Here is a 72,089-nt window from a genome sequence, read left to right on the forward strand (position 1 = left end):
ACAAAAAGACCGTTTTCTTGTTAAGAAATATGAGATAGATAAATTGTAGTTACATCAATAACATAAGTATAATTTTGGAGAAAAATCTATTAAGTTGTAATAAATGAATTGCAAACATTTTAGACTAAACTGTATCAAAAAATGATATTAGTCAAAGGAACTACTGGTTTTCCCATTGACATGTAAAATGCTTGAAAGTTATTAATATCTTCCTCAAAACAAGAAAAAGCTGAACAAACTGAAAATTAACTTTTCTTAGATCTCAGAGAATTGAGATCATAAGACATGTTTAAGGAAATGGCCCTCCATTTCCTTAATGACCCTTCCACCACCTGGAATACTAGAGACAGGCAAATACAGACAATACTGATCAGCTCACTTGTGGCAGAAGCTGTGGGGGCCAGTAACTGGTAGAAACACTTAAATGGTAACTTCAGTTCACTGCTGGGGGTTAATGGTGTGGACTAGCTTAATAGTTAAAAACTCCTGATGCCCCAATTTATGATGGAATCTCACACCTTTGTGGATTTTCCCTTCAGGAACTGCATCAAGTTTCTATGGTAAAGATCAGAGGTAAGAAGAATAAGAAACCTTGTGTTTGGCCAGAAGGAGGGGGAAAGAAGCATTTTGAAAGAAGGAAGGAAGGCCTTCACAAGAAAGGCCTTCCAAAGGAATAAACCAGCAAAGGGAAAAAAATGAAAGGAAAGGGAAAAAAAAAAAACTTTCCAGCAGAGGAAAAAAAGCTTCACTAGAGCCTTATTGGACTTGGGGGCAAGGTAAATTACCCACCTCCAGCTCCCTATAGCCTTTCTGTCTCACTTACAGGGAGGAATAAAAGGCTGAGAGTCAGGAGGATTGCTGGAGCCCAGGAAATGGAAACAATAGTGAGCCAAGGTTATGCTACTGTGCTCCACCCTAGCTCCACCCTAGAATAAGGGCTATCACTTACAGGGAGGAATAAAAGGCTGAGAGTCAGGAGGATTGCTGGAGCCCAGGAAATGGAAACAATAGTGAGCCAAGGTTATGCTACTGTGCTCCACCCTAGCTCCACCCTAGAATAAGGGCTATCACTTACAGGGAGGAATAAAAGGCTGAGAGTCAGGAGGATTGCTGGAGCCCAGGAAATGGAAACAATAGTGAGCCAAGGTTATGCTACTGTGCTCCACCCTAGCTCCACCCTAGAATAAGGGCTATCTTGCCCATGGGACTTGACCAGTCTGATCTGAGTGCCTTATCCAGGGTCCCTGCTTAGCTGAACTCTCTTACAGCATAGCCTCAGATGCCCAACCAGGGCACTTCCCAGAGGCCATGGGCCATGAGCTGTGGCTCTTTTATGGGCAGATCCTGCCTAACCATCAGAGACCTTCTGCATACAGGCCCCCAACAGTGTGCACACACTTGTGGCCTCCCCACACTGCTTTGCCAGTTCACACTCTCCCACAACCTCCACCCACTGCTTTGCAAGCACACATGTGGACCCTGCCACTATGGCCCCGATTAAGCACTTTTGCTAGCATTCCTCACTGAAGTATTGTTGCCAACAGCCTTGGAACAGCATGGTCCCTCCAGTGCAGCAGGTGTTTAACCTTGAGGGGCCAGAGAACAAACCCATGGGCCTCGTCCCAGCCCCCCAGTGTTAGAGAACACATGCCAGGAGTGCTGAGCTAAGCCTTGGCCCCTGAAATCATCCAGAAACAAAGCCAGTAAACTAAAACAAACTTATACCACAGTGAAACCCTGAAGGACATCAAAGAATATAAAAGCAAAAAGCCCCATCAGTAGGAGAGCAACTTCAAAGATTACAGGAACATCAGCCTACACAGATGAGAAAGAAACAGTGCAAGGATTTTGGCTACTCTAAAAGTTAGGATGTCTTCTTACCTCCAAATGACAGCTCTAGCTCCCCAGCAATGGTTCTTAACCAGACTGAAATGACAGACATAGAATTAAGAAGCTAGATGAGAAGGAAGATCATCAAGATTCAGGAGACAATTGAAACTCAATCTAAGAAATCCAGTAAAATAATTCAAAAGCTGAAAGACAAATAGCCATTTTAAGATAGAACCAAATGGATTGGGTAAAGCTGAAAAATGCACTACAATAAGTTCATAATACAATTAAAAGTATTAAGAGCAGAATATACCAAGCTGAGGAAAGAATCTGAGAGCCAAAAGATTGGTTCTTTGAATCACCTAAGTCAGACAAAAACTAAAGAAAAAAAAATTGTTTAAATGAACAAAATCTCCAAGAAATATGGGATTATGTAAAGAGACCAAACATACAGCTACTTGGCATCCCTAAAAGAGAGGGAGAAAGAGCAAGCAATTTGGAAAATATATTTCAAGATATGCTTTTGTCTACGAAAATGTCCCCAACTTTGCTAGATGGGTCAACATTAAAATTCAGGAAATTCAGAGAACTGTGATGAGATATTATACAAGATGACCATCTCCAAGATACACAGTCATCATATTCTCCAAGGTCAATGCAGTAGAAAAAAAAATTAAAGGCAACTAGAGAGAAGGGGTAGGTCACCTACAAGGGAAACCTGTCAAATAAACAGCAGATCTTTCAGCAGAAACTTGACATGCCAGAAGAGATTGGGGCCCTATGTTCAGCATCTTTAAAGAATCTCCAACCAAGAATTTCATATCCAGCCAAATGAAGCTTCAAAAGCAAAGGGAAAATAAAATCCTTTTCAGACAAGCAGATGCTAAGGCAATCTGTTATCAACAGACTTGCCTTACAAGAAGTCCTTATGGGAGTGCTAAACATGGAAACTAAAGACCATTACTGGTCACTAGAAAAACACACTTATGTACATAAACCACTGATACTATAAAGCAACTACACAATCAAGTATATGTAACAATCAGCTAACGTGATGACAGGACCAAATCCACACATATCAATATTAATCTTGAGCATTAATGGTCTAAACACCCACTTAAAAGGCAAAGAGTGTAAAGTTGGATAAAGAGGCAAGACACATCTATTTGCTGTCTTCAAGAGACCCATCTCACATGCAATGACATCCATAGGTTCAAAGTAAAGGGATGGAGAAAGATCTATCAATCAAATGGAAAGCAAAAAAAAAAAAAAAAAAAAAAAAAAAAAAAAAAATTCAAAAGTTGCTCTGTTCTTTTATTTCAGACAAATTAGACTTTTTAAATTTTTTATGTCAGACAAAATAGACTTTTTAAACCAACAATGTCCAAAAATAACAAAGAGAGAAATTACATAATGATGAAGGGTTCAATTCAACAAGAAGACTTAATTATCCTAAATATATATGCACCCAATACTGGAGCACTCACATTCATAACACAAGTTCTTAGAGACCTAGGAAGAGACCTAGATAACCACACGATAATAGTGGGAGGCTTCAAACCCCACTGACAGCATTAGACAGATCATTGAGGAAGAAAACTAACAAAGATATTAACAACCTAAACTTGACAATGGAACAAATGGACCTAACAGACATCTATAGAACACTCCACCCAACAAAACAGAATACACATTTTCTCATCTGCACATGGCACATACTCTAAAATTGAGAAGACACTCTACCCTAAAGCATTTTTTCAAAAAATTCATAACAAAACAAAATCTAACCAACCACACTATCAGGCCAGAGTGCAATACAAATAGAAATCAATACCAAGATTTCTCAAAACCATACAATTACATGGAAATTAAACAACTGAAACCTGAGTGACTTTTGGGTAAGCAATAAAATGAAGGGAGAAATCAAAACAAAATCTTTGAAACTAATGAAAATGAAGATACACTATACCAGAATCTCTGGGACAAAACTCAGGCAGTCTTAAGGGGAAAGTTCATAGCATTACATGCCCAAATCAGAAAGTTAGAAAGATCTGAAATTAACAAACTACCATTACAATTACAGAAACTAGAAAAACAAGAGCAAACCAAAACCAAAGCTAGCAGAAGAAAATAAACAACCCAAATCAGTCAAACTGAACTAAATGGAGACACAAAAAATTACACAAATGATTAATGAAATCAAAAGCTAATTATTTGAAAGAATAAATAAGATTGCTAGATCACTAGCTAGACTAACAAAAAAAACAGAAGATCCAAATAAACACAATCAGAAATGACAAAGGTGTGTTACCACCAACCACACAGAAATACAAAAAGCCCTCAGAGACTATTATGAACACATCTTTGCAAACACGCTAGAAAACCTGGAAGAAATGGATAAATTTCAGGAAACATACAACCTTCCAAGACTGAACCAGAAAGAAATTGAAATTCTGAACAGACCAATATGAGATCCAAAATTGAATTCATAATGAAAAAACTCCACCAAACAAGAAATGCCCTATCCAGACAGCTTCATAGCTGAATTCTACCACAAACAAAAGAAAACCTGGTATCAATCCTTTAAAATTATTTTAAAACATTGAGGAGAAGGAACTATTCTCTAACTCATTCTATGAGGCCTGCGTTGTTCTGATACTAAAACCTGGAAATAGGAAATAATGGAAAAAGAAAAATCCAGGCCAATATCCTTGATGAACATAGATGCAAAATTCCTCAACGAAATATTGAAAACCAAAACCAGAAGCACATCCAAATAATTCACCATGATCAAGGAAGCTTTGTCCCTTGGATGCAAGATTGATTCAACATATGCAAATCAATAAATGTAATTCATCACGTAAATGAAACTAATATCAGAACAACATGATGATCTCAATAGACGCAGATAAAGCTTTTGATAAAATTCAACATCCCTTCATATTGAAAACCCTCAACAAACTAGGCATTAAAGGAACATCAAAATAATAGGAGCCATCAATAAAAATAAAACAAAACAACCACAGCCAATATCAGAGTGAATGGGCAAAAGTTGGAAGCAATCCCCTTGAAAACTAGAACAAGACGAGGATGCCCACTCACCACTCCTATTCAATATATTACTGGAAATCCTAGCCAGAGCAATCAGGTAAGAAGAGAAAGAAATAAAAGGCATCCAAATAGAAAGAGAGAAAGTCAAACTAGCCTTGTTTGCAGAGGATATAATTCTATACCTAGATAACCCCATAGTCTCTGCCCGAAGGCCCATACCTCTGATAAACAGTTTCAGCAAAGTTTCAGGATACAAAGTCAATGTACAAAAAGTCAGTAGCACTTCTGTATACCAATATGTCCAAGTTGAAAGCCAAATCAAGAATGCAATCCCAGTTATGATAGTCACAAAAAGGATAAAATACCTATGAATACACGTAACCAGAGAGGTAAAAGATCACTACAATGAGAATTTCAAAACACTGCTCAAAGAAATCAGGGATGACACATATAGAAAAACATTCCATGCTCACGAATAGGAAGAATCAATATTCTTAAAATGTTCATACTGATCAAGGCAATTTACAGATTGAATGGTATTCTTATCAAACAGCCAATGACATTTTTCATAGAATTAGAAAAAATTTATTCTAAAATTTCATATGGAACCAAGGAAAGAGCCCAGATAGCCAAAGCATCCTAAGCAAAAAGAATAAAGACAGAGGCATCACACTACCCTACTTCAAACTATATTAGAATGCTACAGTAACCAAAACAGCATGGCACTGGTACAAAAACAGGCACACAGAGAATTAAGAATGCAGAAATAAAGCCACCCACCTACAGCCATCTGATCTTTGACAAATTCAACAATGAAAAACAATGAAGAAAAGACTCCATATTCAACAAAGGGTGCTGTGATAACTGGCTAGCCATATGCAGAAGATTGAAACTGGAGTCCTTCCTTATACCATGTTTAAAAAGTCAAGATGGATTAAAGATTTAAATGTAAAACCTAAAACTATAAATCCCTGAAAAAAACTAGGAAATACCATCCTTGACTTTGGCCCTGGCAAAGATTTCATGACAAAGACTCCAAAAGCAATTGCAACAAAAACAAAATTGACAAGTGAAACCTAATTAAAGAGCTTCTGAACACTGAAAGAAGCAATTGGCTAGTAAATGGAAAGCCTATATTATGGGAGAAAATATGTGCAAAGTACACATTCCACAAAGGTGTAATATCCAGAATCTGTAAGGAACTTAAATCAACAAGCAAAACACAACCCTATTAAAAAATGAGCAAGGAACACGAACAGACATTCATGCAGCCAATAAGCATACAAAAAAATGCACAACATCTCTAACCATTAGAAAATGCAAATCAAAACCATAATTAGATGCCATTTCACATCAGTTAGAACGGCTATTATTAAAAAGTAAAAAAATAACAGGCTGGCAAGGTTGCAGAGAAAAGGGACCACTTATAGACTGCTGATGGGAATGTAAATTAGTTTAGCCACTGTAGAAACCAGTTTGGAGATTTCTCAAAGAACTCAAAACACAACTACCATTTGACACAGCAATCCCATTACTGAATGTATACCCAAAGGGATACAAATTGTTCAACCATAAAGACACATGCACTTGCATGTTCATTGCAGCATTATTTACAACAACAAATACATGAAATCAACATAAATCCCCATCAATAGTGGACTGGGTAAAGAAAATGTGATATATATATATCTCACATTTATTCATATATAATGGAATACTAGGCAGCAATAAATAAGAAAGAAATTGTATTCTTTGAAGCACTATGGATGCCACTGGAGGCCATTTTCCTAAGCAAATTAATGCAGGAAAAGAAAACCAAATACCCCATGTTCTATAATCAGTGGGAGCTAAACACTGAGTACATGTGGACACAAAGGAAGAAACAATAGTACCATATGTATAATCTTCATTGTTAACTATGTAAAAGTGTTACAGGAAAGAAGCCCCAATCCAGACCCCAAGAGAGGGTTCTTGGATCTCGCACAAAAAAGAATTCAGGGTGAGTCCACAGAGTAAAGTGAAAGCAAGTTTATTAAGAAAGTAAAGGAAAAAAAGAGAAAGGAATAAAAGAATGGCTACTCCATAGACAGAGCAGCCCCAAGGGCTGCTGGTTGCCCATTTTTATGGTTATTTCTTGATGATATGCTAAACAAGGGGTGGATTATTCATACCTCCCATTTTTAGACCGTATAGGGTAACTTCCTAACATTGCCATGGCATTTATACACTGTTGTGGTCCTGGTGGGAGTGTAGCAGTGAGGATGACCAGAGGTCACTCCCATGGCCATCTTGGTTTTGGTGGGTTTTGGCCAGCTTCTTTATTGCAATCTATTTTATCAGCAAGGTCTTTATGACCTGTATCTTGTGCTGACCTCCTATTTCATCCTGTGACTTAGAATGCTTTAACCATCTGGGAATGCAGCAATACATCTCAGCCTCATTTTACCCAGCTCCTATTTAAGATGAAGTTGCTCTGGTTCACACTCCTCTGACAAAACTGCCAGAAAATGAAATTTTTTAGGGGTTTACTTAGTATCTTGAATGATAAAACACACCAAAATGAATTTAGACCTCATTCTCCTTTCTTATTCTAATATTCTAAAGCGTCTTCCTTGTGATTCAACTGATAAATGTTTTGAACTTCAAAAATCAAAAGATGAGTTCTTTGGCAATAAAGCGGAACTTGCTAATTTATAGCTGATATGTCTTAATGAATAAAACTCTGATTTATGAAATTTGAAAATATGTTTAAAGATAATTATTGTAATTTTTATAGTTTTTTATTAAATTAGTATATTATGTTATACTGTAAAATAGAATATATAAAAGTCTACTCTTATTATTTGTGATACTAATGTTCTATAAAAATACTACGAACACTGGATTAACAAACACTGAGCCTCTACTCCTAAGGGAAATACAGGGTTAAGTTCCTATGAACCTATGGTCACATTTTTATCACTTAGTCAGTACGTAACTCTATTTTATGTATTCTTCTGTTTAAAGACACATTTTAAAATATATATATTATTAATTTATTAACATTGAACTCATGGCCAACAGCATTTCAACTCATGCCTGAATGAACTTTATCTAACATGCATTTTTTTCCTAAATTATGTCACAGCCTCCTTGCACCTAGGAAACACTAGACAGCACTTCAACACTACAACTGAGGGCCATTAAAGAAGCGAAATCATCAACAACCAAAGCACAGAAATAAGAAAAAGAGGGCATTAGTTTATACTGATGAGAGCTAAAACAAAAAGGCAGAGCATCACCTTGTTCAATTTCAGCCGCACATCGGGCAACTCAAAATTTTCTTTGCTCTGTGCATGTCCACAAATGTTAAAAAAATGTTTATACTGATGAGAGCTAAAACAAAAAGGCAGAGCATCACCTTGTTCAATTTCAGCCGCACATCGGGCAACTCAAAATTTTCTTTGCTCTGTGCATGTCCACAAATGTTTAAAAAAGAGTCACAAGTATTGATTTTGGTGTTACAAGTAAATTTTATGAGTAGGCAAAATTGCAGATATGGAATCTATGAATAATGAAAATTGAAGATTGTGTGTATACGTATATGTATATGTGTGTATATACGTGTGTGTAAATAAACATATGTGTTGAATAAATATTCTGCAGGAGATGTTTATAAGATTCTTTGGCTTTATGAATTCTTTTATCTTTTTTTTTTTTAACGAAATATCTTAGTGAATGGCCTTTCCATTTATCCAATGACCCACATTGGTAACCAGGAGTGATCTTTGAGTTTATCCATATTATTGGATGCAATTAATCATGATGTGTTTGTTAAAAAATTTTTTGATTGTGTGTCACAAAATATCAGCAAAAAGTAGTTTGAGTATGGAGTGTAATTTATAATAAAGACTCAAGCATCACTCATGGAAATCAAAGTAAAAATCAAGTGGGCGTCTATATTGAACTGAAACCAAGTATTTCAGTATTTTCAGGTTCTTTTTCTACTTTTCTTGCTTCTATTTGTCTGCAATTCTTATCATTCATGCCTCTCATTAGATTACTTTTCTCCATAGTGAGCATAACAGACTATAGCCACCCACGTTTGGTAAATGAACAATATTTGTAAGAGAATAGAGATAACATTGTTCCCACCCCACCCCCCAATAGGTCAGCTTCGCAAATTCATGGAGTATACCTTTTATTGGTTATAGGAAAGTGTTGAACAACTGTTGAGTCAATTTTCTGGAACTGAGTATTCTTAAACAGGATAAATTTTTATTCTACTAATATTAAATGAATAAGTTTTTGTTGCTAACCATATTAATGTCCCAGCTATTACCCTGAAATAATTTATGAAGCAGTCACAAAGGCAGTGTTTAAATATGCTGTAAGATATAAGGATAATTCTGCTATTAAACATTGATCAATCACATCTGTTATATATATACCCATCACATCTTAAATTTTTGAATTATGAGAGGTTGTACTATAAATCTGAAATTAAAACAACACAACTTTATTAGCTCAGATGCATTTTCATTACAAAAATGTAACTCATTGAGAATAATGCTTTTTTCTTCCTACTTAAACTGGAAAAGTTAGAAAGTATAATTATCCAAGCCCTTTATTTCAAGAAGTATCATTATTATTATTGTTATTATTATTATTATTTTTTTTGAGACGGAGTCTCGCTCTGTCACCCAGGCTGGAGTGCAGTGGCGTGATTTCGGCTCACTGCAAGCTCTGCCTCCCAGGTTCACGCCATTCTCCTGCCTCAGCCTTCCAAGTAGCTGGGACTACAGGCGCCTGCCACCACGCCCAGCTATTTTTTTGTATTTTTAGTGGAGACAGGGTTTCACCGTGTTAGCAGGATGGTCTCCATCTCCTGACCTCGTGATCCGCCCGCCTCGGCTTCCCAAAGTGCTGGGATTACAGGCATAAGCCACCATGCCCAGCCAAGAATTATCATTATTTTTATAATCACCTTTGATTAGAATATACTTTCATTTGGGCACACAAACCTAAAATTATATATGGTAAAGTTCTAAACTGAAAAAGAGTAAAGCTGTTTGTATAATCTTAATAGTAGCATTATCATCTATTAAAATTATATCAAGATTTAGAATTTGTTAGACAATTAATTATAGAAAACTTTGCATATGAGTAGATGAATGTATGTACTTTTCTCAAATTTTTTACCTTTTGGTAAACCATGTGTATAATTCAGTTTGTGCATTACATGTGTTCCATTACATATATACCAGGCTGGCTTCTATTATCATAGGGCCTCCTCTTATGAATTATGCTCCCAAACCATAGTAGCTATACTGACAAAAAAAAAAAAAAAAAAAAAAAAAAAACCCTCAACCCTGTAAAATATTTTTAAAAGTTTATTCTGAGCCAGATATGAGTAACAACAGCCCACGGCACAGTGTCAAGAAGTTCTGAGAAGCTGTGCTCAAGGTGATTGGGTTACAGCTTGATTTCACACATTTTAGGGAGACATAAGACATCAACTAATACATTTGAGGTAAACATTGGTTTGGCCTGGAAAGATGGGACAACTCAAAACAGGGGCACGGAGAGGGTTATAGCTCATAGATGGATTTAAAGATTTTCTGATTGGCAGTTGGTTGAAAGAGCTAACTTATTATCTAAAAACCTGGAATCAACAGAAAGGAGTGTCTTGGTTAAGACAAGGGATTGTGGAGACCAAGGTTCTTATTACGTAGATGAGTCTCATAGGTGGCCTACCCTTAGAGACAAGAGATGGCAAATATTTCCTATTCAGGCTTTTAAAAGTTGCTAGACTTTTAGTTAATGTCTTCAGCGTTGGGAGGGACTGAAAGGGGGAAAGATCTAGTTATGTTAATAAAGATTCTTTACAGATACAAATTTTCCCCCATGAAAGACTGCTTTGCAGGGCCATTTTAAAATATGAAAAACTGACATAATTGGGGGTAAAATATTTTGATTTCTTTATTTATCTGTCATGTGATACTATCTAGTATATCACATATGTAGTATGTGATATACTAGAGTCTGGCTGGAATTTGGTATCTTATGGTTACAAAGAGTCTGTTTTGTCACTCTTATTATGATCTCTGTTTTAATGTTAATGCTGGTCAATTGTGCCTCAACTCCAAAGGGAGGAAAGTATAATGAAGCATGGCCTATCTCTTCCTTTCTGTCATAGCCTGATGTAGTTTTTCAGGTTCCTTTGGGTCCCCTTGGCTGAGAGCGGAGTCCATTCGGTCAGCTGGGGGAATTTAGACTTTTACTTTTGGTTTACAGGTATGTGTTAAGGGAAAAAAAGTAAGATTTAATGTTAACATAATTAAAATGTGAGTATATTTCTTTGTATACATATAAACAAAAGGTACCAAATAGTAAACTAGTTAATTAACATCCATACAACTGGCCACTTATTTTATTTACATACATAAAAAATTGGTTAGAAAAAGAAATTCAAATCAATAGTCATCCATATGTATAATTTATTATACTACACTTCCCCCCACTAGCTACTCACCTCAATTCTTAAAATTTAGTACTAATGTTTATGATGGAGGTTTACAGGTCATAACAACTAGCCTTTTGCTACCGCTCATAAAAATAAACCCGTCAGAATCTATGCATTGTCTTTTGTTACAGTGGTGTATAATGTGGTTGGGGTCTTCATAACATTTATGCCATAGGGCCATATGTTGTTTTGAAATTAATCTTCCTTGGGGTGATTCATGTAAGTCATTTTAAGTACAAGCATCAAGTTTTGATGGTACTCAGGAAAGATTTCTACCAAATGTCAACTTAAGCACTATCTGCAAGTGCCAGAAATTTTCCCAAGAATATTGTTGTTGTGAATTGAAATTCTGAACCCAGAGACTAGATTTTAAATGCAGGGAAAAACAGGTAAGAGAGAGGAAGAGCAAATAATTCTCCCTGACAAGCACTTAATTAGCATCTTAATAGGGTATCTACACTCCTGAGAAGTTGTGCTGATGCATGCCCTATCTTAAAAGGGCACCATGCTAGAGTTTCTTTTCTCTTTTGTAAGAGGCTCTTGGTTGTTTTTCTGCAATAGCAACTGAATGCTGAAGTAATATTTAGGTAATATCCTGAGAGGTAAATCTCCTTTGCTGCTCAAAAGGCACTGGAATCATTAGAATAACTGTCAGGATAAGTGGCGAATTAAGTGAAGTAAACCTATTGGGAAGGGTTTATTATCACTCTGTTTTAGATCTATATTTTCCTTGTCTTGGTATTTGTGTCTTATTCTAGGTGAATAACAACATCAAGAAGAAAATGGAAGCTATCAGAAAAGCCTCTACCATCCCCACCACATCTACCTGTCTGCCTGTGTGTGTTCCTAAACTCCAGCTTCTCTCATGAAAGAACTCTCCATGCATCTGGCTTAAGGTCATCCCATCCCTGATCTCCACTTAAGGTAATTGTTCCAGCAATTATCCTTCCCTCTTGCATACTTGATTTTTCCTTTCCTAAGAAATCATACCATCAGCATACAAATATACTGTTATTTCTCCCATCTTAAAACAAAGAGCAAAAAGACTCCTCAAAAACCTTTGTTTCCACTTTCTCTTCTAGTTTGTGCACCATTTCTCTACTAATAATTGGAGAAAAACTCCTTGAAAGAGTTCCGCATACTTCCTATATTTCCCAATGTCCTCCTCCTATTTTCTCTCAAACACCTTTTATTCATTTCTTTTGTCCCCACTTCTCCCTCAGAACTATTCTTAGCAAGGTTATGATAACCTCCACGTTGTTAAATCTACAGTGATTTCTCAATGCTCAATTTTCTTGACCTGTCAATACAAGTTAACAGAATTAGATTTCTCCTCCCTTTAACACTTGCTTCATTTGGCATCCAGGACACGATATTCACCTGGTTATGCCTTGTAAGTCCCTTTGCTGTTTTCTCCTTTTCTCTCAGGCATCTTAGTGTCAAAAGCCTCTTTTCTCTATTTTTACTTATTCCTTTAGTAATCTTATCCAGTCTTATGATTCAAAATATCATGTATATGCTGAAGGCTTTAAAGTTAATGTCTCTACCTTAAGTCTCTCCACTGAATTTTGAGTCATCTGCCTACTTTGAATGTTCAATAAGCATCGCACATCTTGGGAGGATTCCTTGATCCCAGGAGTTTCAGACCCTGAAAAAAAAAAAGGAGGGGGGGCATCTCAAGTTGACCATGACCACACTTAGTTCTTAATGTCTCCCAGAAAACCTGTCTTTCCTGTAGTTTTCCTCATCAAAATTTATGGAAACTCCATACCTTCAGTTGCCAAGGACCAAAATGATTGGTATTATCTTTGATTTTTCTGTCTTTTTCACCCCACATTCGAGGCAAATTCTATTGATTATATGATCACAATATATCTGTGAATCAAATACTTCTCATCTCCTTACCTACTACCACCAGTGTCTAACAACCCATTTCATGACTGTATTATGCTAATAGTGTTTTCATTGTCCTTCTTGCTTCTACCTTTGACCTCCACCGTACTTCAAGCCCTGTAGTTTATTCTCAAGAAAGCACCCAGGAATCCTGTAAAAAAAAAAAAAAAGTCCAATCTGTCATTCTAATGCTAAAAAGTCCATAAAGGCTTCTCATTTCAGTTGGAGTAAATGCTGAAATCTTTAACATGACATATTAGACCCCATAGGACTCTCCTCTCATTTCTGCAACATCTTCTGCTATTATTTTTTTTTTCTTGTTCACTGTGCTTCAGCCATGCAGGTCTCCTCACTGTTACTTTATGCACCCTCCTGCAACAGAGCATTGGCTCTTGGTATTCCTTTTGCCGACAAGGCTCTTCACTTAGAGGTTCACGTGCTCAGCTCCCTTACTTCAGTCATGTCTCTAGGGTCACCTGCTCAAGAAAACCTTGACTGAACACTCTATTTAAGCTTTTACTATTCCTCAACTCCCTCTGCTAAGCTCCCTATTCTCCCTTGTTGCTCTATTTTTCTCTTTAGCATTTGCCACCATATTTACTTATTTATCTTGGTTATTGTCTGCACTAGAATGTGATGGAGAATGGAAATGTTTCTGTTTTCTACACTGCCTGACACACTGTGGTCAATTAATTTTTTTAAATAAAAAAGTAATACTTATTATTGCTACTTATTGGGTTTGCACAGAAGATAAAGGAAATGATAGCTCAGTCTATCAGCAGCATGTTTACAATCAGGTAAGTTTGCTTGCTCATAGTCTCTAAGTCAGAACCCTGGTGCTATAGATTGAATGTGTCTCTCAAATTTCATGTGCTAAAAATGTAATCCTCAAATTTGTATGTTCACAAGTGGTGGAATATTTAAGAGGTAGTCAGGATTAGATAAGGTGATTGGTGTGATGGGACCAGTGGCTTTATAAGTAAAGGAAGACAGACCTGAGCTGGCATACATGCTCTTGCCCTCTCACCACATGATGCCCTCTGCTATGGCTTGCTGCAGCAAAAGGGCTCTTGTCAGATGCAGACCTGTCAACCTTGGACTTCCTGACCTCCAGAATTGTGAGCTAAATAAACTTGTATTCTTTGTAACATATCCAGTCAGCAGTATTCAGTTATAGCAACAGAAAATGGACTAAGACACCTGGGTTTATATATATAAAAATATATTAACTGGTATGTTATTTTAACTGGTATTGTTATATTTTAGTGGCAGTATTAAGATATAATTAGGCAAATGGTGGCAATTGAAAATAGCCTGTAGGAAAGGAAAATAGCTCAGAGAAGTCTGAAAATATGAGGTATGCAAAATGTATTAGGCCGAGAGAGACAAGAGTATGTGACTGAAGTCATCTTCCTCCCACCCATGCCTGGGGCAATTGTTTTTGTTTTTGGATTTTTTTTTTGAGACAGGGTCTCACTCTACCACCCTGCTGGCTAGAGCACAGTGGCACAATCGTAGCTCCCCTTAACCTTAACCTCCTGGGCTTGGGTGATCTACCCACCTCAGCATTCTGAGTAGCTGTGACTACAGATGTGCACCACCCTGCCCGTCTAATTTTTTGTATTTTTATTAGAGATGGAGTTTGCCATGTTGCCCAAGCTGCTCTTAAATTCCTGGGCTCAACCAATCTGTCCACCTCAGCCTCCCAAAGTGCTGGGATTACAGGCGTGAGCCACCGCGCCCAGCCAGGCAATTGTTTCAAAGCATTTTTTTCTTTTTACCCCTCCCTATAGTTTCCAGACTGATAAATTAACTACATAATTTATAAATTTGTAATAACTGATAAATTACCTAAAATATTACCACAGGTTGCACAATGTGACCTTCACTCATTATCTTCATGCTCCTGAAATTAGTGATACAAAGAACAATGTATAGCCGATTAATAGCTTATGTTATTTTAATGTAAACCCTTGGTATAAAAACTTAAAAACTGCCCCTTTTTTTTCCATTTAAAACCCACTCACAATTTAGTGAAGAGAATGGATTAATCCAAAAGAACGAATCTTCTCAAGAAGAAACTTTGTCAGCACTCAAAAGAAACAACGTTTTTTATATGTAGTTCTCAGAATTGTTTGTGGTAATTAAAAAAAAAAATCATTGACGAATTTTGTTATGGTTTTCTACAGTTTTATAAACAAATGGTACGTCTCATATATAAACCAATATTTTTGTATCTAAAGTCAGTGTAATCTCAATGTCCTAGCCTTGTGTATTGTAGCCACTCATGAATATTTATTGAATTAATAAATAAAGATTAATACCTAACCTCAAAATATGAATCTAAGGAAGTAGGCATTCATATAAGTACAGCTAATATTTAGCTAAGAAACTTGTGTAAAATTAACATCATTGATAATCTTTGTGAGGTTAAGTATACACATGTGTTAAAGAGAAGAAGCGTATTTTTAAGCCAAGTTACAGAACAGATATTCAAATAGAGAATGTTTTCTGAGTTTTTGTGAGCACATGAAATTATCAACCTGCAAAATGCCTTACTTACAACTATAGACCGTATTAGGGCTTTCACTGATACCGACATTTACTTTTAGGATTTCTAGGATTCTGTAGTCAAGTTTTAAAAGTTACTTTTGCAGCACAGTTATACTTAACTTTGAATCATATCTACCTGTCATCACTAAAGCAAAAAACAGCTATAAGAATAAGAGGAAAATATAGGTTCTCACTGTGAAACTGGATGACAGGAACCTACTTAAACAAGACCAAAAAAATTGACACTTTGGATTTTTTTCACTAAAATAAAAATCCATGAATTATACCACAGCAGGAAAAAAATGGAAAGTTCTCATAAGGCAGAAAAATGGCCACCAATTTCAAATGAGGAAAAAAGTGTCCTGTTTCATAGTAATTTAATTATTTAAAGAGAATATCTCAAAAAGGTTTTATAGATATATAGGCTAAAAAACTAAAACTCCAACAATTCACTTTGGGCGTTTTTGTTTCACTCTTATATTTGTTCTTCAAAGGAAAAAAAACAACAAGAAGCAAACTCAAGAAAGATATTATCTATATACCGTATGATATAGTCCTTCCACAAATATATGTAGATCACCTAAAATATGGCAGGCACAAGCACTTATTAAAAGCCTACTATTTGCTAAGTTGTGAACTAGATGCTGAAAATATAAGTACACACAAGACCAGTCGCTTATCTCAAGGAGTTTAAAGTATGCAGATGCCCACGTGGACACAAGATACAGAGATAGAAGATACAGCATGTGCACTTGCACTTCCTGTCCTTAAGGAATCACCTTGAAAGGGTACCAGAAAGCTTTTAAAATGGTTCTCTTTAGAATCCTAAGCACATATTGTAATATTCCAAATGGAAGTATATGACAACTTCTCTATATTTCTCCTCTTTGCCTCAACTAAAACCTGGCTGGTCTTCAAATACCAAATACCTTCAAATAGTCCTTTCAAGAACAAGCTTATTCGTTGTCCCACACCCCAAATTCCTAAAGCAATTGCAACATTATCTCAATTTCTCTTTGCCAGTTCTAGATCATTATTTTTCTATATTTATGCAAGAAAAACCCCTTCATCCTTTAAAACTTACAGCATCCAAATTTGGTACCCTCTAAATTTTCTCCTTTCTGACATGTTTCTGATAATTCAATCTTCCCTCATACTCATTGAGGAGCTTGGCCCTTGGTTTACCTTCTTCTTTCCATCTTATTTTTCTTCATTCTTCTGGAAGATTTCCATATGCAAGCAGTGATTCTAACCAACCACCTAGTCACGATGTTTATTGTGATCTTCAAATTCAATCACTTCCATCTCTATTTTGGTTTAATACACACTCCCATCTCAGCACACAGAAAGTTACCATATGAAAGCTCCCAACCCCTAAATTTTAAGGTTCTGTTCCACAATGCTTTCATTCATCTAACCCCCTTCTCTTCTAGCTTTCTAAATCTTTTTTGCCCAGAATCGTTGCTGAACTGAGACCTTTAGTCGCCCTGTCTTTCCCCTTATTGACTACCTTCTCTATGCTTTGGACATTTTGAAGTTCATAACTTCCCACGCTTTCTCTCCTAAATTCTTCATCCCATGTCTTTCTTTTGTTTATTTGTTTTTGTTTTTGTTTTGAGACGGAGTCTCACTCTGTCATCCAGGCTGGAGTGCAGTGGCGTGATCTCAGCTCACTACAATCTACACCTCTCAGGTTCAAGCAATTCTCCTGCCTCAGCCTCCCGAGTACCAGGATTACAGGTGTCTGCCACTGCGCCCTGGTAATTTTTGTGTTTTTAGTAGAAACAGGGTTTTGCTATCTTGGCCAGGCTGGTCTTAAACTCCTGACCTCAAATGATCCACCTGCCTCGGCCTCCCAAAGTGCTGGGATTACAGGTGTGAGACACTGCCCCTGCCCATTTCTTTCTTTTCTATGGTAGTTCCCAAACTGTCAGTCTTCCCCCTCACTTCATAAGCTCTCACATTGCTGCTGAGCAATGCCAGAGAAAATGTAACAACCACGTGGCTGTTGGCAGTAAAAGTGCATGCTCGCTGACTCAGGTCCTTCAGTCCAGATCAACAGAAAGCATTATTGGTCAGCTACTTCTCCCATTTCTGCTCTCCTTCTTCCAACTCCAACAAGTACCAAGACAATCTGCCGCTCCTCTCATCTTATGCTGACCTGGCTTTTTATTATCTGGTGCTATGCTTTACACTTCGGTGTGAAGTGTCCTCCCTTTATCATCATTATTTCATTTTCACTTTCAGAAAAAGAACTGCCAATAATCTGAGTCCAATGCATCCCTTTGCTCCATTATCTCTTAATGTGTTGGCTTCTTTATAGCATATGAATATGGTTATCGCTCCCATTTGCGGAAAAAAAATCCCTCCTTGACTCTTTACATCATTATAATACCCAAACTTCTTTCTGGTTTTTTTTTTTTTTTTGTCTTAAAAATCAAATTTCTTGAAAGCATAATTTATATGCATTCACTACATTTCCTCACATATCATTCACTTCTCATTTTCCAAGTATATTACTTCTGTACCCAAAATGCCCTCAAATATTTTGGGCCTTTGCTATGCCTAGAATGCCTGTTAGTCACCTCTTTTCACCCATAACCATACTCTGTATTAAGGAGTACTTACTACACTGCTTTGTAACTTCTTGTTTGTTTGTGTCCTTTAACAAACATACAGGAGCCATGTTTTTCAAAACTATAGTTTCCCTGACAAACACAGTGCCTATATCATAGCAGGTGGTAAAATAATATTAAAATGAATTACTAGACCACTACAGATAATAAAATTATAGTATATTATTCCTACAAATTCATAGAAATCTATCACTGAAAGGATGTTAAAATCATTTAACTTCCCAATTTTCTGATACCCCCAAAAGTATTACCTCTGTTAGTTACGTACTAGTAACTTTATAAGGTAATTTCCCTCAGTCTCCTCATAGGTAAACAGACTCTAATCCAACACTATTCTGAAATGCACTTATTCTAAGTACAGTTTTCAAACACACAAAGTGCATGGCACATTGTAAGTGAATGCTAATACATTAGACTGAGGAAGGTCACGGTGTGGTCATTTATTTAGATTATTTGATTCCTATCTTTGAAGTACTTTAGAGCAGTTATGAATGAATGAATAATGAATGAGTGAGTGAGTAGAGGCTAGATTTGCTGCCAATTGTAAAAAGTTCTAATTTTTCCCCACCTCATTTTATGTTATGAGTTGCAAATATCAAATAAGAAGAGAAAATGTTAAACCATTTGTGATTTTGTGAGGGAGAATGAGAATGATAGGGGTCAGGTGTTATAATCAAAATAAAATGAATATGTTCCAAAGAAGGTTCTAATTTTATATGACGATACCAAGAAATAAAAGTTAAATTGATAAAGCATGAAAAAAATGTGCAGCACTGTTTTGGGTTAATTCTATCTCTTTTTATTTTCTCTGCATATTGGACTCTGTTGTATTTATACTGCTCAGGCTATCAGTTTCCTAAAGCAGTTGAATAAGCCCCAGAGGACAAAGGTATCACTCTGAAGGGCGTGAGCCTTGCAGTAGGAAAGCTGTTGGTGTTCTATTCTGTTGACTCAGGATCTCCTCAGATCAGATGAGTGAGAGAAACAGCCTGTCAGCAAATTTAGTGCTACTGCACACTCTCATGCCAAATGAAGCAGGTCCATAGTATCTCCAGAATTCCCTATATATGGATAATATCTCCAACTGGAAGGTAAAGCTGAAAACACCATTAACTGATCTACAGCAATTTTCTCACTTTTAAATATGGGTTTCTATACAAGAGTGTATGTGTGACCTCAGGCAATGATGAAATAGTTAATAGGATCTGTGCTCCATAATATGTAACCTAAAGTATCCAACCCCATCATTTAAACAGAATCATACCCAAAAGTCCAATGCCTAAAATAATAGGACTTTAAAATTAGAATTTGCAAACACAATGGCACTGCAAGTTCCTGAAGCTTCAATGAAAATGAAATTACATCTATGTGGTATATTCTGTGAAATAGAAGATGTTCTAGTAAGTTTTAGAAAAAGTTTCAGCTATGAAAAAAGGTGACACAGCCTTCCATAATGAAGGTTTTCTGCTTAAGCCTTAGATAGCCAAACAACTAAATTGACATTATATTGTCCTGGCTTTCAAATTATATAGGATTTTACTGTACTTTTCAAGTTCAGCAATATCAGGTCTGAGACTCTGTGTGAAGTCAATAAAATGAAGAACATTAAGTTGATTGTGGCTGTGCCTACTAAATATGCACCTTACAGGGACATTGTTTCCCCTTCAGACAGAATTTCATTGAAATATTTCAGAAAAATTGAATTCTATACTTACTAAAAGTTTCTATAAATTCTACTAGGATTTCTCACCATTAATAAATAACTGCATTAGTAACTTTGATTCTAAAGAAAATTATTCATCTTTCTACAGGTAGTGGAGTTTAATGAATCATCATTTGTTATACAATACCCTTTGTTTTATATGTTTAAAGTAATTTTACCCTCCTGGTTTTCCCCACAAAGTTTCCAATTTCCATAAAGGTCTTTCTAATCACCTTCTCTGATTATAAAATTAAAAAGCAACAATCAGATACAATCAGAGAAATTTCTACTATTTTAACATTTTTTCTGATGTTATCCATTTACTACCAAATATATAAAGAATAGCTTAGTACAGTTCTAAAAAGTAGACACTGACATTAAATTCAAAGTTTTTTCAACCTAATATAGGAAATAAGGATGCACTATACAAATATAGTATACAGTAGAATGAGACTTGCCATAAAAGCAGTGGCAAAAACATCATGACAATTTAAAAAAGGGAAAGATCGTATCTATCTGTATAGATCAGGGCAGGCTTCACAGAAAAGAACAGATCGGATTTTTCAGGCAACAATTGGAAGAAAACATTTTAGTAAGAATGCAGGCAAATACACACAGGTTTGATAATAATGGGTGTTTAGAGAAAGGAGTAAGTAGTTCAGCTTGTCTTAAACATAAAATACAAAGGTCAAAAATAAAGTTGAAATGAAATATTACAAATATTTTATCATCAAAAATATAATAATATATTTCCCTCCATGCTCACCTGCATGTATATAAAATGCAATCTCTGGTTAATTTTCTGAGACACTCTCTCAGGAAAATTGTATTCATTGAGATAGCAGGTTCTGATAACTTGTAATGGGGAAAGTATTTTTGACACTACACCTTTTAGAGTATGAGAAAAATTAAATACAATTATTCAGTGACACTTGGACAGTAATAAAATGTTTAGAAATCCACTTGCATTTGAGCACCTACAGTGTTCATATAATTTGGCTCTGTTGCTGATAGTTGTCTCTTCAGTTTAGGTATCTAGTTTAAGGATCAGAAGACAATTAACAATTAATAACAAGCTCAAATGGCTTCCCTGTTATTGTTTCTATGGTATTAGCTGGTTGGTTCAGCTACTTTACATCAATACGGCTAAATCAAAACAAAGGTTAATAAACAAGAAGGAAAAGAACAAGGGTGTTTTTAAAAATCCACAGCATTTGTTTTTTTTCTTTGTTATATAATTATTTTCAAGGTTACAGAAGTGAGCAATTGCCTTAAAAATATTCCAGTTTCTTAAGTGATGTAAATGTCTCATGGATACAGTCCATTTCAATCATTGGAAAAGGAAACTTTTACCCAGATGTACTGAAACTACAATAGAGAGAAACATAGATCTCAAAACCTATTTAATTTTTATCTCACTTTACATATTCAGACCAACTTTAAAAGCCGTGTTTTTATTTTGTAATTTTTTGGCTTGTTTTTCTAACATGTTTAGAAACACCTTGATGAATGAAGAAGAGGGTGTCAGTGTGTTAGATATATCCTAGAACTTTCTTTTTTAACTTCTCTAAATAATTAATAATTGGGATTTAAATAGTATATAGTCATAAATGCCTTATCTTCCATTTTCCTACATAAGATTTATTTCAAAAAAACATGGCTTGCTTTCACTGGATTTTAAATTCCAAAAAGAAGCAAAACAAATGATAAATTTTTTTAAATGCCATCATACAATGATAATATGTGGCAAAACAACCAATTATGTCTTACACAAAAGATGTCTTCCAGTTCCACTTATATTTCTCTTATCTTTAGAGATTATGAAAGAAGAGTAAATGCCAGTTTGTATATGACGATTTTCCTAAAGTACACCATTACAATTGTGTTGATCTCATTTTGGAAATCTAAGAAGGAAAAGACACACTTCACTTGAGTACATGGATTTTGAATATAGCATGTATTAGACACAGTTTTGGACTAGCCTGAGATATCTGGCCATAATAATGTTTTCATTTGAGATATTGTTACTTTTCCCCCTAGGTAAGATAAAAACAATTGAGCCACCAATAAATAAATAAGCAGCTGCCTTCCTGAATCTAATAAAGGTTCTGCTAAAAAGTAAGCACCAAGTTTGATACAACAACCTTAATCTCAAACTAAATTCAGCTAGCTTTTTATGGAAATGAGAAAAGAGTGACAATCATTACAAAAAATCTGAGCTATTCATTGATTTATTTACTTAAACAATTATTGAAAATTGACTATGTGCCTAGTATTGTTTTAGGGGATAAACCATAAGTTTAAGAACATGATTGATTTATTTCACAAAAGGGTAACTATTGTTACTGTGACATAATAAAAAAATATATATTTAGTCTCTGTCCCCTCATCTCCTTCTCCCTGCTTGTTTTCTGGCACAGAGTTCCTAAAACGCTTGGAATCTCCAAAATGATAAGTGTCTTTTTGTATGCTCATAAGATGCCTGGTATCAGGCGCTCCTGGATAGTCTCAGGATGGTGTTGGTTACCCCTCCTATGTGATTAGAGGGTTAGAACTTTTAGCCCCATCCCCTACCTCCAGGGAGGGGAGAGGGACTAGTATTGACTTAATCCCCCATGGCCAGTTACTTAATCAATTATGACTCTATAATGAAGCCTCCATAAAACACACACACACACACAAACACGAGAACAAGGTTTGAAAATCTTCCAGGTTGCTGAACACATGAAGGTGCTGGGAAGGTGGCATGGCTGGTGAAAACACAGAAGCTCTGCACCTCTTCTCACATAACTTGCCCTATGTACCTCTTCATCTCACTGTTTACCTGTATCCTTTGTAATCTCGTTTATAGTAAACTGGTAAACTGAAGTGTTTGCCTAAGTTCTGCAACCTCTTCTGGAAAATGATCAAACACAAGGAGAGGGTTATGGGAACCTCCTGTTTGTAGCCAAGTCAGACAGAAGTTTTGGTGAGCCTGGAGACCCACCACTTGAGATTGGCATCTGAGGTGGGAGCCAACCTTGTGGACCTGAGCCCTTAACCTCTGGGGTCTGCACTAACTCAGGTTAGTACCAGAATTCAATTGAATTGTAGGATGTGCGGCTGGTATTGGAGAATTTTCAGTGTGGGACAAAAACTCCACACATCTAGTGTGTCAGAAGGAAGTGTTCTGGAAGTATGAAGTTTTGTCTTAATAAAAGTGTTTTCTCTATTTCTATGCAAGGAATTACTGATTACAATTGGGTTTAAGTCGATTATCTCTTTATGTTTTTAATCTAATTACCACATCTATTTTTGTTTCCTTATTCTCCTTTCCTTCATTTGTATTACTCAGTGTATCTTATTACTAATTTTTGAAGTATCTTTATTTTCTCCTTTTTAATATCATTTTTGAAATGATTACCCTAGAAATTTTCAGATGAATTCTTAATTACAAATGAGCTGGTTTGGGTAATTTCTTCACACATGTGCATTGGTTAGAACCCAACTGAAGGCTCAGTGTTCCGTTGCAGGTCTCTGTAGCCCTCACTTTCTGAAGCTATCTGCTCTCTAGTATCCCTTCTGGTGAGTTCTAGACTTCTTGCCTCCTCTCCCTGCCTGAATTCTAACTTTATCGCTTCAATTCAAAGAGACTGCAGTCTGTACCTGGTTTCATTCTCCCTCCTCCGTGGCATGGAAATTTTCTCCAGGCAGTAAACTAGGATAATCATGGGGCTTACCTTATTTGTTTCCCTATTGTTAGGAATGAGTATTCTGAACATTTTGACGCTCCATGTCTGAAAAACATTGTTTTTTCCATTGTTAAAGGTGATAACAGTACATCCAGGCCAAGTTACTCATCTTATTTGGAGGTAGAGGTCTCCCAGCATGTTGTTTTCTTTTTAAAACTTTTTTAGTATTTGCTTATACATATATATATACACACACATTGGCCACCTTTTTACTGTTAATCTACTCGTCTGTATGTTCTAAGTGAATATATTTTGTGAACAACACGGTCTGTTTTTATCCAATCTGAAAATCTCTGCCTTGTAATTGGAGTGTTTAGACTATTTATAATTTATGTAATTATCGATATTATTAGATTTACATCTAGTACCCTGCTGTTTGTTTTCTATTTGTCTCATCTATTCTTTGTTCATTTCTTATCTTTGTTTTACTTCTTTAGATTGGGTCTATTTTGTCATTCAATTTTATCATCACAAATGTCTCATTCACTTTATCTTTTTTATTTTTCAGTTGGCCAATGGGTTACAATATAACAATTTCATATTATTACAATTTATTTTCAAATAATATTATATGAATTTGCATATAGCATAAGAACCTCATAACAGTATATTTTCATTTTCCTCCTCTGCCCTTCATGGTACTACTGTAATAATTTTTACTTCTATATATATATATTATAAAGTACACAGTAAATTGTTAATTTTAAGCTATCAATATTTTTTACATAGATCAAATAATGAGAAGAAAAACTCTTGTATGTTTATTTATATTTTTACCATTGCTAATTGTGTGTGTGTGTGTGTGTGTGTGTGTGTGTTTAGATCCCAATTTCACTCTGGTAACATTTTCCTATTCCCTAAGTCTTTGGACTGAATTTTGCTTCACTACCCTCCCCCACCCAGTTGTATATATTGACGTTCTAACTCCCAGTACATATCAGAATGTTACTGATAGTTGCAGGAAACAGACAAATTCCTAGGTAGACAGGCGCAGGTCCTTGGTGAAACCCAACCTTCAAGCCAGAAGATAGCCTGAAGCCTGCAAACTGGGCTGCCAGTCCCAGGTAGTATCCGCAACCTGGATTGAGAACTTCCTCAATGCCTTTTAGCCAACCGAATGGTGCTTTTTCCAGGCCCACCAATGGATCAATCAGCATGCACTCCCCCATGCTGAGTCCATAAAAACCCCAGACTCAGCCACATGTTGGGACTACTTGCCCTCAGGTAGAGTGAGAGCTGTTCTGTCACTCAGTAAAATTCTTCTCTGCCTTGCTTACTCTCTGGTTGTCCATGTAACCTCATTCTTCTTGGGACAAGAACCTGGAACCTGCCAAACAGAACATGGGAAAGGAACTGTAACACTGTACCCCGCCTGCTCTCTGACAGTGCCGGGCAGCCACCCCACATGACAGGAAGTGGCAACAGGGCTGGGCCAGCCCAAGAGACCTGGGCCAGAGTGGGGCAGTGGGACCAAACCAGCTGTAATAGTAACAAGATGAAACACACCCCCCACCCACCCCATTTGCCACACTGAGGACAGAAGAAATGAACAAGCTGTGAAATGCTGAGGCTCCATGGTTGCTGGCATCTCCAAGTTTTCGGGCACTACCATGTTCCCCTCATCCAGATGCCAGCACCTAAGGCAGAAGCCATTTGCGGTACTCCTGGTCCAGCTGCAGCCTCACACAGAGCCTGAACCTGTGCCAGCACATGGAGCTGCCCACCTCACCACAGTAGCTGGCACTCTTGACTGTGTGCTGTGGCCAGACCCTGCGCTCACTCACTCACATGCCACTCACTGCTCTGTGCCTGGCTCACCCTAAGTGGGCATGGGATCTAGGCTAGTAATGTGGGCTGAGCGCAGCTGTCGGGCTGAGTGGGTGGAATAAGCCCAGCAGATATGAGTGAAACTTGAGCAGAAGCACCACCAGCCACAGAGGTTTCCAGCTGGCAAAGTGGCACCCAAAGGATCCTGTGTCATTACTATAGTTGGAGATAGGACCTTCAAAGAGGTAATTACGTTTAAATGAAGTCAATGAGCGGGCCCTAATCTAATATGCTTCGTGTTCTTATAGAAACAGAAATACCAGAGATGTATGCACACAGAGAAAAAGCTGTGTGATGGCACAGCAAGAAGGTAGCTATTTTGGAAGCCAAGATAGAAGTATTAGAAGAAACCAAACCTGCTGACAGCTAGGTCTCGGACTTCCAGCCTCCAGAACTGTTAGAAAATAAATTCTATTGTTTAAGCCACTCAGTCTATGATATTTTGTTATGGCAGTCTTAGCAAACTGATACACTAGGAATTTCCTTTAATACTGTTTGACATGCATATCTGCTGGAGATTAATCTCACTATCTTTGTATGTATGAAAAATTTCCCCTTCATTGTTGAAAGATATTTTTGCTGGTAAGGAATTGTGGGTGGACTTTTTTCTTAAGTACTTTAAGACTGTTGTTTCATTGTCCTATGGCTTGCATTAGTTTGTTATTATCCATGCTTCTCTGTATAAAATGTTTCTTTTTCTCTGGCTGTTTTTAAGATTTTTCTTTTCATTACTGGTCTTAAGCAATTTGTGATGTCCCTTGGTGAAGTTTTCTTTGTGTTAATACCCCTTGGGATTTGCTGAACTTCTTGGACATGCAAATTTATATTTTATATCAAATTTATATCAAATTTATATCAAAATTATCAGCATTAATATCTTTTCCATACTTTCCCCTTTTTCTAGACCTCTAATTATGTTTGTTAGGCTACTTGATAATGTAATTGATATGCTTTTTAATCCTTGAGGTGTTAATTTTTTTTTCTTACATCACTTTGAAATGTTTCCATGCTATGTCTTCAACATCATTGATCTTCTGCAGTGTCTAATCTGCTATTAATGTCTTCCTACTTTGGATTTTTAAATATCTTCCATTTCTTTCCTCATCATGATTGTATTTCCCTCTATCTTGTTGAACATATGGAGCATATTTTAAAAGCTATTTTAACATTCTTATTTTTTAATTTTATTGCCCCATTTTTTGCAGGTCTTCTATTGATTGATTTTTTTCCTCTGAATTATTAATAATATATTTCTGTTTCTTTGCATACCTGTTAACTTTTTTGGATCAAATACATTGAATATAGTATGATTCTGATTGCTGTACATTATATATAGTATGATTCTGATTGCTGTCTGATGGGAACACAAAATAATTCCCAGTCCTGTTGTGCTCCAGATATTAGTTGGCCTATTACTTCCTGGTGTTTTGTTTTTTTTTTTCTTTTTCTTTTTTTGTTGTTGTTGTTTTTTCCCTCCAGTCTTGGGTAAGTTCCTCTTGTGAATATACTGATCAGTACTTATGCAGGAAACTCTTATGTAGATTTCTAGAACTCACTCTGTGTGCAGTTCCAGCCTCTCTGATATTCTGAAATGAAATTCTAGCTCCTTGTCCTCCTCAAATATCGGGTTATTTCCCTTCTACTCATTAAGATTGCCAGGCTCTGTTGTGTTCCCCCTCCCTGTGCTGTGGCCTGGAAACAAACTCTAGATGGTAAGCTGAGGAAATCAAATGAGTCATCGTGTATATTTTTCTTCTATCACAGACCACAGTTTTATATCGCCTATTGTCCAATGGCCAAAAGCCCCTGTTTTATATATTTTGGCAACATATAAAAGAAGATCTGTGGTTGAGTTAAAAGATAAATAAATATCAACCAGACATGAATAAAGTAGAGTATGAGACTTTGTGTTTCCCATTGGGGGAGGAGGAAAAACATGTCTTTGGTTGTGCAAGGTATGGTTGTTTCAGGTTAGGAAGAAGCATGTTGTTACTAATTTTATCTGGAAGTTATACATGGAAAAAAAGGCAGTTATAAATTCTGAGTTGATAAAGTTGATAAAATATTGGAATGTGTAGGCAATGTAGAATTACATATCATATATATGCTATATATTTCCACTTGGAAAGCTGATTTTTCCAAAGAGCAAGCCATTAATAGATTAGTAGCTTCCTCTCAGCCTAAAGAACTTTTTCATTTTTTCCATAAGGGCTAGCACATTTAAAATATTAAGAGATTTGGCATCATCAGCTTTCACCTTTTCACATGGGAATTTAAGATAGTGAAAACAAGTAATAGTCTCCAGGTACCACTAAAGACAATAAAAATAGCAGGCCATTATATTAACAGTTAAAATTTTCCTCTAAAGAAAACAAGAAACTTGAACAGTTTTACTGGTCATCCAAAATTTCCAAGAGCAAATCATTCAATTCTTAAAAAAACTTCTAAGAATAGAAAAAGTAGAAAACTTTCTCTCATTTTATGATGTTTAATAATTTCACAACAAAACCAACAGGAATAGTATGATAAGCAAAACTTAAAAGTTCTTTTCACTCATGAATAAAGATGTCAAATCCCTCAAATTACCAATAAACACAAACCAACACTGCATATAAAAAAGAGACATTATGATCAAATTAGTTTTATGCCAGAAAAAGGCAAATACGTTTTAATATTATAAAATCCAAAAAATTTATTCACTACATTTACACTTTAATATTATCATATCAATAGATGTAAATGCACAGATGTAATAAAATTATAATTTAATATTCCAGCTTTAGAATAACAACAAACAAAAACAAAAAATCTAACTACTTGATATCTTTAAAAAATGCTCACTAAAATGTTGGATCAAAGATATTTAAAAATCATAAACTATGAAAAAAATATCAAAATGAAAATACTGCATAGTTAATAATGTGATGAAAGCTTTATTTAGAGGTAAATTAATACACACACATACACACAACACACACATCTAGACCAACTTAAATATCTAGACAGTTACAGGTTAACAATATTTGTTAGCTTTACCTTGAAAAATAGCACACATTATTTATAATAGGTGATGTTAGAATAATAGCATTTTTCTAAAAGTCGTATTCAGTCTATAAACTTTGTAGAAGAATCACAGTGGCACTCAGCTATTTGTCTGTAAAAAAAAAGCTGAAACAAATCCAATTTTAAAAATTAAAAAATAAAAAATAAAAGCAAAGAAAGTAGGTTTGTCAGATATGCTTATTTTAACATATCTTTCTGTATTGTTTAGCTAGACAATTGAACAAAATATTTCTATTTTTTAGCCAAATTACTGTGAGAAAGCCAAGTAATGCCTTTCAGGAGGCATTACAGTGTAATTAATTAACTTTAACAAATTATGATAGAATCATTAACCTCGTGAACTGTAAGGTCAGATAGTCTTCATACAATTTTGGAGGAAAAACCCTAAAGAGAAAGATTTCTTTTGCTATGCTACTATGTAGAAATAAACTACTAAAGAAATACAAGAAAAAAGAAATATTTTTCACCCGGCTGAATGTGATTTTTTTTTTAAGTAATTCTGGTATAATCTGACTATTTTATGTGTTAATTCTCTCACTTCGTTGTCGCAAGTGCTAAGAGAGCAAATGAAATATGGGCACATCCGATAACTTCTATTTAGTATTCTATCATATCTACTCACTTAAAATTAAGTGGAAACACCCATACTTGTTTTAAATTCTGATTCAAAGTGATGAGGATTTCGGAAATAGTAGGAATGACATGGACATAGGCCACTCTCAAGCAGGCTTGAGGTCTGATCCAAGTCCTGCGATTTCTTTTCCAAACACGTAACTTTATTCAATCATATAATCTTACTTAGATCTTCCCCATGTTAAGGCTCAGATCTTCCCCTTAGTGAGGGAATAAATGTAACCCAAGTGTGTAAGGCTTCTTGTGAAGATCAGTTAAGTCAACTATAGTTTATTAAGTTTCTTCTATGTTGTGGACAGGTTAACATGAAATAGTATGTTAGATACTCTTGGCATATAGTAGGTGTTTTATACATAGAAATTAGGAAATGATAATGTTGTTTTGTTCTAGTAATGTCCTGCCATTGTAAGGGTAGAATGCAAATTCATGTTTAAGGAGGAAACAAACAGTAATTTTTCACAGCTATTATTTGCCAATTCTTTAAAACATAAAAATAAATACATTAGATTGTTAAAGCAATTGTCTAACAAAAACCTAATTTAAAAAATAAAATCCCTTGGGTACACTAACATCTCAGACTTTACCACTATACAATTCATCTATGAAACCAAAAAGTATTTGTACTCCAAAAGCTATTGAAATATAAAATATTAATTTACAAAATAAAATCCCATCTCCATTTTTGTGTTTAATTAGAATCATATGGTTGATGATTTCATAAGACATACAAAAGAAAATATTTCCTTGTTTAAGTAAGTTTAGCCTATTAATGCACTTAATTAGAAAATTTTTTATTATTTCAACTACTCTCAAAATTTGCTGACACAATTTTCATTCACTTTGTGATTTTAGACACTTACAAGCACAATGTTGGAAAATAGTTCTTTGCTTTAGGATTGAGATCATGAAAATGAACTGCTAAGCTTTTTATTTTCTTCTTTTTTGATGGGAGAATAACCAAAAAATTATCAAAACTCAGGCTTAATTGTATAGAAAGAAATTATTATATTACACATTTATCCCTTATTACCAGGTAAGTTTTAAACTTCTCTTGTATATTCTTTCTTTTTAAAAAAAATTCATATATATGAATTATATATATGAATTATTATTATATATTATATATTATTATTATATATGAATTCATATATATGTGTGTGTGTGTGTGTATATATATATATATATATATATATATATATATAGACATGGGGTCTCACTGTGTTGCCCAGGCTGGAGTGCAGTGGCAGGATCTCAGCTTACTGCAATCTCTGCCTCCCAGGCTCAGGAGATCCTCCTACCTCAGCCTCCCTAGTAGCTGGGACCACAGACGTGCACCACCAAGCCAGGCTAATTTTTTTGTATTTTTGCAAACAGAATTTTGCCATGTTGCTCAAGCTGGTCTCGAACTCCTGACCTCAAATGATCTGCCCACCTCAGTCTCCCAAAGTGCTGGGATTACAGGCATGAGCCACTGTACCCCAGCCTGTATTGCATATTCTTGATATTTGCAGGTAAACCACATCATTTATGAATTTTGATGTATGCATATGACAGAAAAATTAAAAACAAACAAAAGTGGTTTAAACGACATATACGTTTATCTTATTTTATAAAAAAGAAATCCAGATTTGGACAGTGGAAGCATATCCACAGTGTGATTAGAGGCCAGGCTTTCTTCTTTCTCCTCTGTAGCCCTTGCACATGGTTTCTTCAAGGTTACTTCATGGTATTAGATGGATTCTGAAGCTCCTGAAATCACTTTCATGACAGCACAAAAATAAGAATAAAGAAGAGAAAAGCAAAATGGGGACTTTCTGGAGATACAACGCAGTGCTTAATATTTCATTGAACAAAAGTCATATGGCCACAGAAAGCTGCAAGAGTCTTTTATTCTAGGTATCAATGTATTTAATGAAACCTGAGTTCTGATACTAATATTTTTTGGAATAAGGTAGCTCTTCCTCCCACCATTTGGCATGATTTGGTTTTTTTCAGTGCTGTAGAAATTCTTTGAAACCTGTATGCTGTGATTAGTGATGGAAAATACACTGCAAAAAGTTTCAGATAGATGCAGATTAAGGCCATTTTATAGATTTGGTTGGAAGAAAACAAGAAAGTTCTTCTCTGACTGTTTCTGTTTCCTCATTAGAATATGACTGCCCATGTAGAATGCCCACTTAAAGCTCATGATGGTCCCTTTAAGTAAAAACCAGTCAGCTTACTCATATGATATTTCTTTCCAGCCACAGAAGTTTCTTCTGTCTTCATGTTAGAAGGTGAATTACTCATTAAAAATTTGGTTTGTCAGAGAATTACCATAGAAAGTGGCAGATGTAGAGAAATTGAGGATATTTGCAAACAAGTTTTTTTAATGAGTGATGGTAGTGTGGAACCATATAATCTAATGTGGTTTAAAAGGAAAACTAATATACAAGGAGACAGTATGGTAATGAGAAAATCGCGAGGTCAAGGAATTGGTCCTCAATGAAGTTGAGGAATTATTTCAGCGACGGTACTTTTGCAAGTGAGATAGAAAAGTAAAAGACAATAGTTGTAAAGCAATATGGTTGAAATACAGATGCTGTAGTTGACATAGTTTCTAGAAGAGAAGCATCTAGAATGTTGTTGGGTTCAGTCAGGCTGGTGGGGAAAATATTAGAGATAGTTACAGAGATAGACACAAATCTTGGAAGGCCAAGAAGTTTGCATAACTTTGGTAACAGATATGGTTGAAGACAACCTGATCTTAACCTTTAGTTAAATAGAGTAGTAACAAAGGAATGTGGGGTAGTTAACTAGCTAGCTTGTTTACTCATGTGGTCTTAAGACTAACCTTTGATGTACCACAGGTGCTTAAGTGCTTTTTACTCGGGAAGTCCACAATGTCAATTACCCTCTAATGGTGTTGACTCAAGCCTTTGTGAATTAATCTTACTGAATAAATGTGAGTCTCATCAGCTGATTGGGCCATAGTTGCAACTGTTCACAATACTCAGCAGGGAGTTTGTAAATGGCTTGGACACTCAGCTGGACTGGCAAAGTAGATTATCTGTGTGTCAGGGTACTTTATTCATCCGTCGCTGGGTCAGGGTCTGCAGGCAGACCCCGGCAGCTGGTGCCCCTGTGTGAGGAGTGCTACCACAGGATGTGACCACGGGGATGATTTGTTGAGATGGAGATGGCAGTAAATGTTATTTAAAATGAAGAGGGCAAACCATGCATTATCAGCCTGTTGAATAGGTCTTCCTCTTGGATTTTGAATTCAATAAAAATGCTGATAGACAGGTAGATGTAGAAAACAAAATTGGTGGATCAGGAATTATAAAGTCAGATTGGGTAGAACTGGCTAGTGCGGAAGAACAAAAGAAAACCTCTGCTTGAGAAGGCTACAAAGAAAGCAATCTCCTCAGATCCTCAGAAGATTTTGAAGTGTCAGTTGGGACAAAGGAACTGGAGGGAATTTACAGAGAAGACAGAATATACGGGAACATACTGATCGTAGAACAGTATTTCAAGGACGTGATAGGGTTTGGAGAAGAATGGTGGGAACAGAAGAGGATATCATTTTCTAGGCATCAATCTACATTGAGTTTGTAAAAACACTGATATCTGTAGTTTTTAGAACAGCAATACCACACAAAAAGAGAAACACAAAACTCATTACATTGTTCCCAGGAACCATCGATATGTGTGTGTCCATTAGTCCCCCAACAGAGTGGAAGGGTTTATAAGGTAGGGAAGCACTGATGGAAGGGAGTAAATAGAAGAATATCGAAAGAAGTATGAAGATGAGAGTGTAGGTGCTACTGGATGATCATAGTGGCAGTGATGTTATAAATGGTGATGGGAAACAAGACAGAAGCAATTATTTGTAGGAGGTGGGCATTCTGCATCAGAGTCTAGCTTTGTCATCTGATCTGTCATTGGCACTGATAACTTCTGCTTAATACTTTCAAGCACATTCTCTTTCCTTATTTTGTTATCAAAAGATTCTCCAAAATATTATATTTGACATTTCTGCTCTAATCTTACTATAACATAGTGGTTAAGATTTCAGTTTTCAGAACCAAAAAGATCTGGGTTTGTATCATAATTTTCCTATTTATTGGCTATGTGACCTTGTCATGTTGCTTTACCTCCAGACAGTAATATGGGGATAATATCACCTACCTCATAACTTTATCCTGAAAGTCATTGTGAAATGCCAAGCACAAAATGTGGTATACAGTAGTTGATCATGTTAATTTTTATTAGCTGTTACTATTCTAGCCTAAGCCCTTTTTATGTTGATATCTCAGCAAGCTATTTGAATTCTCTGCTTCTATACATTATTACCTGATTCCCAAAATTCCTCTCAGATTACTTTTCTAAAATTTTGCTTTCATTTTATCACTCTCCTGGTTCTGGTAGTGGAATAATTTACTGATATTGTGTCCGGAATTGGTGGGTTCTTGGTCTCGCTAACTTCAAGAATGAAGCCGCAGCCCCTTGCGGTGAGTGTTACAGTTCTTAAAGACGGTGTGTCTGGAGTTTGTTCCTTCAGATGTTCAGAAGTGTCCGGAGTTTCTTCCTTCTGGTGGGTTCATGGTCACACTGGCTTCACGAGTGAAGCTGCAGACCTTTGTGGTGAGTGTTACAGCTCATAAAGGTGGCGTGGACACAAACAGTGAGCAGCAGCAAGATTTATTGCAAAGAGCGAAAGAACAAAGCTTCCACAGCGTGGAAGGGGACCCGAGTGGGTTGCTGCTGCTGGCTTGGGTGGCCTGCTTTTATTCCCTTATCTGGCCCCACCTACATCCTGCTGATTGGTCCATTTTACAGAGAGCTCATTGGTCCATTTTACAGAGAGCTCATTGGTCCATTTTGACAGAGCACTGACTGGTGCGTTTACAAACCTTTAGCTAGATACAGAGTGCTGATTGGTGCATTTACAAACCCTTAGCTAGACAGAAAAGTTCTTCAGGTCCCCACCTGACCCAGAAGCCCAGCCAGTTTCACCTCTCAATGGCACTCACTGTGGGACTTTGTGACACCTAGCCTGGGCACTCTGGCAGCCCAGAGGGAGCTCATCCCCCAGTCAAGCCCAGCAGGCGCCAGCCAGCTGTGCCAAGTGCGGGGCCCATGGAGCCCACACCTACCTGGAACATGCGCCGGCCCACGAGCACTGCAGGCAGCCCCTGCTCCTGCCCGCACCTCTCCCTCCACACCTCCCTGTGAGCAGAGGGATCTGGCTCTGGCCTCAGCCAGCCCCAGAGAGGGGCCCCCACAGTGCAGCGGTGGGCTGAAGGGCTCCTTGAGCATGGCCAGAGTGGATGCCAAGGCCAAGGAGGTGCCAAGAGCAAGCAAGGGCTGCTAGCACGTTGTCACCTCTCAATCCCCCCTCTAAACAGGACACCCCAACTGCTGCTGGGAATTTGGCCGATGACCACTCTAGCTACTTCCTGCTGGATAGGGGTGAAGAAGGGGCCCTGCAGTTGTAGTGTCCTCCAGAGGGGAACTCTTTAGGCCAGTGGAAGGGCCAGTGGGTCGGTCCAGGGGTCCTCAGTAGAAGTTGTTAGTTGAGGTCATTTGGGGCTCCATTTGTAAGACCATCTGTAGCTTAATGGCCTTGATTCTAGAGGAAACAAATTTGACAAGCAGGTTAAAAATAGAGGGTCCAAAGGCGAGTAAGAGCAAGATGGCTGCCATGGGACCTAGAAAGGGGAGAAGCCATGTTGCCCAACTCCCAAGGTTGGTATAAGAGTTTGAAAGGCATTGTCTGATTTCAGAAGCCTTTTCCTATAAATACCAGGTGGCATCTTGTACTATCCCTGACTGGTTAGTGTAAAAATAACACTCTTGCCTTAAGAAGGTCCAGAGTCCTCCTTTCTCAGCAGTGACAAGGTCTAGGCCTCAGCGGTTTTGGACAGTGACTGCTGCTAAAGAGTCTATTTGGGATTGTAGAGCAAGGATAGATTTCGTTATTTCTTGCAAACTGTCTGAGAAATCCTTTGAGTGTGTGTGGTAGTAGGATAATGAAGTAGATAAACTGGCTATTCAGGTTCCTGTAGCAGTAGCCATTCCTAACCCTATAAGTAGGGTTATTAGTTGTATGGCCCTGTGCTGATGGACTTGAGCTTTGAGGGGCACTGATAGGGCCCGATTTGGACTAGGTGGGCATTTTTTGCTCTTCCAAATTGTCCTTCTAACGCCCAGACTTCAGAGTTGATTCCCTCCTCAAGTAGGGGACAACAAATGGGTAACTTGTTCCCCATATTCAGGTAGATAATAGCTCCAGCTTTGGCTAATATGTCCCTCCCTAATAAGGTTGTGGGACTTTCAGGTATAACAAGAAAGGCATGTGAAAAGAGCAAAGTCTTCTAATTACAACTGAGGAGGTGGGAGAAATACCTGGTTACAGGCTGTCCCAGGATTCCTTGGATGGTAATGGACCTTGAGGACAGTCGTCCAGGACAGGAGATTAGCACTGAGAAAGCCACACCTGTGTCCAGAAGGAAGTCAATTTCCTGGCCCTCAATGATTAAATGTACCCGGGGCTCAGTGAGGGTGATGACATGAGCTGGCGCTTGCCCTGGGCACCCTCAGTCCTCTTATTAGATCATCTGGTTGGGGGCTTCTGATCCAGAGAACCTTTGTCCTCTGGGGCAGTGTGCCTTCTAGTGATTGCCTCGGCATAGCGGACATGGACAAGGGGGCGGCTTGTTTCTCATTGGAGAATCTTTTTTAAAGTGTTCTTGTAAACCACACTGATAACAAGCCCTACTGGGTGATTGGCCTGCTCCATTTTCTGTCCTTTCTGAACCACCAAGGACATGACTAAGGCTGTGGACTTTCTCTGATCTCCCTTTTCCTTTTGGGCCTGTTCCTCTTGGTCCCTATCATAGAACACTGAGGTTGCCAGGTTCAGTAATTTCTCCAAATTCTATTCAGGGCCCAGGGCTTACTTTTGGAGCTTTCTCCTGATATCTGTGGCTGATTGGGTAATAAACTTATCTCTTAGAATCAATTGACCCTCGAGTGATTTGGGTGACAGGAGAGTATATTTTCTTAAGGCCTCCTGTAGCCACTCAAGGAAGGCGAAGGATTTTCTTCCTTTCTCTGAGTTATGGTGGACATCACTGAATAATTCATGGGCTTTTTCCTAATTCTCCTTAGTCCTTCTAGAACACAGGTCAACGGATGTTTATGACTCCAGTCCCCACGATCTGAGTCAAGGTCCCAGTGGGGATCCATACTGGAGACGTCTTGCTGTCTGGTAGAGAATTTGTCCCTTTCTTCAGCTGTCATTCTATCATTTACTTGACTAAGATACCAGGTATCTCCAAACTCTCGGGCTGCAGCTAAAGCTTCATTCTTTTCATTAAAGGCCAGGGTTTGATCTAACAGTAGCATGACATCTCTCCAAGCGAGGTTGAAGGTTTGCCTAGACCCTGTAGGACATCTATGTACCTATCAGGATCATCTGAAAACTTCCCCAGGTCTGCATTGATCTGCTTTAATTCAGAGAGGGAGAAGGGGACATGTACCTGGGTTGGGCCAAATTCCCCTCCCCCTACAGCTTGAAGGGGACATAACCGATAGCCTGGGGGGTTTTGTAGTCCTTTGGAGATCTCTTTGCCTATTTCCTTCTGGGTGGGGGAGATTAGAGGAGGCTTATCATTAATAGGAAGGGGAGCTATACGGAGACTAGAATATGGGGGTAAGCTGAAAGGTTCTCCCGTGGGATGTAAATTGCAAGCTTTGCATAGTTGTGTATTCTCCTTCAGTGAAAAGAAAGCTTGGACATAAGGTATTTCACTCCATTTGCCTTCCCTCTTAGAGAAAAGGTCAAGCTGCAGGATAGTATTGTAATTTGTACTTCCCTCAGGTGGCCATTTTTTGCCATCAGAGAGAGAATATTGGGGCCAGGCCATAGTGCAGAAAAAAATGAGCCATCTCTTTTTCAGGGTTTGTGGGTCAAATTGGTCCCAATGGCTTAGGATGCATTTCAAGGGTGAGCCTGTTGATGCCTGAGTGTTTCCCATCTGAAGACAAAACCGCCCACAGTTTTGGTTTGTTTTGCTTCTCCCCCTGACCAAGAACCTACAACGGTCCCTGGACCTCGCTGTTCAGAATAGTTGCGCTCACCAACACAGCAGCAGAAGCAACCCCTGCCCAAGAACCTGCAACAGTCCTTGGACCCTGCTGATCAGAATAGTTGCGCTCACTGACGCAGCAGTAGAAACACTAGTTTTCCTCCCAGACTACAAGGAGGACTGAGGAAGGTTGGATTTAGTGGCCTTTGCCGACACATTCTCGAAAACCTGCACCCTTGCCTGTCCTCCTAGACCACAAAGAGGACCAAGAAAAATCGTATTTAGCGGCTCTTACCGATGCATTCTCGAAAACCTGTTAGAGTCCTAAGCATTCTCCTGTTAGTATTGGGACCTTACCCGTGTCCTATAAAGATGTTATGCCCCCAAAATGAAGTGGAGGGCCATACCCTGAGGGAAAGAAGGGATCTCCAGAGTTGGAAGAGTGATGCCTTTTGTCCTTACTTATATGAATAAGAAGGATATAATTTCTGAGGCTCCCCATATCCTAGCTTTAGGAATAGCTTTTGTTAGGCCTGCTAGTCTGTGGTTGGATCCTAAAATTCCAGATAGTATCCCCTACAATGGGGCTTTGGGCAAAAATTATGTCTTTCTGATTGGTGAGCCTGGGTGCCTAAAGAAGGTAACACAGTCCTGGAGTTTATACTAGAAATCATTCTTACAGGAGAAACTAGAAAAGCACTAGAGACAGGGAGTGTTTTTTTTAGAAGTGGGATTAGCCTAGGAGAAGAGAGGCGAGAGGAAGTTTGTCTGGCAGGCGTTAGGACCCAGGGGCCAAGGGTCAGGATAGATTGGATAGATGGGCGAGTCTCGCTTGGGCGACATGACTTTGAGAGTTTCGCTCATGGCCACAGGGACAACCAACTTGTTGTTGGGACCCTGAAGCTGAATGGCTTTCCTCTCTGTCAACCCTCGGCTTAGCCCAGAAGTAAAGGAAAAGCAGGAAACTGGTTCCAGGCAAACCAATGCTCCCAACTCCGAAGAGTCGGGGATTGTTAGAGAGCCCCTTCCCAGAAAGCCCGACACCCATGTCTTTAATCCGGCAGCCTCACTAATTGCTTTTACCTGGCTGACAGGTGCCAGGTATTTAGCCCCTGAATTCTAAGGAAAAATAGGACAGAATAGCAAATGAAAGGGGTCCAATGGTACTCACCACTTGGTGATAGGCGATAGTCTCACCACTTGGCAATAGGCGATAGACTTATCGCTTGTTGCTAGGCAATAGTCTCACTGCTTTGCGATAGTCTCACTGCTTGGCGATAGGCGATAGTCCCACCAGAGTCACCAAAATGTGTCCAGAATTGGTGGGTTCTTGGTCTCGCTGACTTCAAGAATGAAGCTGCAGCCCCTCGCAGTGAGTGTTACAGTTCTTAAAGATGGTGTGTCTGGAGTTTGTTCCTTCAAATGTTCAGATGCGTCCAGAGTTTATTCCTTCTGGTGGGTTCGCGGTCTCACTGGCTTCAGGAATGAAGCTGCAGACCTTCATGGTGAGTGTTATAGCTCATAAAGTCGGTGCAGACCCAAAGAGTGAGCAGCAGCAAGATTTATTGCGAAGAGCAAAAGAACAAACCTTCCACAGCGTGGAAGGGGACCCGAGCGGGTTGATGCTGCTGGCTTGGGTGGCTGCTGCTGGCTTGGGTGGCTGGCTTTCATTCCCTTATCTGGCCCCACCTACATCCTGCTGATTGGTCCATTTTACAGAGAGCTGATTGGTCCATTTTACAGAGAGTTGATTGGTCCGTTTTGACAGAGCACTGACTGGTGCATTTACAAACCTTTAGCTAGACACAGAGTGCTGATTGGTGTGTTTACAAACCCTTAGCTAGACAGAAAAGTTCTCCAGGTCCCTCCCAAACCCAGAAGCCCAGCTGGCTTCACCTCTCAATGGAACTCACTGTGGGACTTTGCGGCATCTAGCCCAGGCACTCCAGCAGCCCAAAGGGAGCTTATCCCCCAGTCAAGCCCAGTAAGCGCCGGCCGGCTGCGCCCAGTGCAGGGCCCGCTGAGCCTGCACCCATCCGGAACCCAGCTCCCCAGCTCCTGCCCACGCCTCTCCCTCCACACCTCCTGGCAAGCAGATGGAGCCAGCTCTGGTCTCGGCCAGTCCCAGAGAGGGTCCCCCACAGTGTAGCAGCAGGCTGAAGGGCTCCTTGAGTGCAGCCAGAGCGGATGCTGAAGCCAAGGAGATGCTGAGAATGAGCGAGGGCTGCTAGCATGTTGTCACCTCTCAATATCTCCTGCCTGAAATCCAGAATTCAGATCTGTGTTTCCTGGAGATGCTCAGTGTACTGAAAATAGTAAATAATTTGGAACCAAAAAGAACTGGATTCCAAGCCAGGCTTGACTGCTTACTAGTTGTTGTGCCTTTGGTATTTCTAATATTTATAAGCATTAATTTCCTCACCTACAAAATTGGGATAAACATTGAATTTCTACGGCCTGTAGTGATGTTTAAATAAAATAATATAAAATGCTTGGCACATATTAGACAGAAAAAAAATTATATTTCTATAACTTGGCCCTATTTGTATCCAAATTTAACATAAATGGATTTAGACCTTTCCAAAACATCTTTACATAAACATGATTAGATTATTCCATTGTACTACAAGAGTTTATGTATTTCTCTCATTTATTGGCTTAAAAGTTATTTTTAAAAGTAATTTATGATTTTTGTTTTCTTTACCCCATTTTGAAACCTCTTGTATCCAACCTAGTGTGTGGTGTCTGGTAAGAAATCAGTAAATACATAAATATTTCTTGATTGGATGAATACACAACTTTTCCCTGTAAATGGGAGAAAATATATAACTTCTTTTCTCAACCCCTTAAGTGCATAGTGGGAACACTTCTGTAACAAAAGACAGATTAACAAGAGAAAAACAGACATTTTTATCTATCTGTGCAGTGTACACCACACAGGAGAAACCTCAGTTCAAAAGTTTCTCATAACATGATGGCTTAGGGTTCCTGCTTATATAGCATATCTAACAAAGAACAATCAATTTAGAAGTGTTAAGACAGAAATAACAAGCAGCTTTAGGGTCCCAAATGTGGGAAAAGCTGCATAAAAATAGTCAAAGTCTGTTCCCAAATTCCTTTGACTCTGCTGGTGCCACCTCTGGGCTGATAAGCAAGCGAGAACTTATATCTCCATCTACACGTGGAAAGAGAAGGCAGAGCCCCCCTGCATCTTTTTTACAGGAATGTTTATAGCCTGCCATAGGTAAGAAAGGGAAAGTCAGTCTTTTCTGTAACTGCTGCTTCCCAATTGCAGTAAGCTTAAAAATATGTATGTCAAAGAGGTGTATTTTGGGGTGAAATATTCTGCTTTTCTTCACTTGCAAAAATCACTATGAAGTTTTAACATTCTCATTTTAATAAAATAAATAATATATAACAATCAGTATCAGAATGATTAAATTTAGCATAATTTTTTTTATTCCATGAATTCTCAGAATTAAGCTGGAGGACTTTATCCTTAGCAAACCAATGCAGGAACAGAAAACCAAATGCTGCGTGTTCTCACAAATGAATTGGATCTAATGATGAGAACACATGGACACAAAGGGAGGAACAACACACACTAGAGCCTATCAGAGGGTGGATGGTGAGAGGAGGGAGAGGGTCAGGAAAATAACAAATGGGTACTAGGATTAATATACCTGGGTGACAAAATAATCTGTACAACAAACCCCCATGACACAAATTTACCTATATAACAAACCTGCACATGTACACTTGAACTTAAAAGTTAAACAAAACAAACAGAAAAAAAATACTGTTTTAAGCTCTGCTGGAGTCATTTGTATGAAAAACAAAGAAAAGGAGAAAAGATAAAATAATTTGCAACTAACTGTGTTATCTAGAACAAGTGCCACCCTACTGATTGGCTTTAATTTAGATATAATAAAGGCATGTATGGTTTACCTTCATTTTTCAAATATTAGTGAATTTGATATGGCCTACAGTAAAGTAAAATTTTAACTTCAAAGCCTCTGCTAAGAATTTTAATGGAAAGATGGTTCTGTTTTGGACAGGATACATGGCTAGATACTACCTACTAGTAATAGTCTAAACCAGGAAATTACATGGTTTGATCTAGAGATAAGGTGGAGAATGAAACTCATCTGGATAATAATGTAAATCTATATCTTCCATTGTGATTACAGACAACCTTTAAAAATTGTATTACCCGAGGGAAAAAAAAATTATCTTTCTTTCTGAGTATTATGGCTTGTATAACCCCTAACAATTAAATTAATATTTATTCTAGAACAATGTATATGTTTGTATATGAATGTTTCCTTATACTGTTAGAAATACTACAAAGCCACAAATTTGGATTGTCAATAGCACACATATTTTTTTTTGATACCATAGAGTACTAATGGTCATTCTGATGAAAACTGAAAACATCTATATCCACATGCCTTAGTTGATTTTTTTCTAAAAAACAAAACAAACAAACAAAAAATTTAAGAAACACTCTAACATGAAACTAAACCAGTAAACAACTTTACTGTTTTCTTCAAGAAATTCCTACAAATCAATTTATCAGAGATAAGTTTGTTCACCTCAGTAAATAGATCATTTATCAAAGGTTTACTTATCATGTCAACACCTCACCTCACTGCATTCACCAACCCTAAACTACTGTGTTATGAACATTGTCCAATTCTAATAATTTTCCTGCTTGAAAAAATCTGCTTTAAACTCATCCCATTTTGAAAACTCTTGAGCCCAAACTCCAAATCCTCTAAATTTCCTCCAATACTAAGACTCTGTCTGCTTTACTACAATGAGTTTGAATACATTCTGTCAGTCTTTATGAACAGGGTGTCTGATGACACTTTTGGGAATTCAACATCAGGCATTTCTTGCCAGTGCCACAGATAATGCTGGTTTGTTTTTGTTTTTTACCTAATCGTATGTATTGCCTTAGTGAGGAGGAGAAGAGAAGGCCCAAAGTAAATACCGTTCTTGTGGGTAGTGGTAGTATTGCTAAGGTGATAAGGAAAATTTATTCTCTGACTACATCATAAAGCAGCATCTCTCCTTGAATGATGGAGCAGCGTGAACTTGAGATTGGGGAAAAGGCTCTGAACTGGTGTATGTCCACAGATGGAGACACCAGGCCAGGGTCAGTCTTTTCTTTGTACTCTGGCAACAGTCATATTTAGTATATTAAAGTCCTGCCATATCTCATTACCTACCTACCCTCTCTAGTTATGCCTATACCTTCAAGTCACAGACACCCACTAGTCTAGTGGTGTAGGGAATTACAGAGCTAACAGCAAATGACAGTATTGTCTTCCCTACGTACTTTGCACTGAAGCTGAGACAGCAACAACTTCACTCCTCCACAGAAGCTGGCTAGCAAGGAGTGCCCCACAGGGCAATGTAGCAGCACGGGTGGGCTCTGAAAAGGATGACAGATACCTCCCTCCCCTTTCTCACGTATGATTTTTTAAAAGTATTTTCACGAAAAAGGGCAGTAGAACTTTGGGTTAGAGTTACAAAGGGATAGTTACCACATTATCTTTTCTCTGAAGTCTCTTCGTTTTTCTGTCCAGTAAAGAAGAAACAAGAAATTAACTGCAATTCCTGCTGTGAACGTCTATCTCCCCACAGGCCTGTGGATGTCTAGAGGAGACACTGTCATTATTTCCAAGGCAAAAGCAGAAAAAGGAGGTTGATGATCAGGAAGAGGTTGGTCGAAGGCTGCTGGGTGGTTCTAGAGTTGTAACTAGTAATTAAAGTTCATTAATCAGCTGTCTCAGCCAGGGGCACTAGGCCAGCTGCTATTTTGATCAAACAATTATTTATCCTGATAAGGGGGGAACATGTGAGAAGCTTCTTGGCAGCAGAACTTGTTTCTTTATTTTAAAGCAAGATGATAAATTATCCCAGAAAATGGGTTCTTGTTTTTTTCTAAGAATATACATGCATATAAAAGTAATATGTGAAGTGCAACACCGTAATATTAATACAACTCTTTCTAACTAAAATTAACATTGATTTTTTTTTAAACCCAGGATTAGTAAGGGTACAAATAATCTTTGCTACCTAGTTAATTATTCATTGTATGATAATCCCTGTTTCTGTAGTCATCTAAATGTTGATCTCCTCCACAGTGTTTGTTTGTGACTGACTAACGTTGGAAATGCAGAAGACCCAACGAGAAATGGAGTTTCCCCTTGTCTTTCAGTTACAAGATTAACTATGTCTTTTAAATGGGTAGTTGGCATATGATACAACAAGGAGGGCACCAATGGATGAATAAAGAAATCTAAGTTCCTGCCTGGGCTCAGCAATAAATTCCTATGGCCTTGGGGAAATCATTTAACCTTGTGAACAACAATTTACATTTTTCTAATTCCCTAGATCAAGGGTTGGCAAACTTTTTTTCTTTTACTTAATGGTAAATATTTTAGGCTTTGCAGGCCATTTGGTCTCTTGCAACATCTCAATTCTGCTCCTGTATTGCAAAAACAGCTATAGACAATATGTAAATGAATGGGCATGGCTAAGTTCCATTAAAACTTTACTTATGAACAGTGAAATTTGAATTACATGTCATTTTCATGTGTCATAAAATATATTTTGTTTGTTTGTGTCCCAACCACTTTAAAATATAAAAATGATTCCTAGTTTGTGAGCTGTATAGAAACAGGCTGCAGGCTGGATTTGGCCCATGGGCCATGGTTTACTAACCACTGCTCTAGATGCTTCCTAAGGATAAAATTCCCTTTGGTTTTCTAGAGTTTGGAAAAGACAAAGAATAAGCCAATTCTTAGATGAATAATTAAAATGATAGTAAAGAGGCTTTTAGAGAAGTTGTAAGAGACAGCGTGATGAAGTGATGTTTTTGGAAGGGTATAACAAGCAACTAGCTGAAGTGAAAGATTACACAGAAAAAAGGAGTAGCTCAAAAGAATAGACTTGCCTGGTTGATAACCAGAATATCTAAGCAACACATCTTTGACTTAAACTAAAACAGAAATTAAACCATAAGAAACTCTAGGGGCAAGTAGAGATGACTGTAGATAGGACATTATGTTTGTACACATGCACATTTGCATGTATAGTGGTCATTGACACACAGAGCCACACGGAAACCCTTGAGTGACTCTGAAGAAGATAAGACATGCCTAATAACATGTGCTTGTGAGAAAAGAGGAACAAAGATATGAGCATAGGATGAGTAGGAATAAAAGCATTTTAAGTAAGCTTGCAAAAGAGCTGCCTATTGTATTGGGATAATTTGCTTAAGAATAAGTTACACAGTAATAGGTGTGGCAAGAGCAGGTTGACATATTGCATACTGATTTCTGCATATATCAACAAGAAGCAAGAAAAAGTAGTATTATTTAATGCGTAACACCAACGCAGACATTCAGAAACTTGTATTTCTCCTCTGTTTTTCCTCTCCAGTTGTCAGGTATTGACCGTTCCTGTGATATTTGATAAAAGATGTTTCACATTATAATAGAGTGATTTATAACATTCAAGTCCTTAAAACATTTATCAAATGCAAACAGATGTGAAACTATTGTCTTTTCATTTTATGTGGCTAAGATGGGTGATACTGTTTCTTGTAATGTCTCTTTCACATTTTAGTATCAGGGTTATGCCATCCTCATAAAACAATTTGGGGTGTGTTATCTCCACCTTTATTTTCTGAAAAAGCCTTATGTAAGACATTATTTCTTCTTTAGATGATTTATAGATTTCAGTGATGAGCCATATGGGCCTACAGTTTTCTTTGTGGAAAGCTTTTGTTGATGGAGTCAATTCCTTTAAATGTTACAGAGCTATTAATGAAAGAGTTGATACGATTACAGTTTCATCTACTGGCTCTAAAGGAGGTGACCTGTATTATTACTATCTGGGTAATGTGCTGAGTTATGTTTTTGATAGGGTACGATTGTTTTAATAAACATACTAGAGTGGCATGGGTCTGTGACTTGCCTTATTTATTCAGGCCAATGTCTTCAAAGACTTCAGCCTGATCAGCATGACTATTAATTTATTTTTCTATCTAGTAGCAATTTGATAAAGGCATTCCAAAAAGATGGCTTTCTTTGGCCATCTATGAAGATAAACTGTATCACAAAGGATTGAGATAGTTCCTAATTCATCAAAACTGTATTCACTCTGATATTATATTAAAGGTGAAGAAAATACAGACACATTGGAAATATTCTTACAAATGTATTTCATGAATAAAAGCAATAAATAGCACTGGAGTGTTTTCCATAGGGAGTTGTTTAAAGTAATTAATACGTAGGATTCAACTAAGTGCTGATTAAAGAAGAAATATTAGCATTCTTCCTAAGAGTCATAACCATTAATTTGACTCCCCTTTTACTCATCAAATATACTCAGATGTGTAATAAAAATTAATAAGATATTGTTAGGGAAAAAATTAATTAGATGTTGTTAAGAAAAGATTTTTACAATTTCACATGGAAAAAATTGCTGACAATAGGTTTTGTCTTAAAGTAGACAAAGAGAATTATTTTAATGGACTCAAAAATATTCATCAAGGAGAGAAGTCACAGACTACACAATAACTAGTCTTGTATTAAGTAAATGCATTAATTTTTCTGTTTTAGAACTCTGCTAGTAAGATTTAGTGGCATGATATTCTAGGATTTTGTGGTTATTATTCTTATTTCACAATAAGCCACTCAGCCTTATCTGGGTTTAATATGTATGAGAGCTCAATTTTGGGAATGTTTGTCAAGGCATTCTTTAGAATCCAACAAATCAAGGAGCACCTGTTAAGTTGCTGAGACATTAGTGCTCTCAGAAGTCTATTACTATGTTAAAAGTTATGGTGTATACTAAAATCAGTAAGTTTTCTGCCTTCAGTTTCTGTTAACAACAATGCCACTGCAATTCCTGATGCTTTGTAAAATAATGTTAGCTATGTTTGGCTGACATGCAGAAACTCATATTTCTATTCTGTTTTTCCTCTCCAGTCATCAGATATTGATCATTCCTGTGATATTTGATAAAAGATGTTTCACATTATAGTAGAGTGATTTATAACATTCAAGTCCTTAAGACATTTATCAAATGCAAACAGATGTGAAACTATTGCCTTTTCATTTTATGTGGCTAAGTTGGGTGATAATTTTTCTTGTAATATCTCTGTCACATTTTAGTATCAGGGTTATACCATCCTCATAAAACAAGCTGGGGTGTATTATTGCCACCTTTATTTTCTGAAAAAGCCTTATGTAAGACTTATTTTTTCTTTAGGTGATTTATAGATTTCAGTGATGAGCCATAAGGGCCTACAGTTTTCTTTGTGGAAGGGTTTTGGTAATAGGTTCAATTCCTTTAAAAGTTACAGAGCTATTAAAATTTTCTATTTCTTCTTTTGTCAGATTTGGTAAATTGTGTTTTTCAAGATTTTGTTCATTCCACTTAAATAATCATATTTATCAGGATAAAGTTCTTTATAATATTATCTTTTCAATATCTATGAGCTCTGTAATCATATCAACTCCTTCGTTGCTATAGGTAATTTGTGTTTCTTTACTTATTTCTTGATCAATCCTTGTTAAGATTACCAATTTTATTAATCATTTCAACAAAATATTTGTGGCTTTGTAAACTTACTCTGTTGTTTGTTCATTTTCTATTAATATTTCTAATAGAAATATGTACAGTAAAGACCATTCTGATAAGGTGTGATGGAAATGAGGAATATCTTACTGTGAACTGGAGTAAAAGCCATCCTTGTTATACTGTAGCAAGGAACTTGCCTCCATTGTGTCCATGTTCTAGGGTTTTATGAAGGTGAAACTTAAGAATGTTGAACTAGGATTTCTGGAAAAAATTTGTAAACAAATTAGAGAAGGAGCTATGTGGTTACTTTGACCTGCTTATACTGAGATCTGGGAGCAAATGAATAATTTAAAACAGAATTTACAACTAAAGGGCAGCAAAGCCGAAAAAATCTGGAAAAGTCACAGCCTGATCATGTTAAGAGTAAAAAAGCAAGTTTGGGAGAGATTGCTGAGGGTGTGGCCCAGTGACTACTTTCTAATAAGATTAACATGAAAACAAGAAAGATAAGTGTTGTGTATTAGGACAACGGAGAAAAGGTACAGGTCTAGAAGGGCAAAATGGCTTTGTGAGATGGGCCTGGAGTTCCCTGTATCCATACATTGCTGCTCCCTGGATCCTGGCTGCTCCAGCCATGGCTCAAGTGACTCCAGGTGTAGCTTGTGCCGCAGCTTTGGAGGGCACAAGCAATAAGCCTCCGCAGCTTCCACATCCATGTAGTGCTAATTCTGCAGGTCTGCAAAATGCAAGAGAGGTAGGGATGTGGTGGTCCCCACCTAGACTTCAAAGGATATATCAACCTGCCTGGGAATCCAAGCAAAAACTTGCTCCAGGGGTGAAGTTGCCACAGGTAGTCCCTACCATGGCAATGTCTAGTGGAGTGTTGGAGTGCAGCCACTGCTGGGTTGGGCCACTGGCAGCATGCAACATCCACCTGGGGAGCTATAGACACTGGGCTCCAACTCATCTAAGTAACCATCTGAGCTGTGCATCCAGCACAGCCCTAGGAGCAGATCTGCCTAAGGCCTTGGGGGCCCAACCCCAGCCCCAGTATGTCCAGGAGACAGCATATGGAATAAAGTATCATTTTGCAGTTTTAAGATTAAATTTCTACCCTGCTGAGTTTTAGATTTGCTTGGGCTGGTCACTTCTTTCTTTTGGCCTATTTCTCCTTTTGGAAATCAAAATGTTTACCCAATACGTCTCCTACCATTTTATCTTCAAAGTAGATAACTTGTTTTGCATTTTACAGGTTCATGGCTGGAGGGAGCTTGCCTTGAGACTCAAATGAGATTTTGAACTTTAAACGATCGAGTTGTTGCTGAAACAGGTAAGACTTTGCAGCTATAGGGTGATTGTATTTTGTACTTGAAAAAGACATGAGTTTGAGGGGCCAGGGGCTGAATGCTATTGGTTTGACTGTGTCCCCTCTGAAACTTATATTGAAATTTGATTCCCAATTTGGCAGTGTTTGGAGGTGGGCCTACTGCGAGGTGTTTGAAACATGGGAGTACTGCCCTCATGAATAGATTAATGCTGTCTTAAAGGAGTAAGTTCTTGCTATTGCAGAAATTAATTAGTTCCCATGAGAGTGGGTTGTTATAAGTGAGCCCAGCCTCTCATGCGTGTCCCTTTGCACTCATCTGCTCGCCTTACTGCTTGTCTGCTATGTTGTGATGTAGCACATGGCCCTAACTAAAAGGTGAGCAGATAACAGTATCATGCTCTTGGACTAGAATTGTCACCAGAATTGTGAAACAAATGAATCTATTTTCTTTATAAATTACCCAGTCTCAGGGATTCTGTTACGGCAACACAAAATGGACAAAGACAGGAGGTAATTAGCATTAGATAAGATCCTCAGGGTAGGAACCTCATGAGATTGGCAGCTTTATAAGAAGAGGAAGAGAGACCTGAGCTGGAACATTTGCTCTGTCTTGCCACATAATGTCTCTTGCCAAGTCATGACACAGCAGGAAGGCCCTCATTAGATACCTGTGCCATGCTCTTGGACTTCCCAGCTTCCAGAAGAGTGAGCTAACTAAATCTCCATTCTTTATAAAATTACCCATTCTGCAGAATTGAAATACAGCAACAGACAATATTTTAAGACAATTACATCTTCAGACAATTAAGGCATAATTAAAACAATAGAAATGTTGAACTTACAGAATGCAGGTGGTGGGATTGTTGAGAAGGTGCTGGTCAAAAGACATAAAATTTCAGCTGGATAAACCTAGAGTTTACAAGGGTATTGGGAAATGGATTTAAAAAAAATACTTCTGGGAGAGTAATGTTGCAGTCTTTCAAAAAAGCAGTTTGCGTTAATTAAGGTTTTTAATTCTGTATACTTCTAGGGATTTATTCTAAGGGAATTCATATGATTCACATACAGATTCCAATATACTAATCTCAGCATTATGTATACTAATGCAAATTTGAAAGCAATGAACATTGATTTAATAAACTGTCACATTCATATAATACCATGTAGGTATTAACATAGTTAGAAAAAAAGTATTCTAATATGAAAAGCTATATTCATGACAAATTATTAATTTAAAATCAAGTTAAATGGTTTATTTATAATAATCCTTTCTTTCTCATATCTCTTTATATGCATGTAGACAGGATACCAAAATGTTAACAGTGATATTCTCTGGGTAGTGGGATTATCAATTATAAATTTTCTTTTTGTATTATTTGTATTTTCTAAATTTCATAAAATAAATAGGTATTATTTTATAAATAAAGTTTTCTAAAATTGCATTGCATATATCATGTAGCTTACCCTTCTTTTTTCTTTTAATTTCCAATTTATGCGTTTTCTAATCACAAGCAAGGTCAAGAAATTGAGAGAGAAGAGTTGGCTGAAGAATGAGATTCCCAAGGAAGATCAATAGTGAATAATGATAGAAAAGTAGAAGAAAGAGTCTAAACAAAGTTAGGGTAGACAGTGAATATCGATTGCTAAGTGGGAAATCATTGTGCTCAAGGAAAATGGGTATATTAGGAGAGCCAGAGAAGGATGATTGAGAGTACTGAGTTCTACATTGTAATGGTTTTTCACATATTTCCTATGTTTGACTTTACAGAAAGCAGGCAGTAGAATATAGCAAAGTTTATCCAGATAAGATCCTGTCAACACTCAGGTGTCATTAGCCTTAAGCTGCATGAAGAGTAAGGCCAGTCATACCATTACACTATTGCAAGGTACACCAGTCTATGAGGGGCATCAAAACAGTGAGAAAGCAGTAATAATGCAGTTGGGGCTCTACAAATAATTCTAGTTGTAACATGGAAACATGTAATCTAATCCTCCCTCTGCCAAAGTGGAAATGATAATGATATTTCTTATTTAGTATTATGGTTTTGATTTAAAAATCCCTTTGTAGGCAGCAACCATTTCGCTAGTAAATAAATATGAAGGAAACATTTAACTATTGTCAATTTGAAATTATGCCACATTATTTTTCTGCCTAAGGGCCATAGTAGGTTGTAGTTCATTTGTGCATCCAATTACAAATCAGAAAAAGGGATTTAACAAGATTCCAGTAAAAACCTCCCATGCTCATGGATTGAAAGAGTCAATATAGTTAAAATGGCCATACTGCCCAAAGCAATCTACAGATTTACTGCTATTCCTATCAAGCTACTAACATCATTTTCTATACAATTAGAAATATTATTCTAAAATTAGTGTAGAACTTAAAAAGACCCTGGCTTGCCAAAGCCATCCTATTCAAAAAGAACAAAGCTGGAGACATCACATTATCACATTACCCAACTTCAAACTATATTATAAGGCTACAGTAACTAAAACAGCATGGTACTGATACAAAAACAGACACATAGACCAATGGAACAGAATAGAGAACCCAGGAATAAAGCTGCACACCTATAGACATCTGATCTTCAACCAAGTCAACAAAAATAAGCAGTGAAGAAAAGACTCCCTATTCAATAAATGATGGCTGCGATAGCTGGCTAGCAATATACAGAATAAACCTGGACCCCTACCTATCACTGTATGCAAAAATTAACTCAAGATGGGTTAAAGATTAAAATATAAGACCTCAAACTATAGTAACTCTGGAAAACAGCCTAAGCAATACCACCCTGAACACAGGAACTGGCAAAGATTTCATGATGAATGAAATCATGTCCTTTGCAGCAACATGGAGGCAGCTAGAGACCATTATCCTAAGTGAATTAACACAGGAACAGAAAACCAAATACCACATGTTCTCGCTTATAAGTGGGAGCTGAACACTGGGTACACGTGGATATAAAGATGCAACAATAGGCACTGGGGATTACTGGGAGGAAGAAGGGGAGATTAAGTTTCAAAGCCAACTATTGTGTATGCTATGTACTACGCTTAGTACCTGGGTGAAGGGAACAATCACATCCCAAACCTTAGCATCATGCAATATATCCATGTAACAAACCTACACATGTACCCTCTGAATCGAAAGTAAAAGTTGGAGTTATTAAAAAAAAAAAAAAGGAAGTCAGGAATTTCAATTCATGACCCTGTTGGAAAACACCAGATCTGAACATGCAGAAGCAGTCAACCAAATGTTTAGACCTACAGTATTTTTTATAAAACAAGAAAAAGAGCATTATACAATTGTATTAGTCCCTTCTCATGCTGCTATGAAGAAATACCCGAGACTGGGTAATTTATAAAGGAAAGAAGTGTGATTGACTCACAGTTCTGCATTGCTGGGTGGGGCCTCAGGAAACTTAGAATCCTGGCAGCAGGCAAAGGAGAAAAAGGCACCTTCTTCACAGGGGGCAGGATGGAATGAGTGCAAGCAGGGGAAATGCCAGACACTTACAAAACCATCAGATCTCCTGAGACTCACTCATTATCATGAGAACAGGGTGGGGAAACCACCCCCATGACCCAATTACCATATCAACAACACACTTAAAGGAATGCAGATCCCTTAAATGACCTATTAAAGAAATGGAAATAGATTTTTAGAGACTGGTAGAGTAAAAAAAAAAAAAAAAGAAACATTGTAGAGGAGCTAAAATATGCACCTAAACTAAATCCATATTCGAAATAGCAAAACAAAGTGAACACATCAGAGAATTTGAGAAACCATCCTAGAATATAGAAAAAAAAGTTGAAAAGTACAAAACATGAAAGCTATCAAAGAGAAGATGGTATCTGTGGGAGAAAAAAGAAAGATTTGATTCTCTATAGGTATTTCTGAAAAAGAATCAAATTACAAAACTTGAAACAGAAACTAAAATCAAGTATACAATTTAAGAAAAATTTACTCTCCTGGAAAATATACTGTTTACATTAATTGATTTAAAGAGAGTTCACACAACATTAATGAAAGGAGACTCACTTCCTGATCAGATATTGTAATTATAAGACTGCAGAAATATTAAAGGAGTATTTGGACTAAAAGAAATAAATCCAAGGCCAGGTGTGTGGTGCAGACCTGTAATCCCAGCACTTTGGGAGGCTGAAGCCGGCAGATTGCTTGAGCATAGGAGTGTGAGTCCAGCCTGAGAAACATGGCGAAACCTCATCTCTCCAAAAAAAAAAAAAAAAAAAAAATTATACAAAAATTAGCCAAGCATGATGGAGCATGCCTGTGGTCCCAGCTACTTGGGAAGCTGAGGTGGGAGGATTGCTTGAGCCCAGGAGGTCGAGTCTGCAGTGAGCTGTGATATGATTGTGCCACTACTCTCCAGCCTGAGTGAAAGACGAAGACGCTGACTCAAAAAAAAAAAAAGAAAAGAAAAGAAAAAGAAAAAGAAAAAGAAATGATACGACTTCGATGAGTGGAGGAACACCAGGGCTCTTGTCTTAGGCTGAATTGCATAAAATGACAGATACACGTGGAGTAGTTTCAAGGAGCAGAGAGTTTAATAGGCAAGAAAAAAGAAAGAAGGAAGAAGCTTCCCTGTACAGAGACAGAGGGAAAGGGTCTCCAAGGCCAAGAGAGGAAACCTGGAGTGAAGCGGATACCAGCTTTATATGAGGAGGCTGGAGGAGGCGGTGTCTGATATGCATAGGGCTTAGGGGATTGGTTTGACTAAACATGTCATTCACATAGCCCTCGAAAAAACGGGCCCTCCCACCTAGTCTTTTAATATGCAAATGCAGGGCGCCATGATGGTCTACATACCTGCGGATATGTGGGGGCAGGCATGTTGCCAGGCACATGTGGGAGCAAGGGCAAGAGGACAATGGTGGGAATCAACATGTTTAGATGGAAGTAGCTTCTAATGGCCTGTATTTGCATATCAAAGGTTGCCTGACTGGCTCTTAAGAGCCAGGCTTTCCTGCTAGACAAGAAATGTTTCTGGAGCTGCTTTGAAAGAGACAAAAACTTTCCAAGAACCGTTTTTCCACTCTATCTAGGAAAAATAATTTCTTAATAACTCCTATAACAGCAAGAAAAAGAAAAGAAGTAAATCCAGGCCACAGTCTCAGTTTTATCTGAATATTGAAAGCCAGAAGTCTTTTTTATAAAGTTTTGAAAGAATTAGAGAGACCACTATGTTTTACTTCTTCATTTTTAGTAATTGGAAAGAGAGAATAGCACATCGTAGACATCAATAATTATTTTATTGAGTGAATAAATGAATAAATATTAGCTAGTTGCCCATCATGTATGAAGGCAAAGTACATTGTTAAAAATTTAATATACATCCATACACACCCCTTAGAAAACAAAAGAAATCTCTTAACATTGTATTGATAAAGAGATGTATTCTAATTAATATTTTGAGCACTGGGAAGTCAAGTAGACCATTAGTTCAGTCAATGACAAGAGGGGCTGAATAGAATCACAGCTGCAGGTCGCCACACTAGAGAACCCAGAAGTTAGCTCAGATGTTGCTTCCCAAAGATGCTTCTGGATAAAACTTCAAAGAAAATCAATTTGTCATAACTTTTTTTTTACTCATTACAGGAATAAGCTGTAACTGCCACACACACACATGCACATACACACAAATTCCTCCTGAATTGACTCTGAGTTTAAAAAGTCAGTTTTACTATTCCTAGACAAATGCCCCATCCCTCATTCCAACACACATGGAATGAAAACATACTAAAATATGGTTATCTTAGATCCAGAGGTTTGAGGTCAATTATCTATATTTTATTTTCTGTGTTTTCTAGTCTTCATCAGGTATTTATATTGTATAATTCTTTGTTTTCAGAAAAGATATATAAAATTATTATCTGTAGTGGTAATTTCTAGATTTTGTCCCCTAGTGATTAAACATCTTTGAAATATTCATATGAAAACAGGAACCCAGTTTTTTATTCTATTGATAGTTTCAATTGAGAGTCCAATAAAATATCGAGGAAGCAAAACCTCTTTCGTACATGTTATTCTTGCTTTGGGGAGCTTTCTAGGCATACAAGTGCTGAAAATTTTTTCTCAGGTTTGCTTTTAAACTCTTAATTGTATCCTTCTAGCCAAATCAACAACTCGAATTAGATCTTGATCCTGCATCTGAGCTCCTGGTTCCATGCTTCCTTCCTTCCAAGCCTGAAAAGATGATCCCTGACTTTCACAATGCAGGGCATTTTCTAGAGTCTTACTTGATTCAGCAGATTTGCCTGAGAGTGAACAAATGAAGCATGAAAATTTATATGGAACTCTCTAACACAAGCACATGTTATTGTATCATTAATAAGAGGAATTAAATCATTGGCTCTGCTGTTTCCAGGCTTCAAAGTCAATTTGCTTTTATTGTAGCTAACTGGCAAAAGAGAGGAGTCAAATGATCAGTTTACAGCAGGAGACGCCATGTCATTTGCTACACAATCAGTCCTCTGTGTTCTGTCAATGAGGATGCACCAAAAGAGGTCACTTTCAAATTTATTGTTGTAATAAAATTTATTGACCTGTGATCAGTGGAAATGAGATTATACCAGCCCTTTCTTTTGTGAAATATAACTTTCCAAATATTATAAAAGCTAGAAAGTAAAATAAATATTTTTGTGTAGGGGAAAGTAGATTCTTCTGACCTACCATGTTGGGTTTCTTACCCTTGCTTTTATAGTCAGAGTCCTTTTGGCTGTATGTAATGATAGAAGGAAAGAGAGGGCTTGAGAATATCATTATAACTGAGTGGTTACTGCAGAAGACAAGAAATTATTCCTTACCTAGTAAAAATAACTAGCTACCTAGAATTTGCATAAAGGCAACTGAGTTATCTGCAAATTTGGTATGCCCAGGGATGCTAAACGAATACAATCGATACCTCATAAAGATGTCTGGATGTTATGGGAATAATGTTGCAGACAAACAATATTGTAGATAGAATAAAAAATGATTTCAGAAGTGGTCTGTCAATCTTAATGCAAGTTCTATACAATGTAGAGTGCACCACTGTACTCCACTGTTGGCTCTTAATACACTTTGTTTCACCCTGCCAAGGAAATAGTTATGAGTAAGACCTCAACTTGGATGCCAGTCTATTCAAGATACTTCAAAATGATCAAGATTCTATTGAGTGAGATTCAGAATTGTGTGAAAACAGGCCTTTAACGAAGGGCCCTTCAGTCTCAAATAGTAAGAATCAGTGTTGTGTCCTAACAACCTATCTGAGATCTTTAGTAACTTGATATGACCATTTGTGGCTGTATACATATTATCCTGGTATGAAAATGAGAAAACGTATCATTTGCTTTGGTTGATAATAGGGTTTATTCCTTCAATATATATTTGAGTGCATATTATGTATTCTACACTGATGTCAGCTGACATAAATCAGTCAAAACAAAATGAAACCAAAAACAAATGCAAAAGTCAAGGCCCCGATATTAAGAAGAATGCGTTATAAACTTGTTACCTAGTAGGCATACTGTAACATGTCATTAGAGTCACAGATAAAAGATTTAAACAGAATTTTAATTTTGTTAGCAACTTTGTTGAATGTTCTCATCTCTAGTAATTTTCCCATGTATTATTTTAGGTTTCTATGTAGAAAATCATAAAAACTGCAAGTAATGGGAATTCTATTTCTTTATATCCCATCCATGTTTATTTTACTACTATTTGCCATTTCATTTTACCATAATTTATAAAAATTGGCATAAATTCCTTTGGAATCAATTTGTTTTCTTCTTTTTTTTTTCCTTTTGACATTTTAAGTAAAATATGATACACACACAAAAGTGCACAAAACTACACATATAACTCAATAAATTACCACAAAGAGAACATATTTGTAGCCATCACCCTGATCAAGAAGCAGAATATTACAAGAACACTGAAACCATTAGACCCTTTCCAATTATCACCTCTACCTTCCCCATGAAAGTAACTAATACGCAGACTTCAAACACCACAGTTTTGTTTTCTTGTTTTGGAATATTTTATAAAGTCATATAGTATGTTTTCTTTTGTGTCCAGCTTTTTTCTTTTGTATTTAGCTTTTTTACTTCATAGTATATCCATGAGATCCATCTATTCTTTTTAAATCTTAAATTCTGTTACCATCATATGAATACAACACGATTTATTTTTACATTTTTCTATTGATGGACTTTTGGATTGTTTCTGGTTTTTGTTTATACAAGAAAGACTGATATATAAATAAATTTTACATATGTCATTTGGTGCATATGTTCATGTATATATTTTTAATATATATCTGTAAGTAGAATAGTGGATTTATAGAATAAGCATACAGTCTTAATAGATACTGATACTCAGTTTTCCAAAGTGGCTGTATACTTTAGCTGTACACGCCAAAGGGGTATTTATAATACCACCAGCAGTGTATAAACATTCCTGTTTCTTAATACCCATGCCACCATTAGGTATCATTAGTCTTTTAATTGTAGCCAGTTTGATGGGTGTTTAGTCATATCTAATCATGTTTTAAAAAAAAAAAATTTCCTGAATACTAATAAGGTTAATCAACTTTTAATATTATTATTATTATTTTGATATTTTAAGGCTTTATTATTTTCCCTTTCACATTTAGATCTACAATACACCTGCAACAGACTTTTATATATGATGTAAAGTAGAAGGAAAATTTGAATTATTTCGGCACCACTTTCTTCAGTGCTACCTTTGATGTGAATGAAGTGTGTACCTATAATTGGGTTAACTTCTAGATTTTCAATTATATGCCAGTGTTCTTTTCTTTGTTCTTGTACCAGTATTCTATTGTATTAATTATATACCTTTACAAATAAGAGTTGTATTCATTAGATTATTTCACCATATTCTTTTAGAAGATTTTTATTATTAGAATTTTTGACTTCCATACAAATTTTATAATCATATGCCAATTTTTAAAATACTTATTGGAATTTTTAAGATTGCATGAAATTTCTAGGTTAATTTAGAAAGAATTGCTGACTTCAAATTTTGCATCTTCCAGGCTGTGAAGAGAGTATATACTTCAATTAAATTAATTAAAAAAAATTTATCCGAAGAACATTTTATTATTTTAGAAGCATTTTCACACATATTGTTTTTAATTTCTTCTTAGGTACCTAATTTTTTTTATAGTATTGTTAATTTTAAAAATCATTTTCTGTTTTTGGAATGTAGAAAGTTGATTTTCGTACATCCATTGACATTGTATCTAGCAATCTTCAATCTTGCCAAACTGCTTATTAATTTAACAATTTATATGTACATATTGTAGATGTTCTAAGTTTTCAATCATAGTGTTTGCAAATAATGATTATTTTATTTCTTTTTTCCACCTTTTATTTTTTAAAAGAAAACTGTTATTTCCTCATTGTGTATTTATAATCTCCAATAGATTTTATTCATCTATCTAATAGATGTTATGCAGGGTTACTGGCAATTTTCATCTCTGCAAACATTGTTTCTATCTAGAATCCCTGCTTCTTTTGGAACTCCAGTTAGGCATATGTTAGAATTCTCAATGTATCCCATATTTATCTTACCTTCTTTTCTCTATTTCCCAAACTTTTGGAGCTCTCTGCTTCATTTTCAGTGCTATGCTGCTGCTATGCCTTCTATGCTATAAGGTCCTTGACTTTCTTTTCAGTTGTATCTAATCTACTATTAACCCAACTACTGAGTTCTTAATTTTAGCTATTGTATTTTTGGGATTTAGAATTTTTGTTTAGCTCTTTCTTTTATAATTCTCTTTGCCAAAATTCTCCACCTTACATTATATATCCATGAACATACTAATCATAAAGTATTTATATGCTAACTTTATTATCTGGATTCTCTGTGGGTTATTTTCCTAGTGTTTGTTGTATATATTTGTTTGGAACACACCTTTGCCTTGTGCCTTATTATTATATATGTAATACCAGATAGGAAACATTATAGAAATATTATGAGTCGTAAGATGCTGTTAACTGCCTCCAGAAATGTTTTATAATGGTTTATTTTTTATTTTTTTAATAAAGAAGGTAGAATCAATCTCAGACCACTTTAATCCAGTTCTGGAACTGAAATGATTAGAAGCTGGATTTAATGAAAGATCATATTTACTTTTGCTTTATCCTTACTCCTGGGGCTTAACTTTACCAAATTTGTGAATTTATCAGCACTATTTTCCCATTGTCAGACTGTGCATGCCAATTTTTGTCCCCTTGGTCTACTGAGGCTGTTTTCTTTGTTCATCTTCTCCCACTATCAGTTTCCTCTTCCGTAATCTGCATATTCCCTCAGGGATAATGGGCTTCACTGACGGGCTCACTTTTCTCCATTTACTTCCTTTTCCTTACAAATCTTATTTCCACAGTTCAAAATTGTCTTTGTTAGCTCTCCAGTGCTTTCAAACTTCTGTTTGTTGTGTTAAACTACATTTTCTGGTTATTCTTGGTTCACGTGTGGAGCTTAATTATCAAATCTGCCTCTGCTGAAATTTCTTCCCTTTATTTCATTAAAATTTCCTCCCTTTATTATTTTTTCTCTAGCTACAAACAAAAATTACTGGAGAGAGACTTTCAGCAAACTGGAGTACATAAACATTTATGAAGCATTTATCACACACCATACCATTAGTATACAGTTTAATTGTCCCCATATTCTGTGAAATCATTACTATTAATCTCCTTTTAGAGATTAAAAAAAAAGCAACAAAACAGTGGATAGAAGATTCCACTTTAAGAGTGTTTTTCATATATTGATTACACAAATCAACAATTCACATGGGGTTATTGTTAACTGCAGACTCTGGGTTCAGGTGATCTGTGGTGTGGCCTGAAATTCTGTATTTTTAATGAACTCCCAGGTCAGGCTAATGTTGCAATTCTATAGATCACAGATTGGGTAGCAAGGCACATCACACCACCAACACAGTTTTTCTTTTTGCCCATAAGGTTTAAAATCAGTCCTCCTCCTCTTCTGACAAGCTTATCTTATTCCTTTCCAATTCTCATACTTCCCTCCTCCATGCTTTAAAACAACTTCCCTTTCTATGAATTTACTGCCAGTAATATTCTAACTAGGCTCCCTTATTCCTCAGTTTAAACTGTAATCTTGAACTCATCCATACCCTACTCCCGCATCTGACTTTCTGTTGCTTATACTCTATGGCAGCCATAAGTCTAGTTTAGTCAACAGCTTTGGAGCTCCATGCTTTCCAGCTTTAATTTTTTCAACATCTGCCTTTCCTTTCATTATTTATTCTTTTCTAGTAAATGAGGGTTGTGTGTTAACATGCAAAACCAAAAACGAACAAAAGCCAACAGGCTTTCTGAGTACAGAGATCAAGTTGAAAAAGTATGAATACTATTTCTCAAAATGAAATTGAAAACTTCTGTGCCATACTAAGATAGTTTACTGGAAATAGGAAACAAAGTCATGTTACGATTGATGAAAACAATGTAGAATACCTAAATCAAGCTAATTAATATATTAATCACCTCAAATACTTATTATAATTTTTTGTGGTGAGGACATTTGAAATTTACTGTCAGCAATTTTGAAATAAATATATAATACTATAATTAATTATATTCACCACACTGTGCAATAGATCTTCAACAAAACCTAATTCCTTTTGTCTGCCTGAGACTTTGTACCCTTTGACTATCACCTCTGCATTCCTCCAGCCTCTGAAATCACCATTCTACTCTCTGCTTCTATGAATTCACTTTAGATTTCACTATAAGAGAGAATATGTGGTATTTGTCTTCCTGTGCCTGGCTTTTTCACTTAGCATAATGTTCTCTAATTCCATTCCTTTTGTCACAAATGACAGGGTTTTCTTTTTTGTAAGGCTGAATAGTGTTTCATTGTGTCTATATACATTTTCTTTATCAATTCATCCATTGATTAACACCTATGTAGATTCCATATCTTGGCTACTGTAAATAATACTGCAATAAATGTAGCAGTGGAGACGTCTCTTTGACAAACCAATTTCAAATCTTCTGGGTAAATATCCAGAAGTGAGAGTGCTGGATCATATGGTAATTATATTTTTTGGAACTTACTAGTTTTACATAATGGTTGTACTAGTTTACATTCCCACCAACAGTGTAAAAGGGTTCACTATTCTTCAAATCTTCTCCAACACTTGTTACCTTTCACATTTTTGATACCAGCCATTCCGAAAGGTGAGAGGTGAAATTTCATTGTGTGTCTAATTTGCATTTCCCTAATCATTAGCAATATTGAACATTCTTTTTCATATAACTGCTGGCCATTTGTATGTTTTCTTTTGAGAAATGCCTACATGGGTCCTTTGCCAATTTTTTAATTGGGTTATTTGTTTTGTTGCAATTAAGTTATCTGAGTTCCTTATATATTTTGAACATTAACCCCTTAACAGATATATGGCTTGCACATATTTTCTCCCAAATCATAGGTATCTCTCTTCACACTCTTCATTGTTTCCTTTTCTGTGAAGAAGCTTTTTAGTTCGATGTTATCCTATTTGTCTATTTTGGCTGCTGTTGCCTGAACTGTTGGGATCAAATTCAAAAAAATTATTATCCAGAAAAATGTTGTATAGTTTCACCCTTGTGTTTTCTTCTAGTAGTTTTATAGTTTCCGGTCTTATATTTAAGTCTTTAATCCATTTTGAGTTTATTTTAGTATTTGGTATGCAATAAGCTTCCAATTTCATTCTTCTGTATGTGGATGTCCAGTTTTCTCAGCACCCTTTATTGAAAGGACTATCCTTTTCCCATTGTGTATTCTTGACACTTTTGTGGAAAATCAATTGACCATACATGTATAGTTCATTTCTGGGCTCTCTATGCTGTTCTGTCTGTTAATATATCTGTTTTATGCCAGTACCATGCTGTTTTATTTACTGCTTAATATACTGTTGATTTGTAATATAGATTAAAAGTAGGTAGCATGATGCTACCAGCTTTTTTCTGTTTGCTTATGATTGCCTTGGCTATTTGAATGTTTTTTGTTGTTATTGTACCATATGAATTTTAGTCTCATTTGTTCTATTTCTATGAAAAATGACATTGGAATTTTGATAGGGATTGCACTGAGTCTATAAATCATTTTGGTTAGTATAGACATTTTAACAATATTAATTCATTCAACTGATGAACATGAGATACCTTTCCATTTATTTGTGTCTCTTCAATTTCTTTCCTCAATGTCACAGTTTTCAGTGTGGAAGTCTTTCACCACCATGGTTAAATTTATTCTCATGTATTTTATTTTTTGCAGCTAGTATAAATGGAATTATTCCCCTGATTTTTTTTTCAGACAGTTCATTGTTAGCGTATAGAAATGCTACTGATTTTTGTGTGTTGATTTTGTATCTTTCAACTTTACTGTATTTGTTCGTTAGTGTATTATTAGTTTGTAAGTGTTTTGTAGTAAAATCTTTAGTGTTTTCTGTATATAAAATTATGTCAGCAAAAAGTGACAATTTTGTTTCTTCCATTCCTGTTTGGATGCCTTTTGCTTCTTTCTCTTGCTTAATTGCTCTGGAAGACTTTTAATATTCTGTTGAATAGAAATGGCAAGAGTGGGCATCCATGTTTTCCTCCACATCTTAGAGGAAAGCCTTTCAATTTTTCAAGGATATTAGCCTGTAGTTTTCTTTGCTTGTAATATCCCCATCTGGCTTTGATAGCAGGATAATGTAAGCCTCCTGATACGAGTTTAAAAGTATTCATTCCTTGTTGGTGTTTTTGGAAAAGTTTAATGGGGATTGGTATTATTTATTCATTAAATGTTTGGTAGAATTCAGTAGTGATGACATAAGATCCTGGACTTTTTTTTTGATAAGAGAGTTTTAACTTACGATTAAATCTCCTTACTAGCTTTTGGTCTGTTCACATTTTCTGTTTCATCATGATTGAGTGTTGGTAGATTGTACGTGTCTAGGAATTTATTCATTTCTTTTAGTTTCCTGAATTTGTTGACATATAATTGTTCATAATAGTATCATATGATTCTTTGTATTTCTGTGGTATCATATGCAATATCTTCTCTCTCATTTCTGATTTTGCTTGAGTCTTCTCTATTTTTTTCTCATTACTCTGGCTAAAGGTTTGTCAATTTTGTTTATCTTTTCAGAAAATCAGTTCTTAGTTTCATTGATCTCATATGGTTTTTCTGTCTTGGATTCATTTATTTCTGCTCTGATCTTTATTATTTCCTTTCCTCCTCCTAACTTTGGGCTTAGTTTGCTCTTTTTCTAGTTCCTTGAACAGTAACATTAAGTTGTTTATTTGAGATCTTTCATTTTTTATGTGGGCATTTATTAAACAACTTTACTCTTAGAACTGCTTTTGTTGTACCCCACAAGTTTTGATATGTTGTGTTTCCATTTTCATTTGTCTCCAGATATTTTAAATGTATCTATTAATTTCTTCATTGACCCATCGGTTGTTCAGGAGAATTGTTTCATTTCCACATATTTGTGAATTTCCAATTTTTGCGTGTGTCATTGATTTTTAGTTTTGGGCCGGGCGTGGTGGCTAACCCCTGTAATCTCATCACTTTGGGAGGCCAAGGTGGGTGGATCACCTGAGGTCAGGAGTTCAAGACCAGCCTGGCCAACATGGTGAAACCCAGTCTCTACTAAAGATACAAAGATTAGCTGGGCGTGGTGGCGGGTGCCTGTAATCCCAGCTACTTGGGCAGCTGAGGTGAGAGAATCGCTTGAACCTGGGAGGCAGAGGTTGCAGTGAGCCATGATTCCACCACTGCACTCCAGCCTGGGTGACAGAGCAAGACTCTGTCTCAAAAGGAAGAAAAAGATTTCTAGTTTTATGCAATTGTAGTTGGAAAAGATATTGATATGATTTCAGTCTTACATTTGCTAAGTCTTGTTTGTGACCTAATATATAATCTGTCCTAGAGAATGTTCCACATGTATTTGAGAAGAATGTGTATTCTCTTGCTGTTGGATGGAATGTTCTGTATATGTCTGTTAGGTTCATTTGGTCCAAGTGCTGTTCAAATCCAATGTTTCCTTCTTTATTTGCTGACTGAATGATTTGTCCATCGTTAAAAGTGAGGTATTGAAGTCCTCTACTATTATTGTATTATAATCTATCTCTCCCTTCAGATATATTACTATTTGTTTTATATATTTAGGTGTTGGATATTGAGTATGTGTATATATACACATACACACACACGTATGTATTTACAAGTATTATATCCTTTTGATGAGTCAACTTCTTTGTCATAATATAATGTTCTTATTTGCCTCTTTTTACATTTTTGACATAAAGTCTATTTTGTCTGACGTAAGTATAGCTACCTCTGTTCTTTTTTTGTTTCAATTTGCATAGAGTATCTTTTGTCGTCTCTTCACTTTCAGTCTATATGCGTCCTTAAAAGTAAGGTGAGTCTCTTGATGTTTCTTGTAGGTAGCATGTAGTGGGTCTTATTTTTTAATCCATTCACTCATTCTATGTCTTTATTAGAATTTAAACCATTTACATTCAAATTAATTATTGATTGCTAAGACTTATTATTGCCATGTCGTTAACTGTTTTCTAGGTAGTTTTGTAGATACTTTTTTTTCTCTCTCTTGTCTTTTTTTTGGTTTGATGGTTTTTTGTCACAGTATGCTTTGAACCCTTTCTTTAAATTTGTTTTGTGCTTCTATTGAAGATTTTTGTTTTGCTGTTACATGAGGCTTACTTCAGACCTCTTATAACACACAGTCTATTTCAAGCTGGTAACTTGAATTGCCTACAACACTGTACACTTATATTTCCCCCCATTTTATGTTTTTGATTTCAGAATTTACATCATTTTGTAATGAGCACCTTTTTACAATTTATTGTAGGTATTGTTTTTCTTAATAGTTTTGTCTTTTAACCCTGGAACTAGTAATAAAATTGAGTTACACACAATCGTTAAAGTCCTGAAATATTCTGAATATGGCTCTGTATTACTTATGCCGTTGAGTTTTATGCTTTTGTGTGTTTTACGTTATTAGTTAGTAATGTTTTGTTTCAGCTTAAAGTGCTCTCTTTCACACTTCTTGTAATACAGGAAGTGGTAATAAACTCTCTTAAATTTTGTCTGAGAAACTTTTATTTTTCCTTCATTTCTGAAAGACAGGTTAGCTGGGAAAATATTAGTTAGCAGTTCTTTTTCACCAGCACTTTGAATATATCATCCTTCTGTCTTTTGCCCAAAATCTGCTGGTAGTCATATTGTGACTTATTTGAATACAATGTGTTTCTTATCTCTTGTTGCTCTCAGAAATTTTTCTTTGTCTTAGAATTTGATAGTTTGATTATTATATATCTTATTGAACTCCTCTTTGGGTTGAATTCGATTAGAGACATCTGCATTTCCTGTACCTGATGTAGGCATCTTTTCCCAGATTAGGGAAGCTTTCAGTCATTATTTCTTATAATATTCTTTATAGCCTTTTTTACTTTTTTCTCTCCTTCTGTAACTGCTGTTTTGTGAAGATGTGATCTCTTGATGGTGCCTCATAATTTCTGTCAGCTTTCTTTCTTCTTTTAAATTCCTTTGTCTTTTTCTCTTCTGACTGGAAAAGTTTAAATGTTCTGTCTCTAGCTAATTGATTTTTTTGTCTGCCTTATCAGTCTAATGTTGAAGACTTGTACTGAATTTTTTCGGTTCAGTCATTGTACTTATCTTTAGGATTTCTACTTAAATGTTTTTTATTTCTTTGTCAAACTTCTTGCATTATTCATGTATTATTTTCCAAATTTTATTTTCTATCCATATATTCTTATATTTCACTGAACATTAAAAGGATTATTCTGAATTCTTTATCAGTAATTTTATAGGTCTCTATTTCTTTAGAGTCCATTATTGGAGCTTTATTAGTTTCTGTGGGAGGAGCTATGATCCCCTGATTCTTGTCTTTTTGTGTTATTGTCTGCATATTTGAAGAGACAGCCATCTTTTCTGGCCTTTATAGGTGTTCTTTGGCAGGGATAGATCTTCACTATTTAGTCACAACTGTGATTCTATAAGGGGCAACTGGTGGTGATTTCAGGAAGGCAGGGATTATTGAGGGTTCTCTAGCTGGTTAGATTGCTGCCTTTGTTCCGACACTAAGTGTAGCCATTTGCTGGGCTCTGCTGTCTGGCCACTGGCCTCTGGTCAGGTCAGTCACGAAATATATTCCCTGGCTGTGTGACTCTGTTATTTAAAATCTTTAGTTGGGCAGATCTATAGTCTAGGTTCTGAGGTTAGGAAGAGTCACTGTTTGGGATGGGTGGAACCAAAGGCTATGCTCCTTAGAAATGCATGGTTGAGGATGGCCTCCCTGTCTGGAAACAACCATGGGGCAGGCTTTTTGCTGAGTGGAGCTGCTGTTTGACCTCCTGGGTCAAGCAGGTCTAGTCTCTACATATTTCTGAAATGCATGGAGTTGAGTGTCTCCCTGTCTTGGCTGTGTCATTGGGGTGGGCTCTGAAGGTTGGTATGTTGTCTAGGAAATCAAGCCAGGTTGAACCTCCCACTGTGCTTCTGAAGGCAACCAGCTCAGTTTTGCAGGTGACCTACGCAGTTGACTGGTATCTCTCACTGGGTACCACAGCTTGCAGGAACATAGAGGAACCATCAAAATCTGCACACTGGTCACTGAGAGCTCTGTCTTCTTTCTTTGTTTTTACTGGATCCTAGGTAGTACAGCTGTGCTATTAGTCTCAGTGTTCCCCCTGAGGTAAGACCAGAGTGGGCTTCCTAGGAAGCATCTCGGAATGCTAGGGAAGCTGGATGACCGACCACCTTCAGTTCTCTAGTCCCTCTGTAGAAACTGTGGACCCTGGGGAAATCCTCTCTGTGTAACACTGTGCCAACTTGCAGGGGGTGGGGCAGGGATAGCATGGTTGAAGCATTACTATACTCACCCTAATAATTTGCTTCTTATTTAGTTCTTTGGACCACATGGTTGTTTCCACCTTGTTTTCAAGTCTTGGGATTTTAAAAAATGATACTCTGGTCTGTGGACAGTTGCTAGTTTAACTTTCTAGAGGAGGGGGGTGGAGAATGAGACTTCCTATTTCATTATCTTGCTAATGTCACTCAAACATGATTTCTTAGTCTTTCTGGGCCCTCCTCTCCCTAACAAAACACATTCCAAAAGAATGGTAAATATGATATCAGGATAAATGAAAAAGAAGACAATTATGTCAGAGGGAAAAAAACAACTTTATCAGATTTCATAGCAAATGATTTCAATTTGTATCTAACTTCTTTAGCCTTTTATATAATGTCAAACTCATTCTCCTGAGGAAAAGTAAGATTGTGCTTTTATCATTTAATATTAAGAACGCTCATCATTTTGTTTTGCAGAAATTTTAGCTTGAATGTTGATTAAATATTTAGGTGGTTGTTAAATTTGGTGTTAATTTGCAGGACTTCATTATTTCCAAGACTTCTAAGTTTATATTGTGATTTCTGAATCAAAATACTAGCTGGACTCAAAACCTTCAAGGACACTTAACAATAGTTTGTATCAAGGAACACAAAATCTTTACTAGTAAAATTTCCAGCCCACTCAGTTAAAAACACCAGATGGCACTATTGAAAAGATGTGTGAAGAAATTGAGAGGGTAAGTATATTAAGGATTTTGATTAAAAAGTTTTAACCTTTACTTGAATCCATATCTTAATGTAATCTTTTTCTATTAGAAAATCTAGATCTCAATATGATATCACCTCCTAACAAGTTATATATTAGCAGCAAGTTTAATTTTTTTAGTTTAGAATATAATTGACAAAAGTTTGCTTAGTTTTGATTATATTTTCTGAGTTAATATTATTAGTATCTGTAAAGCTAAAAACAGTTGAATAATGAGCTTGAATATTTTAATGGCCTTACCTTGATTAGGCTGAAAAAGTAATGGTGGAGGGCGGAAATCATAAAGAAAGTAATTTCACAACCAGCCAGCCAAACACATAAAGTACACAGTTTTATATTTTACTGCTCTATAATTTGTCTATTATTTTGTATACACACTTATGCATAATAATGAACAAATTGTAGAATACTAAAATATAAAAGTTATTCAGTTAACCAAAATGAAATAAGCAGAAACAGTTTCATAGCCATTTTAAAATTTATAAAGTACTGCTACTGTCCTGCCTTAGTAAACTTACCAGTCAAACCAGCTGTTTCTTTCATTTCATCCAAAGGGGATCAAGTGAGAATGTGGTATAGCAACGGTACTCCTGTGAAAGGAAGAACAAGCCAAATAAGCTTGGTGAGGGTGGGTGCTCAAAAGTCCAGTGAAATGGGAAACCCAGGTGATCAGTGACAGTGGTGGAAGTATCATTAAAACTGTAGGACATTCGTGAGGAATGTGTTCTATTAATAGGGAAATCCCAGGAAATTATATCTTGCTGACTCCTTAAAAGGAGGAAATCAATTGTAGGAACACAAGTCTATCTCTTTCTCTTCTCTGTGCTTCTTTTCTTTCCTTTCCTTTCTGCTTCTCTTCACAGGGCATGAATGAAAACTGGTTGGCAAGATACCAGGAAAAATTAGAATAAATGATCTGGACTAACTTGGAGAAAGAGGCCTTGGTAAGAACCAAGACTAGCTGATTTTCATACCTCTTCTGAAAAGCTCTCAAGCGTTTTCCATAGTGCAAGAGCTATTAATTTTACAAGTTAGCTAAATTGCCAAGTTTATTTTGTTAGTGTCCATCTTCTCTTTCTGAGTGCCTCTCCTATTTCCCCTTTTGATTCCCTTTATATTCTCTTCTCTTCTTTTCCAGGCAGCCAAAGGTCAAAACCTGCTAACTCACAGTTCTGACTTTTCCCTGATAAATTTCTTTTTTTTTTTTTCCCAACCAACAAAATCACAACTAACTGTCTGCATAGGAGTTATCAGCATGGCTAAACTAAGAAAATTCACTTTAGGGTATAAACATATGTCCCTGCTATCCTAGAGGCACATGTGTTTCTACCCACCTCTTTGGTTTACTCCCACCTACCTAGTTAAAAGAAACAAAATCAGCATCAAAGCCAAATAAATATTTTTACCGCCTGTCTTTCTTACTCTTGATAATGTTCTCTGGTTGCAAATGATGGTAAAAGCTATTAATTGATGATGTGGGTACTGGTGGTGGTAGGAGGATTTGTAAAATGAATGGGTACAATAAGCCGGGAAATTTAAAGCATTGAAATTTATGACAGGGTGGGTAAACATGAGTAAGAGATTTTGCTCTGCCAAAGTTTAGCAACTGTAAGTTCTGTATTATAGCTCTGACCAAAAGATAAGGCCAAAATATTTACTTTGACTAGGAGATAAAGCCAAAAAATATATCCTAAACATTGTCTTATTGAAATCAGAGACCTCTCCATATTAAAACAAATAATTATTCTATTATTCAAGGAGCAAAACCAAAATAAAATTGTCCTATGCAAAGAAAGTAGTAGGCAGGTCTTGGGTATCAGGATTTTATATGACATTGATAAGGAAAGTTATAGAGAAAGAATTTTACAAATGATACATTTACATTTGATTTTTCCTCCACATATAAAAAAAGAAGGAATTTTCAGAGCATTAAAAAAAGAAGCCCATTAATTCACTTTTTTATTCATTATAACACACAAAGCTTATGAATACTTCTTATGCTGTAGGTAGCATCTGATAGTTGGGTTAGCCATGTGGATCATCTCAGGCTACTACCTCACCCTGAGGTGGAAATAGACATAAAATGGAAATATACAAAATAATAAAGAGACAAATCTGTCTTATGCCTTTTACAATATATTGAAAGTTTAACAAGTTTAAATAAATAGAGTATCAATAAAAGGAAATTTGGTTATAAGTGACAGAATTATGCAGAAATGGTCAGAGTAAGACCTTAGCCATTCACCTCCAAGAACTATCCAAAGGGAAGGAATCCCTGTGCCAAGCACTTGAGATGTCTAGTCTAGTGCCTGATATTTGTCTTTTGTGGGAAAAAATGTTATGTTCTGATGCTTTTAAACATTCATCTCAAATAATCAATATTTCTGTTGTGATTCTTCTTTCAGCCTGCAGAAATTCCCTGTTCATAATGTTACTTTTTCTATAATTTGCTTACAGGGAGAGAATGCACTGGTTGGAGGACTTGAAGTGTCTGAATATTTTAGCATTTATACTTATCAGTATACACTATTAAAAATGGCATTTTAATTTCTTTATATTTGTCTCATGAGCCTTATCTGAATGACTCAAACTCAAGTCTGATTAAGTCTGAAACACCTAAGGTGACACTTTTAGACTGTGTTCTAGGGAGTACAACTGCCCCAGCAGTTGTAAAGGGATGTTTTTAAACTAAACATTTTGTGCTCAAATAAATGTGAAACTGAATTCAAATTCACACTGTATCTACTCACTAACTATATGACCTGCATCAAATAGTTAACCGCCCTCTCCCCTTTTTTTTTGAGCTGGGGTTTCACCCTGTCACTCAGGCTGGGGTGCAGTGGCTGATCCTGGCTCACTGTAACTTCCAACCCAAGCAATCCTCTCACCTAGCCTCCTAAGTAGCTAGGAGCACAGGCACACACTACCACACCTGGCTAATTTTTTGTATTTTTGGAAGTGATGAGATTTCGTCATGATGCCCAGTCTGGTCCTGAATTCCTGAGCTCAAGTGATCTACCCGCCTCAGCCTCCCAAAATGTTGGGATTATAGGCGTGAGCTACCATGCCTGGCCAACCCTTTCATAATCTGTAAAAATTCCCATTTTAATAATTATATCTATATAAGAGAGTTGTGAACTCTAAATGACAAAATAAAGGTAAAGTAGTCATCACTGTATAGTACTGAGTAAGGGTTCAGTAAATAGCAGCTAGTAGCCACAGCAATAATAGAAAAAAATAGCCTTTAAATTACCATATCTATGTCATCATATCAGAAGTCATTAACATTGTTTTTCATCATTAATGCAGCATTATATAAGATTTTGTTCATTTGTACTTAATATCCTTTATGTAGATTGGAAGCTAATGTTAAGCTAATTTCTGGAAATTTTTTTCAATGACAGGTTTCTATTCGTCATCAAAAGACCTTCAGGCAATTAATAAGAGACATGAATGAGAATGAAAGTGATGACACAAAGCATGTTAATAAGTGTATAAAGGAAACATGACTCACTGAGAAAAGTAAATACAGCTCCATTGACTAAATTCTAGTGATAAAACTAACGGATAATGATAAAAGAAGCCCAGAGTCATATAACAACATTTATTAGGGAAACTGTACATTCAACTAGTGATAACAAAAGCAAAATATTAACAGAAAATATGGGCAAGGATTATGGTTTCTGAATGTTGGAATTAGAAAAGCTAAAATATCCCATGCAAAACATTTATTTCAAATTAAAATGTTCTTTAATAATAAACTAGTTTGCATTTCAAACAATTACTGATAAAGATTTCTGCATTAATAGGCCGTATAATTCATTATATGAATTGTTAAATATAGTTACACAGTCAAATAGGAAAAGTTTGTCATTTTTCCTATTTTTTATGCCCTCTATTTGTTCACATCAATGAATATAAAGAAAAATGTAATGTGTTAATTTTTTTTCAGACAGGGTGTTACTCTGCCATCCAGGCTGGAGTGCAGTGGCATGATTACAGTTCACTGCAGCCTCAACCTCCTGGGCTCAAATGATCCTCCCTTCTCAGCCGCCTGAGTAGCTATGACTACAGGCATGCACCACCATGCCCAGCTAATTAAAAAAATTTATGTATATATAAATCATGTCTTATTATGTTGCTTGGGTTGGTCTCAAACCTCTGGACTCAAGCAATGCTCCTGTCTCAGCCTCCCAAAGTGCCAGGATTACAGGTATGAGCCGCCACACCCAGCCTAATATGTTAAATTATTCTGAATTTTAACTCTTATCACCAACGTGTAAAACAATAAAAATGTACATTTACTTTAATCAAACATTACAAAAAAACTAATATTTATGTCTATATCTTGATCTATTTATTAAACAAGTTAGTATGAAAGTTATCAAAATCACAGTAGTAACAAATTACTAAAGTATATGAGCAGACAATAGTCTCATGAAGAAGTATAATTACTAAACAAACAGGAAAAATATTTTTAACTTTGTGATATCCAAAAAGCTAAAGTAAAAATAAGACTTTAACTTTGCTTATAAAATCAGCAAAATTAATTTAAACTTCTAGAGTAGTAAAACTCCATGCTTTACAGGTAGACAAGAAGGAACATTGGTTTTGGTGTTTGACAAAACATTTTGGATTTGAATCCTAGATCTCTCAATTGCTATGTGATTTAAAATAAATTCTTAATATGCCTGAGCCTCTTATTTTTTTCCTTCGTGCAAACCTGGGGATAACAGTATTTTTCTTTTGGGATTGTAAAGAGGTGAATAAAATAAAGATTATTTATGTTTTTTCTCCATAATCATTACCAGTATCTGACATATAGTTGACACTTGATATTTGTTAAACTAATAAATTTTTAAAATGTAATGTGTTGTTTGTTTGTTTGTTTGTTTGTTTGTTTTGAGATAGGGTCTCACTATGTCTTCCAGGCTGGTGCACAGTGGTGCTATTATGGTTCACTGCAGGCTC

General features: G+C 36.4%; 1 long non-coding RNA gene across 1 annotated transcript; it reads left to right on the top strand.

The window, feature by feature from the left end:
- Window positions 1–12,144: 12,144 nt before the first annotated feature.
- On the top strand, window positions 12,145–53,019 carry LOC117980036 (uncharacterized). The gene is made up of 2 exons (XR_004671163.3): window positions 12,145–12,310; window positions 48,355–53,019. It is a non-coding gene; the product is annotated as an uncharacterized LOC117980036 (long non-coding RNA).
- The last annotated feature ends 19,070 nt before the right edge of the window (window positions 53,020–72,089 follow it).

This window comes from Pan paniscus, chromosome 3, assembly GCF_029289425.2.
Source record: "Pan paniscus chromosome 3, NHGRI_mPanPan1-v2.0_pri, whole genome shotgun sequence".
NCBI classification, from domain to species: domain Eukaryota; kingdom Metazoa; phylum Chordata; class Mammalia; order Primates; family Hominidae; genus Pan; species Pan paniscus.